Below are 72,089 nucleotides of genomic sequence, written 5' to 3'. Positions count from 1 at the left end.
TTAAACATAGGGAGATTAACGTACTCATGATAAGAATGAGCTCATATTGTAATATGGGATTGGTGCGGTAGTTCAATAATAACCCTTTAGTGGTATGAGTTATTATTGATGAACTTGAGTTTAGTATTCGAGTCGAACACAAGAAGCCCAAGTCCATCAGGAGGCCTAAACCAATTCCTCCTCTAGGTCCCTGTTGTAGCCTCTATATAAAGCCTCACATCTACCCATCCATGTGTTTTTGTTTTGTTAACCTCACCTTCCTAGGGCCGACGGCAAGTATTATAAAAGGGAGTAGGTGGCACCCCTAAAATCTAATTTTCCCACAATTCTCTCCTTCTCCTTGCTAGGGCTCGGCGCTTCTTCTCCTTGTTAGGGGTTGACGCCTCTTCTCCTTGCTAGGGTCGGCGATTCTCCTCCTTGCTAGGATCGGCGCCTCCTCCTTTGCTAGAGTCGGGGCCTCTTCCTTGATAGGGTTGGCGCCCCTTGCTCAGCATCCTTTGTGGATGACGGCTTGGAAAAGAAGAAGAAGAGGAGAAGGTGCCTCATCCTAGAGCTTCTCTTGGTGGTCGGCGGTTTGGAAAAAAAGAAGGGAGGGGTGTTTGTTATCTTGGTAGATCGTTGCTCACACAACGTCAAAGAAGAGGAGAGGAATACAACAGAAGATCAAGAGGTCTTTGGCTACAAAAGAAAGGTACAACTAGTTCTTTGATTCCGCTGTGTAATTAGTTTAGTTTTTTTGTATCGATCTTGAATACCAACACAAGAGGCCAGCGATCTTGTGCTTTGATCAAGGTGTGCTTTGATCCGTCAAGAACTTGTTTGATTGATCAAACACATGTCTAATCGAACATGCGGGTTGTTAGGAAAAGTTCTGTACTTGTACAATTTTTGTATAAGGGAAATTAAAATAGAATGGAATTCAAGCACTTTCAAGTGGGAGCCATATTATAAGAGATAATAACTTTATATTCTTGAGCCCAACTATGTGAGATCTGAAATCCTCTAGGTGGGATTTCTTGTGCTTGTATTACTTTCAGTTTTTTTTTCTTGATGTCATGATTCAGTGTTTGCTACTTTAGTCTGTTTACCGATGGCCTAGAAAATAAATTGAGATCTGAGGGACAGGTCTAGGAAAATAGCTGAGTTAAGATTGATAGATTCAAGTTTGGGAAAAGAAAAATCAATTGACAATACATCATCGTATAATATTCACTGACTAGTCTTTTATGTCTATCTATGTAGAGATTAAAACATATTAGTGAATATAAAATCGAACGTTATCTGGGGATTACTTTCGATGAGGAAAGTTGCTCGATGGATGTATTAAGTCTTGGATCTATGGTACAACAAGATTTTGTATCTTATGATACAATGATGATTGCTCAATCATCCTAACAGGTGCAATGAGTAGTTTCGTATGCAGGTGTACTCGCAAGTCGTACGACGTTAAACCCTGTATGGAAGCTTAGTATGGTGATATGATGGGTCACATGAGTTGTGATCTAGTGATGAATTAATACCCTTATGTGCAAGTGGGAGATGTAAGTAACTTATGTCCACTAAATGACATTAATACATGTAACCTAGTCTACTAAGGGGTATTAATACATGTAACCTATGTTTACTAAGGGGTATTACTATATATAAGTAATCTATGCTTACTAATGGACATTACTATATATAACCTATGTCCACTAAAAAATATTAATACATAAAAATTAATAACTCCCTAAAATAAAAATAAATCATCTCGATTTCAAATAATTCGTAGATAAAGTCCATAATAATTTTAAACATTTATAATATCGACTATTAGTGCATTATCAATAAAATATAAAATTTAATTTTTATAAAATAAAAATAAATTATATATTTTACTTTATGCACATCTAATAGTAAAATTTACATTTCTATAAACACCCCTGAGGTGGGATGAGAAAAACGATGATACGGCAGCTATCCAAACTAATGCTCAGATAACGACTTTTCTTTTCGGGTTGGCGGAAGTAAACCAACTCGAACCAACGCTGGACCAGGAATCGGGTACGACGAGATGGGCGGAAGCGGGCCCCCGCCATTGCCAGGCACCCCCTCGGAGAAACAACCGCACGTGCATTCCAGAGCGGACGGATGGCGACGTGATGCGAGGGATGCTTATCGCCTTATCCCATTTACTCACGCGTGACGGCGACCCAAGCACGTGCGGGGTCTTATTACCCCTGACCGTTGACCGTAATATTATTATTATTATATTTTAATTTTGTTTGGATCGAGATGATTTTTGTTTTTATTAGTTGCATACCATGAAACTAGGCGATGAGATGAGGTAGAGCGGGAGGCTTCCCTGATCTGCCTTTTCTGACTCTTTTCTAGGGTGGATCTGAGCACCGGAGCCGGAGGGATGACGGCTGGAGAGGGGCGGCAGCCGACCCTGAAGGAGAGGGAGAACAACAAGCGGCGGGAGCGGCGGCGGCGGGCGATGGCTGCCAAGATCTTCTCTGGGTTGCGGTCGATGGGGAACTACAAGCTTCCCAAGCACTGCGACAACAACGAGGTACTCAAGGCCTTGTGCCGCGAGGCGGGGTGGATCGTCGAGGAGGACGGCACCACCTACCGGAAGGTATCATCTTTGTTCTTCTCTCTGTCATTATTAGTATTATTCTCATAGTATCGCTTGATTGTTTAATAAAATATGGATAGCTGCTATATTTGCTGCGACTGGATGGTTGTTGACCGAGATGTTGTTGTTATAGCAGATCTCAAGCTCAATCAAGTAGATCTGTGTTTCTTGCCCTTTTAATCATTTTCTTCGTTTTCATGGATTATTCCTAGCTAGTTTCAGCCAATAATTTCCCCCTCTCTTATTTTCACTGCTTGGTATGTGATGTTTTCTTATTCTTCAAGCTATGATCTTTTATTCCAATTAATCATACGCTTCTTGAGTTTGAGTAGATACTTTAGTGCGTCTTATCGATCCTTAACTAAGGTTATATGTCGTCGTCGTTTTTTTGTTTTTTGAAAGATTTTATCTCATATGGATCTGGATGCTAGCCATCCCTTATAATGTTTGTTTTCTCTACATCCATTGCTGAACTTCTGTTGCCACTGTCTTACTTTTTCCCCTTGATTTTGGGTTTTGCATTCACTGATCTACGAGTCCTTTTTATTTTAGCGAGAGAAACAGAGAAGAATATGGTTTAGTCCTTGCACAGGCCTGCAATAAATGGAAGGGACAGTCAAATCGATAGTTGATATAGTAATTACTTCTCTAGATCAAACTTGATTTTAATTGAAAATTGAAGAGCATCTGAACAATAACGTTTTCTTTAACCAAATCTTAACTTCTTTTTAGCTTGCAATGTATAATATTGATTCGTGATGGGTTACAACATTAGCAGGGATGCAAGCCACCAACACCGCCTCCAGAATTTGCCGGTGCATCTTCAGGCATAAGTCCTTGCTCCTCCCCGCTGTTGAGCCCAATCTTGTCATCTTTCCCTAGTCCTGTCCCTTCGTACCATACAAGCCCCTTGACATCATCTTTCCCGAGCCCTAGCCGCAACGATAACGTCCACAACCCCAGTGTCAACCCCTCTTCTCTACTTCCTTTTCTGCAGAACCTTACAAGCCTTCCTCCACTTCGCATCTCTAATAGTGCCCCAGTGACCCCGCCACCATCTTCACCTTCAGCTTCTCATCCTCCTAAGCTCAGGAATCTAGATAACACATTCTGCTACTCTCTTTATGCTATTTCAGCTCCTTCTAGCCCTATCAGAGGCCACCAACAAGGGCAGCCCATGACAATACCTGAATGTGACGAGTCTGATGCTTCAACCGTCGACTCTGGCCAGGAGGGGGCTGGTTCCCATATGGCGGCCCCTGGGTCGCCCACTTTCAACCTTGTTAAGACCTTTGTTGCGGCAAAGGGGACTGCAATAGGCACATCATTAGGGGTGCCAGAGAAGGGCCGAAGCATGGAGTTTGAATTTGAAAACAGATGGGTAAAGCCATGGGAGGGAGAGAGGATTCATGATGTTGGACCTGATGATATTCAGCTCACTTTGGGAGTTGGAGGTACAACTCCCAAGCTAAACGTCACATCTTGAAATGTTACTTTAGTACTCTAGCATCGGTTTTCCGAGTTCATTTGAGATTAAATTCCTTGGGTATTATCAATATGGTCCTGCCCCTGCTGATCATTTGGAGGGAAAATGATTATCTATACCCATTGATTGTCTATTATCTGTCACAATTGTGCTTGGATATTTGGGCACCTGATTTCACTTGGTATTTGAATTGTAACAGCTTGTGAGGACATGCATCTATATATCAGTAAATACTAGTTGGGATATTGATCTGGTCAGTTACTTCATAATTAGAGGAATGATGTTGGTCTTTGTATGTAAGTCATCTTTTCGTTGGCTTTTCCATTAAAATGGGAAATTCTAGTGTAGCAATATCTCATTAATTACTGCCAAGTGTATTAGAGCATTCACATTAGTTATTCTATTTAAAAATTTTATCCTAAATTTTGGATAGATTAATTTAAAATCTTTTGTATCAGTTATCCTATTCATTCTTTAAATTTGAATTGGATGATTAATGATTTTTTAAATTTAGGGATTGAAATCTCTATTCTAAAAATAAAATAATATATTTTTTAAATTTTTCTTCTTTTATTTAATCTCTCTCCTTCTATTTATTTCATAAATATAATAATAAAAAATAGAAGAAAGAGAAAAAAATAATAAAAATTTAAAGATGTGGAAATTTTAAAATATTTGATATAGTATATAGTAAAAAATGATTATTTAAATTTAATAAAGTGGGATATTTATTTTAAATTTTAAATATAGTAGTAATATGTTGGTTGCTTGATTATGAATTAATGAATACTTGGTTCTGTATGATTTATAACCTTCAGAAAGTGTTAATTTTTACTTTTGTTTATTACTTTTCAATCTTAGTATTGTTTTCATCTACTAAAAGAAACATACGCTAAGCTTTTCAGCGTCCCTTAAAATCATTTGCTCGTTAGCAAAATGATGTGTGATGCTAATCGGTGTTGATTGATCAAATATAGAGCTGCGCAAACCAAGTCTGCAGCAAGGTTATGTATCGTTAAATCACTGCATAGGCTACAAGTGGATTGAGTCCTCGGTTCGGCCCCATGGGTAATGTATCCACAAAATTTAACAAACTAGTGTTGATGTCTTGAGTTTCAATCATGCCTCAAAACTCTTAATTTATAACCCTATTAGTCAAATTTTTGGGCATGACGAGAGTGGAAGGAACCTATTGAATTAGATTTAAATTAAGAGGGTGTTTGACTAAATTTATTAAAAATAGTTTATAAACTCGTATAATTTATAAATTGTTTTAGGAGCTTATAAGTTGTTAGGTTTTATTTTAAAAATAAATTGTTAAAGTGTTTGAGTGAATTTACTACAATCAACTTAAAGGTATTGATGTGTTTGGTATTATAAGATCTTTTTATTAATAAAATTATAAAAAAAACATATAATACTATTAATAGAGGGTTTTGAGATTTTTATTAATAGAGGGTTTTGGGTGAATTTCTGCACCGGGGGAGAGAAAATGGGAAAGAGCCGTTGGCGGAGAAGATGACACAGTGTTGGAAGAAAAGTCGGGCAGGATAAAAAGATATTAGGTTTATAAAAATTTATGGAGGATAAGATGAGGATTTATGAAATTACATAAGAATATTTTAGAGAAATAAATTATTAAAATAAGATTTTTTTAAAAAAAAGTAGGATCTTTCATATTTTTTAAAAAATATTTTATAAGTTCCAAAACAGTTTATTTTAACAGTTTATAAGTTGTTTGAAAAAAAATTAACAAACAAATTTAAAGAGCTTATAAACTTCAAAACAACTTATAAGCTATTTTAGAGAGTTTATAAGCTCAGCCAAACATCCTCTAAATCAACGTATTTAGCTTTAATTGCGTTTTAGTAAAAAAAAAAATAATCATTTATGACTTAAATTCTTTTGAATCTTAAAATTCTAATTTGGATTAAGAGTATTCATATTAATTTTTTTATTTAAAATATATAATTTAAAATAAAATTTTATTTTATTAAATTTAGATATTTATTTTTTACTATATCATATATCAATTTTTTTTCCTTTCTTTTCTATCATATTTATCTCTTCTATAATATTATTTAGAGAATGAAATTTATTTTCTAAATTTAGAAAATTATTATTTATAAATATAAAATTTTAAAAATAGATAGGATAGTTATATATTTTTTTAATTATGATAATTTGAATGTTCTAAGGGAGTGCAAGGAAGCTATTAGTATTAACTTATAGTGAATGAGAGAAGCTTAAGTTTAGATATAATTCTATCTATATTAAAATAAAGAAGGTTGATTTTTTTTATTTATTATTTATTCTGACTAATAGGGTCCTGAGTTAATAGTTTGAAGGCAGGATGAGAGTCGGATGAGCAATAGGTATCTATTAGATTTAGTTTGAATTGAATCTAATTATTTTGGTACATTAAGTTGTTTTCAAAATTTATTGATGATTTAAATATTTTTAAAATTTTAAAATTTTAATATGGACAAAATAAAAGAGTGCTAGGAATCTATTGATATTATCCTAGGGTAAGTTAGAGATGTTTAATTCTAGATGGTACTTACCAAAAATAAAGAAAATTAAATTTTTTTAACAGAGGTCATGTGTCAAGGGTTTTGGTGCATGACTTAGGGGAGTGGTAAAACCTATTAGATTAAACCTCTCTGTAACCTTTAGATTTGCTTTAATCAAAATTCCCAAGTGTTTTTTTTATATTTTATTATATATATATATATATATATATATATATTCCTTTTATTAATTGAGTTTTATTTTTCCTTTTTTTCTCTGGTAATTAGTTATTTAAAATATAAAATAATAATAATAATAATAAATTTTTAAATAATTTTTTTACTTATATTAATCTTCTTTTATAATTTATATTTTTAATATTTTTTTTATCTTTGTTTTAAAATTAAAATTAAAAATAAAAATATGGATAATTTAATGAATTAATGAAGTAAAATGATGATTTCACACACTTGAGTGTCGTTAACTCCATAGTGAGATGAAGAGAATTAAATCACATACTGAGTGATTTTTAGATGGTAGGATATGTAAGTCTCAGGAAAATGAATAAGCGAGATAATTTGGTCAACTAACTTCTTTAGAATTATTAATTATTTTTATTCAAAAATTACTGTTAATTTAGAAAACTCAACAATTTTAAAAATTATGAATTTTGATCCACTTTATTTTTTTTATAATTAGTTATTAAAAATAAAATAAAGAACTCTATCCATGATAAATTATGTCATTATGGTCAGTCTGAAGTTCGAATAAAAGAGTAGGATTATGTTACGTTATCAGTCAATATTAAATTATAATAAATATTCAATGAATGAATCTATTAAATTATTGTGCTAATGCTATATTATTTTTCAAAAGGAACATATTACAAGGTTCGATTGTAACCTTTCGGTAAGGACCACTATATCTTCAGAACTTGGGTATAATGATAAATATACAAGAGTTTGCGTTATAAGTATTGGTGCGGGAAGCATCCGACGATCGAACTTGTGTTTTGATTATGTCAAAGGGTTCAAAAGTAAGTTGTTTTGTTATCTGATATGTTTGAATGAGTTTTGCAGGAAAGTCCTAAGTGTACTTAGGCAAAAGTCCTAGCTGTGGTTAGACAGGTGGAAAATCCTAGGGGGTGGTAACCCTAGGTAAGGAAAAGTCTTAAATGCGGTTAGGGAAAGGGAAAACCTTAGGGGGCGGTAACCCTAGGTCCTAGAAGATGGTAACTTTAGGTGGAAAGTCTTGGCGGGTCGAGAGCTTCGGATAAAATCCCAGGAGGTGGTAACCCTAGGTTGAAATCATGATGTCGCAAACCAGGTGGAAGTCTGGGCGGGTCGTGGAGCGGACATCCAGCATGAAGACCGGAAGCTTCGGCTGCTGAGCAAAAGTTTAGTTGGCCTGGAGGATCAACTGACAATAGGTAAACTCTCCTGAGTGGAGTAAGTGAGAACGCATTCCCCGGTGAGGGAACAGTAGGCGTCAGTTCGATCTAGGGTTTCCGGTTGGGAATCAGAAGTCAGAATCAGATAGTTAGTACTATCAAATAATCATATTTATTATGTTTAATTGTGCTAACTCTGTTTTGTAGGATATGTTTTTGGATTCTGGACTAACCTATTTTGCAGGAAGAAATCCTCTCGCAATAAGGCGCGAGGGTGCCCTCATGGAGCTTGAGGGCGCCCAAGATGCTGAGCAGAGGGCACCCTCATGGAGCTTGAGGGTGCCCTAGACACTGGCACGAAGGCCCCCTCATGCAGCTTAGGATATCATCTGAAACGCAATCCATCTTCCGTGTGCTGCTTAAAGAACGTTCCGACAAAGCCGCAACTCAACTCCGACGACTAAACGCTTCAACTTCACTGTTTTCTTTTGTGGTTGGTATATTTTATTGCTTTGAATTTTACTTCAAAAGTTGTAAAGATTTACAAATTGATAGTGATTGCCCACCGAAAACGATCAACGATCGCGGGCCTTGGAGTAGGAGTCGTCCAAAGCTCCGAACCAAATAAATCTTGGTGTTTGCATTGTTTGTTCTTATATCCGCTGCGTTTACTCGTTAAGTTTTCTGAAACGAAAAGTGAAAGCCACGAGTGGTATTCACCCCCTCCTCTCTTGTGCTTTCGATCCAACAATTGGTATTAGAGCTTGGTCGTTTTGAATTGGTGCAACCACCATTCAAGTAATATTTTTCGTGGTAGTTTTCTGATTTTTCGGAGTCAATCAGAATCGGTATAATTGTCGCTTTCTGATCCGTTTTTTTCGCAATCGAAGTTTTTGCTCGAAGCTGGTGCAACACCACTCGAGTTCGGGTTTTATTTTTTTTATCCCGTACAACTAATCCAAGACCAAGTCTTGGAACAAGTTTTTGTTTTTCTTTGTGTGCTAGATTTCAATGGCCCATTAAGAAGGCTATAACACAGCCTGACCACCGCTCTTCTTCGAGGAAGACTTCACCTATTGTGAGGGCCGAATAGAGTCCTACTTCCAAACTCAGTTCGAGGTATGAATGATCATCAAGACTGGCATCTTGCTCCCACTTGACGGTGTAGGAAAATCCGTATCATGTGAAAGACTGGGATCCTAGCATAATAAAGAAGGTAGAAGCCAACGCAAAAGCAACGTGCATCCTTCAATGTGACCTTACAAAGGAGGAGTTGAACCGAGTTGGTAAATTCTCAAGCGCAAAAGAATTATGGGAGAAATTGATCGAGCTACACGAGGGCAGACCGATATAAAGGTAAGTAAGCGTGTCTTACTTTTTAATAAATTGTATAATATCAAAATGTAGGAAGGAGAGACAGCTAGGCAGCATCATGTGAGAATTCAAGATCTACTAAACGGACTTCATGCGATCGGACAGAAAGTGGAGAATCGAGACGTAATAAGGTACACACTCAACGCTTTTCCAAGGAATACATTGTGGGCATCAATGGTAGATGCCTATAAAGTTTCTAAGAATTTGTCTTTAATTAAACTAGACGAGTTATTTTCCGAATTCGAATTGCATGAACAGACTAATGCACGTCCAACCGAGAAAGGTATTGCGTTGGTTGCAGGTACAAGCAAGTGAAAGGAGGTGAGAAAAAAAATCAGATTAAACTCGAGTTCAAAGACGAATCAGACTCATAAGACGATGATGAGATTACTGCCAAACTAGTAAAACTCGTACGAAAAATGTGCAAAAAGAAGAAGGCGACTCAATCAAATTCGAAGGTCAAGACTGGAGTTACCTGCTACGGCTGTAATCGGAAGGGGCACTACAAGCCGGATTGTCCAAACCAGAAGTAACGAAGAATGAAGGTGTTGAAGGCAACATGGTCTGAGTCATCAGATGAATTCGAATCCGATGAAGAAGACCAAGCAAACTGTTGGTCCCTTTGGAGGCCGATAAGAGGGGAGGGGTGAATTGCCCTACAAAAATAAACCACAAACTTTTTTCGGATATTCAACTAATTTAAAATAACTTGTAATAATAAACAAAAGAGACTAATTAGAAATAAACTCAGACACAGAGGATTTACTTGGTTTGCAATCAGAGGATTGCTAATCCAAGGCAAAGATGGCACATTATCTGATTCTCCTCTGGGCGGAGTAGCCTCTTACAGTGTTGACAGTACAAAAGAATAGAAAGCACAGAAAAAATGAATTACAAGTTGGTCGAAAGATCTATGTAAACCAGTGCTATATTGATAACACTGGTTGGGGGCGCCCCGAAGGGTTCTGGGCACCTTGGGGGATAAAACTTTATCCTCCAACGTTCAGATCGCGTTAGAATCGATCTGGTTAACATCTTCATTCCGGGCGCCCCGAGCCTTAAAGTCAATAGAAGTTGACTTTTTCGTCTCCGGTTCAGCTCGTCTCGGTCCGGGTCTTGTTCACTCCGGCTCCGCTAGCTTGGGTGATCTCGGCCATCCGGAATAGGGCTCACCCGAACCCAAGTTCCGACCTTCTCCTCGAGCAGTCTTCCTTCCCGGTTTCTCGTCCCTCGAATGTCACGCACGTTCTTCTCGTCCACTAGTGTATTCTTCCGTGGTCACCTCGTCCCTCGGACGCACTGAGCCTGTCAACTCTCTCCCCGTGCCGTCCTTCTCGCTAGCCGCGTCTTCCGTTCGACTTCCTATGTTCCTAAGCTCATGCACACTTAGACACAACGGTTAACAAAATAGGACCTAACTGAACTTGTTTGATCACATCAAAACACCTTGGGGTTCCAACACAAACTTCCTTGCTCTACCAGTACAAGCACATGTTGTCGAAATCGAGTCCGATTTAGAAACCAAGTCTGATTCAAAAATCGAGTCCGATTCAGAAACCGAGAGCGAATCAGAAATCGAGTCTGAGCAAAGCCACGGATCCGTATCCATTTTCGAAGGGTCTAGCCCCACTGTAAGCTCTTTATTTTCTGGCACTAATGTAGATAATTTAGAAAATTTAGTTTCTTATTTACTAAAGAAATTGGCCAAATCCAACGTTGGGTCAAGTCACTTCAAAATAAGGTAACAACCCTTAAGAAAATGACTAACTCGAGTCCTTTGACTGAGACAGTTCAAATTGGAATTCAACCCAAGTCTAACAACTTGAGGAAGAAAATTTCAATTTGAAAACTTAAGTTAAAAAACTTAAGGACACGTTGGAACGGTTCACGTTGGGTTCCAAGAATCTTAATCTGATTTTTGAAAAACAAAGAGCCGTTTACAACCATTCCAAACTTGGATTTAAGGTTAAAAGAAAATATAAGTCATATTTATCACTTGTTAATAGATTAAATAGAAACATAGTCCAAGCATGGGTCCCCAAGTCAAATTTGGTTAATCAAGTTGGACTTGGACTATATTGGGTCCCCAAGGATCAGGTTCATTACCTTGATAGACTTTATCGAGGTTATGATCCAGGGGGAGCAAATAGAAAGATCATTTGTATCAATAGATAGAATTGTCTAATGTTTGATTTACTGCTTTTTAACTATGCATGCTTAGATTAGGATAGTCAAGGACCTAGGCGTGATTTACACTTGACTAGTTAGACTTAGGAGTTAAAATAAAGAAATTAAATATTCAATTTCTTTGAAAGACTTTATCTAGAAGTGGTAGATGATCTTATACTCAAGAAGGTCTAGTGCCTTGTCATATCTTGGAAACCGATCTTCGAAATAAATATTTAATTAACTTATTTTAAAACCTGAGTCTAATTCAAATGTAAATCAATACTTAGATGAAATTTAAATTGAAAATTAAAATTAACTATCTCACAAACTTATTAAGCTTCCCTGATTAATAATATAGAAAAGGATGAGATGAACCTAGATTAAAATAGTTAATCAATTTAATTAAGATAATTTAATCTTAATTTGAAAATGTTAATGAATCATTATTTACAAAATTAATTTTAAAATCATAATTAATTTCAAAATCTCACTTAATTTTATAATTAATTTTTAATTCATTTTCAAAATGTTAATAATAGAAAAATAAATAAAAAATCTTAATTATTTGATTTTAAATTATCAATCCTTAGATTTCTAAAATCTTAATTATTTATAATTTTCAAATCATACTACAATCGCAAACTTAAATTTTCAAAACAAAAAAAAACTCATTGAGAATTCAAACTTATATTTAAAATTTTAATTTCAATATTTTTAAATATTGATAAAATTAAAATAAAGTTGACTCTGTCTCACGCTCACTCATAAGCTAAACAAGCTTGATAACCTAGAATAGATGAGATGGAAAATTCGAAGAATATATAATAATTTTTTTACCGATCTCTTCCGGACGAAGAAGAAGTTGACGAAGGAGAAATGGAGAGCATAAATTCTACCCTTGAATCTTTCTGAAGATGACTACTTATAGCCTCCAAGGAATACGAAGAGTTAAAGTCTCAATTAATTCATCATTTATTATCTTCATTAATTAGGAAGATGAAGAGTTATAGGCTCCATAAATTCTTCATTTATAACCTTCATTATGATGACTCTTCAAATTCTTCATTAATTATCATTATGCTGACTCTTCGAATTCTCCATTAATCATCATGATTATGGCTATTCGAATTCTATCTTTTTTGTATCAAATAAATCCATATTTGATCTTGATCTCGACTAGCTTTCGATACCATTGTTCATGTCTACGTGCTATGCGTGCGACCCTCTAGGTTTTATATGTTGGATCGAAAATGCTAGAGGTGTTAGCTAGAGCCCTAGAGCCAATCATTTGATAATTGTATTTTGGACTTATTGTATCATATTTTATATAAATAAAGGCATTTGGATTTTGGTTATTATACTTACTTGTATTGGTGCCAAATAAACTAAGTATAATAATGTCCTTGAGTAGATGGTTCTCACCTATATCAATCGGTTAGTTGAACCGATAGTGAGATGATATAGGGAACACTACTCTTAATCATTCCTAGTCGAGTATTAACATTCAGGGACAATGTTAATGCAATAAGACTAGTATGTAGGTCAACTCGATGACTTGATCTCACAAGTCATGGATATAGAGATATCAAGTTGACACATGGGTATACATTAGAGAATGTATACTGAATGACCCGCCATGAGAAAGTATCATGGATCGTTATATGAGTGTCATATACTTTCTCATGTGGCTATTAGTATGACTACTAGTCCTTAGACCTGAAGTCACCATGGATCTCTACATAAGGAGTTATGTACTTTGGTTTCGTCAAACGTCACCCGTAACTGGGTGGACTATAAAGGCGATTACTGGGTATGTAACGAATTATGCAGAGGGATGTGAGTGATGTAGATGGGATCTATCCCTCCTATATAACGGGAGAGACATCAGTATTCTTGATAGAGTGAGACCACGAAGTGCATGGTCATGCCCAAATGAGTCAATATAGGATATTGAGCTCATTTGATTTAGTGAGTCTACTTGGTGTTCAAGATTTAGATTGATCAGAGGATGACACGGTTTATGGCTCACATTGATCAATTTAGATGTCTAGGATAGAAGGACACTTGTCATATTTTGTGAGGAGTCACATTTAGTAGTCACAAGGTGATGTCGGATCTCGACATTCTTGTAACTTGGGTAGTAATGATGTGTTGCTAGATACCGCTCATTACTTATGCTCCTAAATGGGTTTAGGGCATTGCCAACGTTACAAGAACCTATAGGGTCACACACTTAGGACAATTAGATGGAGATTAGGTACATATGATGAACCAAGAGGATTAGATTCATTTGATGAATCAAATTGGATTAAGAGTAATCCTAATTGGGCTAACTTGAGTTCGACTCAAGTTGATTCATGTGTTCAATGAGTCTAATTTAGATTTTGACTCATTGAATCTATTTAATTAAATGAATTAGATTCATTATATTAAGTTGGCTTGAATCAAATGGTTAGATTAGATCAACCATGGAAGAGATTGGGTCAAGTTTGACTTGACTTAAGAAAGAAGACCAAAGGTTAATTTTGACTTGACCTTTTGCCACCTCATTGGTGAGTTGGCATTAGGTGGACCAATGATGATACTCCACATCATCATAGGTGCCACCTCATGGAAGTTACACAGCCATTGTCTTTAATAGCTTCACATTAATTGCACTTAATGCAATTTTGGGAGTTACACAAAGGAGAGTGGCCGACCACTTTTGTTTGAATGAGAATTCAATTTTTCATTCAAGTGTGCATTTTCTTCCTTCTTCCTCTCAAGCTCTCCCTCTCCTCCTTCCTTGGCCGAACCACATAGGTGCTATCACACCTTGGTTTTTGGTCACCTCCACCTAGTGTGTTCGTGTGGATACGTGTAGAGAGTTGTCTACATTGACAACTTCGAGATCCGGCGTACCGAGGACGAGCGGGATACGCAAAAGGGCACGCAACAAGGGTAAAGATCTTCATCATGTAGATCTAGAAGTTTTGTAACTCGTACTCGTATGTTTTCGAATTTTTCTTCGCACGAGATCCGTTGGCTAGGGTGATTCGGGGTTTCCGCGACGCGAAAAAGCGGTTTTCGCGGCCCGAAAAACCCAACAAGAGGGGGGGGGGTGAATAGCGCTAGTGACTTTCACTCATTTCGGAATCGCAAAACTCGAGTAATAAAAGCAGCGGAAATAAAACAATCAACAAGCGAACACAAGTGATTTACTTGGTTCGGAGCCTGTGGTGACTCCTACTCCAAGGCCCACGCTTGTTGAGTATTTACGTTGGGCAACAACTATAATCTCGTAAAATTCAGTACAAGTATAGAATGAGTACACAAGAACTTTAAAGTAATACCGATAACTAAATTATAGAAAACGGAGCGTCGGGTTGTCGGGAACTTGTCGCAGCTTGATCGGAAGCTTTCGTTAGCAGCACGTTGGAGATGGTTCGCATTCTTGGCTGCTGCTCGAATCCCTCTTTTATACAGTGTTGGAGGCGCCTCCAACACTATCCAAGGCGCCTCTAATACCCCGAGTTAGATGCGTGGATTGGCGCTGAAGAATTCTTCTCTGATCCACTTGGAGGCGCCTCCATGCCTGTCCAAGGCGCCTCTAAGCCTTGGTCCAAGGTGCCTCTAGCTCTGTCTGAGGCGCCTCTAAGTCTACTTCGCAAACTCCTTCTGGCTTGCACCCGAGGCACCTTCAAGCTCCGTGGAGGCGCCTCAGACACTGTTCATCCGAGGCCAAGTGTACTCTTTTGTCCCTGCAAACTGTGTTAGTCTACAAAATACATACATACCCTGCAAGACAAAGTTAGTACACATATAAATACATAATTACAAATATTTGGCTGTCGCCGGACTGTCTGGTTCTGACTTCGGATTTCCAACCGGAAACCCTAGGTCGAACCGACGCCTACTGTTCCCTCTTTCGGGGAACGCGTCCTCACCTATTCCTCTCAGGAGAGTTACCTGTTGCCAATATATCCTCCAGATCGACTAGACTTTTGCTCAGGGTCCGATGCTTTCGGTCTTCATGCTAGACGTCCGGTCCACGACCCGTCCAAACTTCTACCCGGTTCGCGACACCAGGATTTCAACCTAGGGTTATCACCCCCTAGGATTTTTGCCCGAAGCTTCGACCCGCCAAGACTTTCAGCATAGGATTAACACCCCCTATGACCTAGGGTTACCACCCCCTAGGGTTTTCCACTTGCCTAACCGCAGCTAGGACTTTCCTGAAACACTCAATCATACACATAGGTAATAATTAAACTTAACTTTGAATCCCTTTGCTATTATCAAAACTTGAGTTCGATCGTCGGATACTTCCTGCACCAACAATCTCCCCCTTTTTGATTATGGCAACCGAAATTTAAAGTTAAGTAAAAAATGCAATAAAGATAAACATAAATGAGCACAAGTATAAATAAAACATAAGCACATTAAAACTCCCCCTTAATAGAAGCTCTCCCTTAAAAAATTTTCTTTTGAATTTCCTCCCCGTTGCCATATATCAAAATAAATAAGAGAGAAAAATGAATATAGAAGTAAACACTTAGCTTTTAAAATTAACTTTCTTGTAAACCTTTAGCTAAGTTAGAGAAGAAAATTCGTCATATATTTGGAAACATAACTTTTTCTTTTAAAATCTAAGTTTGAGATATACTTTCATCTAAGATAAAATTATTTTGACTTTGAAAAATAACTTAGCTAATTTTTGTAATATCAAAACACTTAGTTAAATTTTTGAAAAGCAGTTTTTGAAAAGATACTTAGTTAAAATTTATACAATACTGGTTAGTTAAGCTTTTGAAAATAATTGCCTTTTGAAAAATTGAGCTCTTTAAAGGATTATTCTATTATTTTTCTAGAATTTTAGAATATTTTTATAGAATTTTTTGAGTAGTAGAAGTAGTAAAATTAAATACAAACGTAAAACAACCTAAGCGGGAATTGAATCCGCAACCTATGGACTCTATGACTTATAGGGTGACTCTAGTAACCAAGGGGCCCTAGCAGGGGTGTGCTGAAAGAAGAGGAGAGGAATTATATTTATGATTGAGTTGGGTCGAATTAATCACTTAATATAAATAGGGAATTTAAGTGGGGATTTAGTATGTTGATCGACAACTTTCCCTCACCTTCACCCTCACACGCCGCCCTCTCTCCTCCTCGCCTTCTCGACGCACAAGCCCCAAGGGACTTAGGGTTCCATCCCTAGGGTCGTAGGAGCACCTTCCGGCGACGTCTCCGATACGAGGACGCTCCTCTCCGCGAGAAGAACGCTTAGACGCAAGAGGATCGCCGAAGAGATCTTCTTCTCCAGAAACCTAGCGATCGGATTGTAAGAAAACTTAGCGCAGGATGTAAGTAATCCCTCACCTGCAGTATAAGTAGCTAATCGTATGTTTCTACATTCTTAGTTCAGCCATATGCAGAATTAGAGCACACCAAGTACTCGATAAAATGACTAGTACAGTTATATGCCACAATGGGCATTTTAATAGCTCAGTTAAATGTCATAGAAGCATTTTAAATAGCATACTTAGTCTTGCTTCAGTTTGTATGAGACTACGGTCCAATGGGTGGACTCCCATAGTCGCCTCTAGGTTCAGATAACCTAGCTCTAGGTTTAGATAACCTAGTAAGAGCAAGATAAGATAAATTAGTTTATGAATCAGTATTTTACTTTATCAATGGCACTGTACTGGACTCTTAGTTGTCCTTAGGTTGGACTCTCATAGTCGTCCCTAGGTTTAGATAACCTAGTAAACCCTACTAGATTCGGGACTAGCTACCTCGGGTCTAGTTAGGGATGCGCACATTGCAAGTACAGTTGCCGGGTCCATCAACAGCATGATTATTATTTTGACTTATTATGAAAATAGCAAACTTCACAAAACAGATATGTGGATACAGCTCAGCTTCAATTTAGTTTTCTTATTGATATAACAAATAGCTTTCTGTTCAGTCATTGATTGCCATGACTTGTATGTCAATATGCTATGTTTTAGCATTTTCAGCATGATCATCAGCATGTACTTCAAATAGCATCCTTGAAAGCATGATTTCTTCGAATGCATGTTTTTGTGAGGTAGATGGTTCTTATTAAGCTCCCAAGCTTATAATTTCATTTTCCTTATACTGTAGATAAAGGTAAAGGGAAGATGGATTAGCGGAGGCTGGAGGGCAATGCGATAAGATGTGTGTGAGAAGGAACCTGGAATAAAGATTTTTTGGAAACTAGCAAATTTAAAAACTTAGTACTTCCTTATGTTGTTGCTTTTCTGCACTTTTAGGATGCTAAGTATCATGATTTGTGAAACTATGTATTATGCCATGCTTAGACTGCTAATTGTCTTGATATTAGTTAGTAAGGTATGAGTAATAAATGACTAGTAAAATTGTTCATGCTTTAGTTGAATTCTGGAGGTTCTGAATGAGTTTGTGAGGGATTTCAGTGAAATCAGAAACCCAATCGAACAGCTGATCGATTGAGGAGTCCTCAATTGATCAGCCGATCGATTGGGAGGTAATTCCCCGCGAACAAAGAGTAGCTGAGTCGATCAGCTGATCGATTGAGAAACCCTTGATCGATCAGCTGATCGATTGAAATGCGACTTCCGCGTACAGAGAGCTGCCGAATCGATTATCGGATCGATTGACCAGACTGGATCGATCAAATGATCGATTCCGTATTTACCTCCGTGCATAGTAGCACGTTGAATCGATCAGTGGATCGATCAAACAACTCCAATCGATCAACCGATCGATTGGAAAGTCTGATTTCAGCTAGAAGTGTCTGATTTCAGCTTTTTGATCAAATAGAAAGTTTAGGTTTCCTTCTTTAGCATATGTACAACTTCAGAAGAGTATTCTGAATATAAAATCCAGATTTTATAGCAAATAGCAGAGAGTTTTAATTAGTTCAGCTTTTTCGCACCTTACTATTCAGTGATAGCCCACGAATAGTTTAGCATAATGTAACCCCCGACCTTACAGCCTAGTCAGTAGAAGGCGGGCCGTTACAGAGTGGTATCAGAGCGAGTTCCATACTTCCTCCACATACATATCAGCATTGAATCTGCAGCTTCCATGTAAGAATATCTCTCACTTTATTTATATTTCTTGCTTTCATGTTTATAGATAACTAAAGCATGTTTATATATGATAACATCTAACAAGATAATAGTAGTTATGTAAACATGATTGTATTAGTTATGTATGCCCTCTTTTTCCCTAGAAAATGGCACGAGGACGCCCAGCTAGAAGGGCACCAGCTACTGAGCCCCAGCATGAGACAAACAGCTCAGTTCCTCCCCTAGACCTTACAGAGGTAGTGGCTCAATTACAGAAGCAACTAGCTGAACAGCAACAGGACATAGCCACCTTAAGGGCTAATCAACAGAACGCTCCCACTGCCACCCCGGAACCTAACAAGGCAACCCCAGTAGTTATAGAGGTTCCACCAGTCCAACCTACAGCACCTGTAGCCCCAGCAGCAGGGGCAAGGAGAGAAGCATATCTGATCCAGTGGCAGAAAATCAAACCAGAGAACTTCTCAGGCACCAGTGAACCATGGGATGCCCAAGCCTGGTTCAAAACACTAGAGAGTACGATGGAGCTTCTGGACTGGCCAGAGTATGAAAAGGTGAAATGCGCCTCCTTCTGCCTGGCAGGAGACGCACGTATGTGGTGGGAGAGGATTAAGGTGAAGTGCCTAGTGAACCAGATGACATGGGCCGACTTCGAGAGAGAATTCTTTAAGGAGTTCTTTCACATGCGGGTCACAAACCGTCACTATGACGAGTTCACCGAATTTCGTCAAGGCAACCTTTCAGTTGAGAAGGCCGTGAAGAAATTCAACAGACTGGCTCGTCTATGCCCTGAACTAGTCAGCACTGAAAGAGAACGAGTCCGGTTGATGCTCAAAATGCTAAGGCCGGAAATAGTACTGAACGTGGCCAGCAACGTCCGTAGGCAGCAAACCACTGAAGAACTGATAAGTAGTGCTCTGATCACCGAGCATTACCAGAACAACATTAAGCAACAGAATCAAGCCTTCTCAGAGTCCAAAGGCCAAGGAGGTTCAGGTACTCAGAAACACCAGAGCCACAACTCTAACTGGAAAGGGAACTCCAGTAACAAACGTAAATCAGGGAGTTACCCAAAAGGAGGACCAGCTAGTAAACAGCCTAACTATCCCAAGTGTTCTACTTGTGGGAAATTCCACCTCGGAGTGTGTCGCAAGTGCACACGAGGATGCTTCGAATGTGGCCAGGAAGGGCATATGGCTAAGTAGTGCCCGAACAAGACCAGTTTTCCCCCACTGCAGCCGATTCAGTACGGAGACAAACCAGCCCAGTGGCACCAGATGCAGGCTGCTTTAGATGGTCCACACATCAGCCAAGGCAGACTAGAAGCCCCCTCAGCCACAACGAATGCGAGGATCTACTCACTCACCAGAGAGGAAGTTGCGAATGCCTCGACAGTTGTTACAGGTCATATCAGTATTTTACAGCAAAGTGCAACTGTCTTATTCGATACTGGGGCAACTCATTCTTATATATCCAGGACATTCGTCGAAAAGTTAGCAATATCTCCAGAGGTACTCAGTGGTCAGTTTTTGACAACACTACCTTCAGGAGAAATTATGACATCCACGCACTGGCTTCGAGCGGTGCCAGTCATTATAGCAGAAAGAGAGCTTTTTGGTGATCTGATAGTGCTAGATATGGCTGACTATGATGTCATCTTGGGAATGGACTTTCTGATCAAGTACGGTGCCTCCATAGAGTGCCGTAAACAGAAAGTTGTATTCCAACCCGAAGTAGGAGTTCAGTTTGGGTACATCAGAGAACCAAAGAGAAAGGCCAAGAAGTTTTTCTCATCTATGAAAACACAGAAACTACTGGATTCAGGATGTACAGGATTCTTAGCCCATGTAATCAGTACCAGTCAGAATAAGGACCAAAAGCTAGAAGAGGTCCGAGTTGTATGTGACTAACCAGCAGTCTTCCCTGAGGAGTTACTGGGCCTAACACCAGACAGAGAGATTGAATTTGAGATAGAACTCATCCCCGGTACGAATCCCATCTCTAAAGCACCCTACCGCATGGCTCCAGCAGAACTGAAGGAACTTCAGGAGCAACTACAGGAGCTACTTGACAATGGTTTCGTACGCCCTAGTCACTCACCATGGGGAGCTCCTGTATTGTTCGTAAAGAAAAAGGATGGGAGCATGCGCTTGTGTATAGACAACCGGACACTAAACCAAGTCACGATTAAGAACAGATATCCTCTTCCTAGGATAGATGACCTGTTTGATCAGCTAAAGGGATCAGCAGTGTTCTCTAAAATAGACCTCAGATCGGGATATCACCAGGTGAAAGTTAAAGAAGGTGACATACCCAAGACGACTTTCAGGACCAGATACGGACATTATGAATTCGTAGTCATGCCCTTTGGCGTGATGAATGCTCCAGCTACTTTCATTGACCTCATGAACAGAGTATTCAGAGAATACTTAGATAAGTTTGTTATCGTGTTCATCGACGATATTCTTATCTATTCCAGAACTCAGGAAGAACACGCAGAACACCTAAAGATAGTACTGCAGACCCTTCAGCAGAACCAGCTGTATGCCAAGTTCACAAAATGTGAATTCTGGCTCGATCAGGTATCCTTTCTGGGTCACATCATCTCCAAGGATGGTGTCATGGTAGACCCCAGTAAGATAGAGGCTGTGAGTAACTGGAAAAGATCTAAGAACGTCAGTGAAATCAAAAGCTTTCTGGGACTAGCAGGCTACTACAGAAAATTTATAGAGGATTTCTCCAGGATATCCTCCCCATTGACAACTCTCACCAGGAAGAACAGAAAATTTCAGTGGACAGAGGACTGTGAGAACAGTTTCATCGAGCTAAAAAGAAGATTGATTAGTGCTCCCATTCTGACTCTGCCAGAAAACACAGACAGCTTTGATATTTACAGCGATGCCTCTAAATTGGAACTAGGAGCAGTACTGATGCAAACCCTACGCCTCCAGACAACTCAAGGACTATGAGAGGAACTACCCTACTCATGACCTTGAGCTTGCAGTAGTTGTCTTCGCTCTCAAAATTTGGAGACACTACTTGTATGGAGCTCAGTGTAGAGTATAAATAGATCATCAGAGTCTGAAGTACTTCTTCACCCAGAAGGATCTGAATATGCGACAGTGCAGGTGGCTTGAGCTGGTCAAAGACTATGATATAGACATCCTCTACCACCTAGGAAAAGCCAACAAGGTGGCAGACGCACTTAGCAGGAAGTCCAGTGCCACCTTACTATCCCTAGCAGCCATGTCACCGCCCCTACAAAAGGAGATTACAAATTTCGGTCTCGAACTTATAGTTGGGCAGCTCTCTACTATGACCTTAGCATCTACCCTGCTTGGTGACATTCTGACAGCTCAGGGTCAGGACCCTGAAATTCAGAAAATCAAGCAAGGGTTAGCAGAATCAGAAAGTAGAGAATTCAGACTATCCGCTAGTGGGATATTGTATTTTGGTGACAGACTATGCGCTCCGGATTAGGAGGAATTACGGAGGAAGATCCTAGACGAGGCCCACAGGACTCCTTATGCGATGCATCCTGGTTCCACCAAGATGTACCAAGACCTAAAGAGTTGTTTTTGGTAGCCTGGAATGAAAAGGGACATCGCTAGATATGTCAGTATCTGTCTGACCTGTCAGAGGGTCAAGGCAGAACACCAGAGACCAGGAGGAGTTCTGCAGTCTATTCAGATTCCAGAATGGAAGTGGGAAGATATTTCCATGGATTTCATAGTGGGATTACCCAGAACCACGAATGGTTTTGATACCATCGGGGTAATAGTCGATAGATTGACTAAATCAACCCACTTCTTAGCTATCAGGATATCCTACTCCATGGAACAGCTGGCTCAGTTGTATCTCAAGGAGATTGTCAAACTACATGGAGTCCCAGAGACCATTATATCAGAAAGAGATAGTAGATTCACGTCACACTTCTGGGAGTGTGTACAGTCAACATTTGGCACCAGGTTAAAGTTGAGCACAGCTTTCCATCCTCAGACAGATGGTCAGATGGAGCGAGTAAATCAGGTACTCGAGGATATGCTCCGACCATGTGCCCTAGACTTCAAGGAAAGTTGGTGCAAATATCTGTGCTTAGCAGAATTTACATACAACAATAGCTATCAGACCACTATCGGTATGGCACCCTATGAGGCTCTTTACGGGCGGAGGTGTAGATCTCCAATTTGTTGGTATGAAAGTGGTGAGCAGAAAGAACTAGAACTTCAGACAGATCTAGTAGCAGATACCACAAAAGCTATACAGCAGATCCGTCAGAGGATAGAGACAGCTCAGAGCCACTAGAAAAGCTATGCTGATACACGACGCTGACCTTTAGAATTTTTAGTTGGGGATATGGTATTTCTCCGAGTGGCTCCCATGAAGGGAGTAATGCGTTTTGGGAAGAAGGGCAAATTAAGTCCTAGATATGTGGGACATACCTTATCACTAGAAGAGTTGGCAAGGTAGCTTATGAGCTAGAGCTACCCCAGGAGATGTCAGCTATCCATAACGTATTTCATGTCTCTATGCTGAAGAAGCATATCCCAGATGCCACCCAAGTGATTGAGCCTCAGTCGGTACAAGTCCGCGAATACCTCAGCTATGACAGTCGGCCTATTCAGATAGTAGACCGAGCAATTAGGAAATTACGGAATAAGGAGATACCATTAGTAAAAGTCATTTGGCAAAATCACACAACAGAAGAGGCAACTTGGGAGACAGAAGCTAGTATGAGACAGAAGTACCCAGAGTTATTCTAAGTTCGAGGACGAACTTTTTATAAAGTATGGGGGATTGTAACGCTCGAAAATTCTCAAAATAAATTTTAGAAATATTCTATTATTTTTCTGAAATTTTAGAATATTTTTATAAAATTTTTGGAGTAGCAGAAGTAGCAAAATTAAATACAAACGTAAAACAGCCTAAGCGGGAATTGAACCCGCAACCTATCGACTCTATGACTTATAGGGTGACTGTTACGATCCGCAAGTGTACGGAAATGTCGCAAGTAATATAAAAGATTATCGTATCCACAGGGACTGGAATAAGCACTAGAAATGCCTCAATGCGAATTAGCTAAACAACTATCCAATCATTTCAAAAGCAAAGTAAAGGTAAACAAATCTAGTCTTAAAGATCAACAAACAAGAGTCTAGTGTTTTGGGTTATGATAAAGGGAGATTCTAGGAGTTTCGGTTTCTTTGTAAGATTTCTTGAATGTAAATGGTTCACCAATTCTTATCCCTCAATTGCCAAACATGTAGAAAGTTGCCGGTTCCCTCTTGCAATAGACAACCGGCTAAGGACTGAGAAATGTATCTAAATAGGATTAATTAGACATGTACCTATGTTGTCCTTACACAGAAGTGCACCTATTACTATGCCTTCCTCGGATATCAACGTAGAAGCCCACGACTCATTAATCTATCAAGATACAAGCAGCTAGTCATAAAATCCATCCTACTCTCTTGAATATCCTTATTTCCTCTTCAAGATTATCTCTCAAACGTCCTTACACGGGCTTGCACCTGTCACGTGGATCCCTCGGATGATCGAGTGAGAGTTTATCTTTACAAAGTCCACAAGAAATCCAAACAATCAATCAAGAATGAGAATTAAGCACAAATCACCATTAATCATTCAAGATCTAATTGATACAAGCAAGTCAATGTCATTGAAACAAGAAAATGGCAAATCCATTAGAGATTACATCAATCCATCATACAAATACTCCCTTAATCCTAGAATACAAGATCTACTCCATGAATCGAGGAAGAAAACCCGAAGAAATAGAGATTACAAGCATTCCTTGAATCCCCAATCCAAGAAAACAAGAAGAGGGGGAAAGAGAAAACTTATCTACGAAGAAGCCTTGTCTTCGGATCCAATCCTCGCTCCGGAGTCGAAATCGTCGAGATCTCCCTTAGAATCGCCCAGAAATCCTCCCAAGAATGGAAGGAAACCACCAAATCTTGCTTTCTCCCAAAGGGGGAGAGATCCCCTTTCAATTCATGAAGAAGGGTTTAAATAGAGGAGGGAATCGGCCACACGGCCCGTGACACGGTGAGAGATTCACACGCCATGTCCAGCCTCTCTCGCCAGTCGCACTGCAGACTCCACACGCCGTAACCCTTCGCCTATGGAAATGCTACACGTAGTGGTGCACACACCACACCGCTTAGTCTCGGAAATGCTACATGGCGTGTGGTGCACACGGCCTCGCTTGGTCTCTAGAAATCTCACACTGCTGTAGATCCACACGGCCTGTAAGGCTTCTGCCCTGGTTGGCTTCAAATCTTGACACGGTCGTGTTCACACGCCATGTCATCTTCCTCTTCTGTTGGTGCCAAACTCCACATACCAGTGCATGGCCGTGTGAGGTACACGACCCGGTGCTTTCTCCCTTCGCTTCCTCCAATGCATGCCCAAAGATGTAGATTCTTCACCAAATCGACTCTGTGTACAGAAAATGCACAAAAGCAGATCTCCGAACCAAAAGAGTAAATATGCTAAAAGGAAAGTGGAAGTATAAAAATGCATAAATCAAGCATGCTCAAAGTATGTAAATGTGCGTAAAACATGCATAAAAGAGTATATAATCTACGCACATCACCAGACTGCTTTAAACCTTTGCTTGTCCTCAAGCAAAATGCTGCAGTCTAAATTCATATGTTCTACAACACATTCATAAAACCCAGTGCACTTTCCTAACTCTATCAAAAAGTTTCATTAACAAGCTTGATCATGGAAACAAGTAAAGTATGGTTCAAGCATAAGAATCTTGTGCGCAGTGTAAAAGTAACTCAACACCCTTCAAGTTTCAATCCATGTCCTAGTCAAGTCGTCATCAAATTTGAATTCCTAATGTTTCCAATGAAAGACAAGTAACCAGTGATAGGCACTTACTCACCATTCACTTGGTTCATATTTCTCAACTAACCCAAGGTCTCAAAGGTGTGCTCAATCTCAAGGGAAGCTAAACAGTCATTTCCCCAGTAACCTAACTCGGTCTCAAAGGGGTGACTTGCTAGATTCCACTCATGACAACTGTTTTTTATATCCCTTATTGTTCATTTTTTTTTTATAAGTGTTTGCATTGTGCAAAACTTATTCACAAATGTACTTTTAGCACACATGTTGGGATATTTTGATTTTTCCAAATGAGCTTTAATGATTTGAGCCTCATCCAGTAACCAAAATGAAAGTTGAGAAATCACCATGGAAACCAAATACTAAGCAAACAAGATGAATCATGACTATTTCAATGACATCAACTATTCAAGCATCAAGCACAAGTGTAGTGAAGATAAAATCCTTAAGGTTGAACCAAAACTAAAACTCATTACAATAAGATTATTAGCTTATTAATGCTTCCCAAGATAGAAAAAAGAACTACACAAAGTTTACTAGTAGCATCATGCGAACATCATGAATCAAGACAATAATCGTGCTAACATTTCACTTGAATCCAAGAAAGCATATAAGTGAAGATTTGATGTTCTCAAAATTTTTTTTTTTTTGCCATGATTATTTCAAAAACAAGCAAAATAAAGCAACAAGCAAAGAAAATAAGAACCAACATGAAAAACTACTCAAAAACTAAAAACCCCAGCCTTAAACTTTTCATCGTCCCGATGAAATCAGTATGGTGGAGGAGGTGGAAGATCAGGAAAATCAGGGAAGGAAGATGCAAAATCCTTAACAAACCATTTAACTTCGTTTCTGAAAAAATTATGATATTCAAACAATTTATCAATATCATCCTGCACAAATCTCATACAACCTCTAAGATCTTCATGAAATTCCATTTTAGCCCTATAAGCATTTATCATTTTAGAAATCTTATCACACAATTCTCTTTCGCTCTTGAAACAATCTTGTAGCTTTTTAAATAGTTCCTCCTCCATAAGCTTCTTATCTTCAAGAAATTCATTAGTTGAATCTAAATCACTATGAATATTCTTTAAAGCAGAATTAAGTTCTTGAAACATAAAACTATGAATCTCTTGGTTACCCTTAGAAATATTTTTTTGAGTAAAAGTTGACAAGGCTCTAGATTGTTGTCTAGCTAACTTTAAACATCAATTCTCTTTATTATGAATTGTAGTAAAATCATGATTGGGCAATTTTAAAGGGAAACCATTTTTAATGACTAAACTAAATCCATGCTCTTCATGCTTAATCATTTTCATTGCTAAACATGAATTGAAATCCAACGTACAAAAACTCTCCACCACCTCTAACTCACTCAAATCACATCCTAATACCAAGGCCAATTGAGTAAGTAATCCCCCCAAAATAATAGGTGTGGTGGAATTTGATTTCCCTAGTTTTGCCAAATGTCTAAGAAAGAAATAACCAGAATTAATTGGAACATTTTCGACCATTGCCCACAAACAATACAAGTCTACAAGTCTTACCGATCCCTCTTTGTCTTCCCTTCCAAATATAGTGTTTTTCATGACCAAATAAGCATATTTAAAAATAGGATTGATAATTTGGCAAACTCTGGAATTATGAGGATCAAATAACGGTTGTTCAGAAATTTGTTGCCAGAAACGTGAATTCTCAAATTGGGGCAAAATCACACACACATCATTCTTTGGCAACTCATAACAAGTATTAAAATCTCCCAACGTCCATTCATAATTTTCATTAAACAACCGGAATTTACACTTCCCCCCTCCTTGAACATTATCAACTTCTATTGAGCTTAAAAATTCAAGAACAATTCTAGGATAAGTAGGATATCTCATGTTCACTAAACCACTCCATCCTATCCTTTCAAATAGCCAAACTAAATCATCCTTAAACCCTAAAGTTTCTAAAGTTTCAACATCAAGAAACCTAGTGCCTAAAAGAGGTCGTTTACATAAGGATGAATATCTATACCGTTGCTCATCACTAGAGAAACAATACCAAAGTCATTAGAAATACCTTAAAGCAAACATTCCTCTCCTTTCTTGCAACCACCTTCTCCTTCCCTTTTCTTGTGGCCGAAGTCTCCTCAATCACGTTTTCCATGGAAGAAAATCTAATCTCCTAAAGAAGAATGAGAAGGAAAAATTGGAAGAAGTAATTTAATCCTTTAGAAATGGGGAGATAGGGAAAAAGGAGCAAACGGCGGTACATGGCCGTGTGCCGCCCCCACCCCGCGCCCTAATTCCTTAAGAAGATGTGGATCAGGCCGTGTAATATCACACGGCCATGATCATTTATCATCGCACGGCCGTGTCTGTGACACGACCCCCTTGCCTTTCTTCTCTGGATTCCAGACACGGGCCGTGTCTACGACACGGCCTAAACATCTTCTTTCACGGGTTTCTTCGCACGGCCGTGTCTAGGACACGGCCTATTCGTCTTTCTCCTCGGGAGATCCCACACGGCCGTGTCTGGATGACACGGCCCAAACACTCCCCTTCTCTGCAACCTTTGCCTGGCCGTGTATAGCACACGGCCTGACTCTGTTTTGCACCTAACCTGAAAACAAAAATCAAAAACAAGTAAAAACCAACAAAATGAATTTATACTAGCTAAAAGAATTCAATCTGGAGGGCGAGGTTCAGAAAAATACAACCTTTGTACCTCTTCAATTTTCATGCCATGAATATATTTTTTCAGTCGTTGACCATTTACCTTAATTATCCCAAAATCTTTGCTCCAAATATCTACAGCTCCAAAAGGATAAACCTTCTTTACCTCATATGGACCCGTCCACCTTGACTTAAGCTTCCCAGGAAAAAGTTTTAATTTTGAATTGAACAACAAAACCAAATCTCCCACATTAAAGTCTTTACGAAGGATGTGTTGATCGTGCCATTTCTTTGTCCTTTCTTTGTAAGATTTAGCATGCTCATATGCATCCATCCTTAATTCATCAAGTTCGTTCAACTGAAGCTTCCTTTTCTCCCCTGCTTCTTTTAAATCCATATTCAAATTTGCAATTGCCCAATAAGCCTTATGTTCTAGTTCAACTGGAAGATGGCAAGGCTTACCATAAACTAATCGAAATGGGGTCATCCCTATAGGAGTTTTATAAGCAATTCGATATGCCCATAAAGCATCATCTAGTTTCAACGCCCAATCCTTCCTTGAAGTAGATACAGTCTTTTCCAATATGGACTTAATTTCTCGGTTAGATATCTCAGCTTGCCCATTAGTCTGAGGATGATAAGGTGTTGCTACTTTATGCTTCACTCCATATCTTCTAAGTAAGTTTTCAAACTGTTTCTCTATAAAATGTGATCCTCCATCACTAATGACTGCCTTTGGCACCCCAAATCTTGGAAAGATAATACTCCTAAATAATTTGATAACTGTTTTCGCATCGCACGTAGGAGATGCCACAGCTTCTACCCATTTGGACACATAATCTACCGCCACAAGAATATACCTATTCCCATATGAAAGAGGGAAAGGTCCCATGAAATCAATTCCCCAAACATCAAATAACTCAACCTCAAGAATGTAATTTAACATTGTTTCATTTCTTCTAGTTATATTCCCAGTTCTCTGACATTGGTCACAGGATTGAACAAACAACTTAGCATCCTTGAATAAGGTTGGCCAATAAAATCCTGCTTGAAGAATTTTCGTAATCGTTTTTGAACTACCCAGATGTCCTCCATAGGACGAAGAATGACAATGAAACAAAATATCTCTAACCTCTTCTTCAGGTATACATCTTCGATAAATCACATCATTGCATTTCTTGTATAGGAGAGGTTCATCCCAAACATAATTCTTAACTTCTGAAAAAAACTTTTTCCTTTGTTGATGAGAAAAATCCGGAGGTAACACTCCACTAGCAAGGAAATTCACAAAATCTGCATACCAAGGAGTTTTCACACTTGATAAGGCTAGTAAGTGTTCATCCGGGAATATGTCATCAATAGGCAAATCAACATCCACCTCATTTTCTGACTTTTGAGATATTCTAGACAAATGATCCGCTACTACATTTTCAGCTCCTTTCTTATCCCTAATCTCAAGGTTGAACTCTTGCAAAAGTAAAATCCACCTGATTAACCTAGGTTTAGCGTCCTTCTTTCCAAGTAGATACCGGATAGCTGCATGATCAGTATATACTATTACTCTTGATCCCACTAGATAAGATCTAAATTTATCAATAGCAAATACCACTGCCAATAATTCCTTTTCCGTAGTAGAATAGTTTACTTGGGTTGCATCAAGTGTTTTACTTGCATAATGGATCGCATGCAAAATCTTATTTCTTCGCTGTCCCAAAACTGCTCCTACAGCAAAATCACTAGCATCACACATTATTTCAAAAGGAAGATCCCAATCAGGTGCTTGAATGACTGGAGCTGTTGTAAGAGCACTCTTAATTTTATTGAAGGCTTCAATACATTCGCTATCAAAACAAAACTCAACATCTTTAATCAACAGATTAGTTAATGGCTTGGAAATCTTTGAAAAGTCCTTAATAAAGCGTCTATAGAAGCCAGCATGTCCTAAAAAACTCCTAACTCCTTTTATATTGATGGGTGGGAGTAATTTGTCTATTACTTCCACTTTTGCTGGATCTACCTCAATACCACGCTCTGAAATTTTATGCCCCAAAACTATCCCTTCCTTAACCATAAAATGACATTTTTCCCAGTTCAACACTAGGTTTGTATCTTCACACCTTTTTAGAATAGTAGAAAGATTTGACAAACAAGAATCAAAGTCATTCCCATAAACTGAGAAGTCATCCATGAAAACTTCCATAATTTTCTCTATTAAATCTGAAAAAACTGCCATCATGCACCTCTGAAAAGTGGCTGGAGCATTACAAAGCCCAAATGGCATCCGACGATAGGCAAAGGTACCATAAGGACAAGTAAAAGTAGTCTTCTCCTGGTCTTGAGGATGAATCGGAATCTGAAAAAAACCAGAATATCCGTCCAAGTAACAAAAATAAGAATGTTTAGCCAATCTTTCAAGCATTTCATCAATAAATGGTAAAGGGAAATGATCCTTCCTTGTTTCTTTATTCAACTTCCGATAATCAATGCACATTCGCCACCCCGTCACTGTTCGTGTTGAAATTAGCTTATCTTCTTCATTCTTGATAACAGTCATTCCTCCTTTTTTTGGAACCACGTGGACTGGACTCACCCATGCACTATCCGAAATTGGGTAAATAATCCCCGCATCAAGTAGTTTAATCACTTCCTTCTTTACTACCTCTTTTAAATTTGGATTTAGCCTCCTTTGATGCTCAATTGAGTTCTTGTACCCCTCTTCAAGTAAAATTCTATGCATACAGAGAGATGGACTAATCCCTTTTATATCATCTATTGTATATCCAATGGCCTTTCTATGCAACCTTAACTCATCCAACAGTCTTTTTGTTTCAAACTCATTTAACTGAGCACTAATTATAACTGGATAAGTAGAATTTGGCCCAAGAAATTCATACTTAAGATTTGGGGGTAATGGTTTAAGTTCAAGTTGAAGTGGTACTATTTCTGGAAGAGCTGGCTCTTGTTCTATCAACATAGTCTCCTCTTCAGCCAAGCTTTCTTCTAACAACTCTTCATTGTCTAAAGACAGATCTTCCTCCTTATGATCACCAAGACATACCCCCTTTTCTGTTGAAAATGCTTTTTCACCAAATGTTTTTGATAATGATGCACAACACCAAGGAAATAATGTTTGGAAATCACTTTGATTCAAGATAAGCCCTTTTTCAACATCATCCTTTCCTTTAATGATATCCATTGTCAAGAATGAACTATCTTGCTCTGCCCAATCATTGGAATTTTGCGTGATTCTGCCAACTATCTCAAAAGTTTCTTCTAGACTTTTTTTCAAAAATGACCCTCCAGATGCTAAATCCAGTTGACTCTTATTTGAGAAAGAAAGCCCAACATAGAACAAATGCATAATTAACCATTTCTCAATTCCATGATGTGGACATAACTGCAGAAGAGAAGAATATCTTTCCCAAGCTTGGTACAATTTTTCTCCATCCAATTGCTTAAAATTTAAAATTTGACTTCTCAAATAAGTAGTTTTCCTTGGAGGGAAATATTGGTCAAGGAATTTTTGCTCTAACTCATCCCATGTTCTGATACTTTGAGACTTTAGAGAATTGTACCATCTTTTTGCAACACCTTCAGACTTAAAGGAAAAGCAAGCAGCTGAATAATATCAGATGAAACTTCTTCATATTTCAAAGTACAACAATATCTATAAAACTCCATCAAATGGGAATAAGGATTTTCAATCTCTAATCCTCCAAACTGAGTTTTCTGAACCATGGAAACAAAAGATGGTTTGAGTATAAAATTTCTTGCTTGTATGTTAGGGTAAACAATTGCTCCCATTTGTTTCGCAGACTTCGGAGCTCCATAATCTCCTAGTGACTTGCACACCATGTTTAGATATTCTTGTTCTTCGATTTGCCTTTGCAGAATTCTTCTTTTATGGAAAGTTCTATCAATCTCAGGGTCAAAAGGAAAGAATTCCCCTGCAAAGTTAGATCTTCGCATACACAAGAACAAGATAGCAGATAGCAATTTGACACAAAAAGAAAATTAGAAGAATCAAAAATGCAGAATTGAATTTGTATTAAAACAATTAACAAGAAGTGAAAGTTATACAAGAAACTAAAAAAAATAGAAATCTAATGATTAGTTACAACTATGCAATATGAAAGGAAAACAAATGTTATGTTTAGTCTAACTCAATTGATAATTCCTAATGTTATAGCGCAGTCCCCGGCAACGGCACCAAAAACTTGTTACGATCCGCAAGTGTACGGAAATGTCGCAAGTAATATAAAAGATTATCGTATCCACAGGGACTGGAATAAGCACTAGAAATGCCTCAATGCGAATTAGCTAAACAACTATCCAATCATTTCAAAAGCAAAGTAAAGGTAAACAAATCTAGTCTTAAAGATCAACAAACAAGAGTCTAGTGTTTTGGGTTATGATAAAGGGAGATTCTAGGAGTTTCGGTTTCTTTGTAAGATTTCTTGAATGTAAATGGTTCACCAATTCTTATCCCTCAATTGCCAAACATGTAGAAAGTTGCCGGTTCCCTCTTGCAATAGACAACCGGCTAAGGACTGAGAAATGTATCTAAATAGGATTAATTAGACATGTACCTATGTTGTCCTTACACAGAAGTGCACCTATTATTATGCCTTCCTCGGATATCAACGTAGAAGCCCACGACTCATTAATCTATCAAGATACAAGCAGCTAGTCATAAAATCCATCCTACTCTCTTGAATATCCCTATTTCCTCTTCAAGATTATCTCTCAAACGTCCTTACACGGGCTTGCACCTGTCACGTGGATCCCTCGGATGATCGAGTGAGAGTTTATCTTTACAAAGTCCACAAGAAATCCAAACAATCAATCAAGAATGAGAATTAAGCACAAATCACCATTAATCATTCAAGATCTAATTGATACAAGCAAGTCAATGTCATTGAAACAAGAAAATGGCAAATCCATTAGAGATTACATCAATCCATCATATAAATACTCCCTTAATCCTAGAATACAAGATCTACTCCTTGAATCGAGGAAGAAAACCCAAAGAAATAGAGATTACAAGCATTCCTTGAATCCCCAATCCAAGAAAACAAGAAGAGGGGGAAAGAGAAAACTTATCTACGAAGAAGCCTTGTCTCCGGATCCAATCCTCGCTCCGGAGTCGAAATCGTCGAGATCTCCCTTAGAATCGCCCATAAATCCTCCCAAGAATGGGAGGAAACCACCAAATCTTGCTTTCTCCCAAAGGGGGAGAGATCCCCTTTCAATTCATGAAGAAGAGTTTAAATAGAGGAGGGAATCGGGCGCCACACGGCCCCGTGACACGGCCGTGTGAGATTCACACGGCCATGTCCAGTTCCCTCTCTGCCAAAGCTGCACGGCCGTGTGACTCCACACGGCCAGAACCCTTCTGCTCTCTGGAAATGCTACACGGCCGTGTGGTGCACACGGCCACAGCCTGCTTAGTCTCTGGAAATGCTACACGGCCGTGTGGTGCACACGGCCGCTGTCTGCTTGGTCTCTAGAAATCTCACACGGCCGTGTAGATCCACACGGCCATGCACACGGCCCGAGCTCCATACCAGTGCAGGGCCGTGCGAGGTACACGACCCGGTGCTTTCTCCCTTTGCTTCCTCCAATGCATGCCCAAAGATGTAGATTCTTCACCAAATCGACTCCTGTGTACAGAAAATGCACAAAAAGCAGATCTCCGAACCAAAAGAGTAAATATGCTAAAAGGAAAGCTGGAAGTATAAAAATGCATAGATCAAGCATGCTCAAAGTATGTAAATGTGCGTAAAAACATGCATAAAAGAGTATATAATCTACGTACATCACACCCCCAGACTTAAACCTTTGCTTGTCCTCAAGCAAAATGCTGCAGTCTAAATTCATATGTTCTACAACACATTCATAAAACCCAGTGCACTTTCCTAACTCTATCAAAAAGTTTCATTAACAAGCTTGATCATGGAAACAAGTAAAGTATGGTTCAAGCATAAGAATCTTGTGCGCAGTGTAAAAGTAACTCAACACCCTTCAAGTTTCAATCCATGTCCTAGTCAAGTCGTCATCAAATTTGAATTCCTAATGTTTCCAATGAAAGACAAGTAACCAGTGATAGGCACTTACTCACCATTCACTTGGTTCATATTTCTCAACTAACCCAAGGTCTCAAAGGTGTGCTCAATCTCAAGGGAAGCTAAACAGTCACAGGAACCTAACTCGGTCTCAAAGGGGTGACTTGCTAGATTCCACTCATGACAACTGTTTTTTATATCCCTTATTGTTCATTTTTTTTTATAAGTGTTTGCATTGTGCAAAACTTATTCACAAATGTACTTTTAGCACACATGTTGGGATATTTTGATTTTTCCAAATGAGCTTTAATGATTTGAGCCTCATCCAGTAACCAAAATGAAAGTTGAGAAATCACCATGGAAACCAAGTACTAAGCAAACAAGATGAATCATGACTATTTCAATGACATCAACTATTCAAGCATCAAGCACAAGTGTAGTGAAGATAAAATCCTTAAGGTTGAACCAAAACTAAAACTCATTACAATAAGATTCTTAGCTTATTAATGCTTCCCAAGATAGAAAAAAGAACTACACAAAGTTTACTAGTAGCATCATGCGAACATCATGAATCAAGACAATAATCGTGCTAACATTTCACTTGAATCCAAGAAAGCATATAAGTGAAGATTTGATGTTCTCAAAATTTTTTTTTTTGCCATGATTATTTCAAAAACAAGCAAAATAAAGCAACAAGCAAAGAAAATAAGAACCAACATGAAAAACTACTCAAAAACTAAAACACCCCCCAGACTTAAACTTTTCATCGTCCCGATGAAATCAGTATGGTGGAGGAGGTGGAAGATCAGGAAAATCAGGGAAGGAAGATGCAAAATCCTTAACAAACCATTTAACTTCGTTTCTGAAAAATTATGATATTCAAACAATTTATCAATATCATCCTGCACAAATCTCATACAACCTCTAAGATCTTCATGAAATTCCATTTTAGCCCTATAAGCATTCATCATTTTAGAAATCTTATCACACAATTCTCTTTCGCTCTTGAAACAATCTTGTAGCTTTTTAAATAGTTCCTCCTCCATAAGCTTCTTATCTTCAAGAAATTCATTAGTTGAATCTAAATCACTATGAATATTCTTTAAAGCAGAATTAAGTTCTTGAAACATAAAACTATGAATCTCTTGGTTACCCTTAGAAACATTTTTTTGAGTAAAAGTTGACAAGGCTCTAGATTGTTGCCTAGCTAACTTTAAACACCAATTCTCTTTATTATGAATTGTAGTAAAATCATGATTGGGCAATTTTAAAGGGAAACCATTTTTAATGACTAAACTAAATCCATGCTCTTCATGCTTAATCATTTTCATTGCTAAACATGAATTGAAATCCAACGTACAAAAACTCTCCACCACCTCTAACTCACTCAAATCACATCCTAATACCAAGGCCAATTGAGTAAGTAATCCCCCCAAAATAATAGGTGTGGTGGAATTTGATTTCCCTAGTTTTGCCAAATGTCTAAGAAAGAAATAACCAGAATTAATTGGAACATTTTCGACCATTGCCCACAAACAATACAAGTCTACAAGTCTTACCGATCCCTCTTTGTCTTCCCTTCCAAATATAGTGTTTTTCATGACCAAATAAGCATATTTAAAAATAGGATTGATAATTTGGCAAACTCTGGAATTATGAGGATCAAATAACGGTTGTTCAGAAATTTGTTGCCAGAAACGTGAATTCTCAAATTGGGGCAAAATCACACACACATCATTCTTTGGCAACTCATAACAAGTATTAAAATCTCCCAACGTCCATTCATAATTTTCATTAAACAACCGGAATTTACACTTCCCCCCTCCTTGAACATTATCAACTTCTATTGAGCTTAAAAATTCAAGAACAATTCTAGGATAAGTAGGATATCTCATGTTCACTAAACCACTCCATCCTATCCTTTCAAATAGCCAAACTAAATCATCCTTAAACCCCAAAGTTTCTAAAGTTTCAACATCAAGAAACCTAGTGCCTAAAAGTGGTCGTTTACATAAGGATGAATATCTATACCGCTGCTCATCACTAGAGAAACAATACCAAAGTCATTAGAAATACCTTAAAGCAAACATTCCTCTCCTTTCTTGCAACCACCTTCTCCTTCCCTTTTCTTGTGGCCGAAGTCTCCTCAATCACGTTTTCCATGGAAGAAAATCTAATCTCCTAAAGAAGAATGAGAAGGAAAAATGGGAAGAAGTAATTTAATCCTTTAGAAATGGGGAGATAGGGAAAAAGGAGCAAACGGCGGTACATGGCCGTGTGCCGCCCCCACCCCGCGCCCTAATTCCTTAAGAAGATGTGGATCAGGCCGTGTAATATCACACGGCCATGATCATTTCTCATCGCACGGCCGTGTCTGTGACACGACCCCCTTGCCTTTCTTCTCTGGATTCCAGACACGGGCCGTGTCTACGACACGGCCTAAACATCTTCTTTCACGGGTTTCTTCGCCCGGCGACCTTTTTCTCCTCGGGAGATCCTACACGACCGTGTCTGGATGACACGGCCCAAACACCTCCCTTGAATGTCATGGCTTAACCTGAAAACAAAAATAAAAAAACAAGTAAAAACCAACAAAATGAATTTATACTAGCTAAAAGAATTCAATCTGGAGGGCGAGGTTCAGAAAAATACAACCTTTGTACCTCTTCTATTTTCATGCCATGAATATATTTTTTCAATCGTTGACCATTTACCTTAATTATCCCAAAATCTTTGCTCCAAATATCTACAGCTCCAAAAGGATAAACCTTCTTTACCTCATATGGACCCGTCCACCTTGACTTAAGCTTCCCAGGAAAAAGTTTTAATTTTGAATTGAACAACAAAACCAAATCTCCCACATTAAAGTCTTTACGAAGGATGTGTTGATCGTGCCATTTTTTTGTCCTTTCTTTGTAAGATTTAGCATGCTCATATGCATCCATCCTTAATTCATCAAGTTCGTTCAACTGAAGCTTCCTTTTCTCCCCTGCTTCTTTTAAATCCATATTCAAATTTGCAATTGCCCAATAAGCCTTATGTTCTAGTTCAACTGGAAGATGGCAAGGCTTACCATAAACTAATCGAAATGGGGTCATCCCTATAGGAGTTTTATAAGCAGTTTGATATGCCCATAAAGCATCATCTAGTTTCAACGCCCAATCCTTCCTTGAAGTAGATACAGTCTTTTCCAATATGGACTTAATTTCTCGGTTAGATATCTCAGCTTGCCCATTAGTCTGAGGATGATAAGGTGTTGCTACTTTATGCTTCACTCCATATCTTCTAAGTAAGTTTTCAAACTGTTTCTCTATAAAATGTGATCCTCCATCACTAATGACTGCCTTTGGCACCCCAAATCTTGGAAAGATAATACTCCTAAATAATTTGATAACTGTTCTCGCATCGCACGTAGGAGATGCCACAGCTTCTACCCATTTGGACACATAATCTACTGCCACAAGAATATACCTATTCCCATATGAAAGAGGGAAAGGTCCCATGAAATCAATTCCCCAAACATCAAATAACTCAACCTCAAGAATGTAATTTAACATTGTTTCATTTCTTCTAGTTATATTCCCAGTTCTCTGACATTGGTCACAGGATTGAACAAACAACTTAGCATCCTTGAATAAGGTTGGCCAATAAAATCCTGCTTGAAGAATTTTCGTAATCGTTTTTGAACTACCCAGATGTCCTCCATAGGACGAAGAATGACAATGAAACAAAATATCTCTAACCTCTTCTTCAGGTATACATCTTCGATAAATCACATCATTGCATTTCTTGTATAGGAGAGGTTCATCCCAAACATAATTCTTAACTTCTGAAAAAAACTTTTTCCTTTGTTGATGAGAAAAAACCGGAGGTAACACTCCACTAGCAAGGAAATTCACAAAATCTGCATACCAAGGAGTTTTCACACTTGATAAGGCTAGTAAGTGTTCATCCGGGAATATGTCATCAATAGGCAAATCAACATCCACCTCATTTTCTGACTTTTGAGATATTCTAGACAAATGATCCGCTACTACATTTTCAGCTCCTTTCTTATCCCTAATCTCAAGGTTGAACTCTTGCAAAAGTAAAATCCACCTGATTAACCTAGGTTTAGCGTCCTTCTTTCCAAGTAGATACCGGATAGCTGCATGATCAGTATATACTATTACTCTTGATCCCACTAGATAAGATCTAAATTTATCAATAGCAAATACCACTGCCAATAATTCCTTTTCCGTAGTAGAATAGTTTACTTGGGCTGCATCAAGTGTTTTACTTGCATAATGGATCGCATGCAAAATCTTATTTCTTCGCTGTCCCAAAACTGCTCCTACAGCAAAATCACTAGCATCACACATTATTTCAAAAGGAAGATCCCAATCAGGTGCTTGAATGACTGGAGCTGTTGTAAGAGCACTCTTAATTTTATTGAAGGCTTCAATACGTTCGCTATCAAAACAAAACTCAACATCTTTAATCAACAGATTAGTTAATGGCTTGGAAATCTTTGAAAAGTCCTTAATAAAGCGTCTATAGAAGCCAGCATGTCCTAAAAAACTCCTAACTCCTTTTATATTGATGGGTGGGAGTAATTTGTCTATTACTTCCACTTTTGCTGGATCTACCTCAATACCACGCTCTGAAATTTTATGCCCCAAAACTATCCCTTCCTTAACCATAAAATGACATTTTTCCCAGTTCAACACTAGGTTTGTATCTTCATACCTTTTTAGAACAGTAGAAAGATTTGACAAACAAGAATCAAAGTCATTCCCATAAACTGAGAAGTCATCCATGAAAACTTCCATAATTTTCTCTATTAAATCTGAAAAAACTGCCATCATGCACCTCTGAAAAGTGGCTGGAGCATTACAAAGCCCAAATGGCATCCGACGATAGGCAAAGGTACCATAAGGACAAGTAAAAGTAGTCTTCTCCTGGTCTTGAGGATGAATCAGAATCTGAAAAAAACCAGAATATCCGTCCAAGTAACAAAAATAAGAATGTTTAGCCAATCTTTCAAGCATTTCATCAATAAATGGTAAAGGGAAATGATCCTTCCTTGTTTCTTTATTCAACTTCCGATAATCAATGCACATTCGCCACCCCATCACTGTTCGTGTTGAAATTAGCTTATCTTCTTCATTCTTGATAACAGTCATTCCTCCTTTTTTTGGAACCACGTGGACTGGACTCACCCATGCACTATCCGAAATTGGGTAAATAATCCCCGCATCAAGTAGTTTAATCACTTCCTTCTTTACTACCTCTTTTAAATTTGGATTTAGTCTCCTTTGATGCTCAATTGAGTTCTTGTACCCCTCTTCAAGTAAAATTCTATGCATACAGAGAGATGGACTAATCCCTTTTATATCATCTATTGTATATCCAATGGCCTTTCTATGCAACCTTAACTCATCCAACAGTCTTTTTGTTTCAAACTCATTTAACTGAGCACTAATTATAACTGGATAAGTAGAATTTGGCCCAAGAAATTCATACTTAAGATTTGGGGGTAATGGTTTAAGTTCAAGTTGAAGTGGTACTATTTCTGGAAGAGCTGGCTCTTGTTCTATCAACATAGTCTCCTCTTCAGCCAAGCTTTCTTCTAACAACTCTTCATTGTCTAAAGACAGATCTTCCTCCTTATGATCACCAAGACATACCCCCTTTTCTGTTGAAAATGCTTTTTCACCAAATGTTTTTGATAATGATGCACAACACCAAGGAAATAATGTTTGGAAATCACTTTGATTCAAGATAAGCCCTTTTTCAACATCATCCTTTCCTTTAATGATATCCATTGTCAAGAATGAACTATCTTGCTCTGCCCAATCATTGGAATTTTGCGTGATTCTGCCAACTATCTCAAAAGTTTCTTCTAGACTTTTTTTCAAAAATGACCCTCCAGATGCTAAATCCAGTTGACTCTTATTTGAGAAAGAAAGCCCAACATAGAACAAATGCATAATTAACCATTTCTCAATTCCATGATGTGGACATAACTGCAGAAGAGAAGAATATCTTTCCCAGGCTTGGTACAATTTTTCTCCATCCAATTGCTTAAAATTTAAAATTTGACTTCTCAAATAAGTAGTTTTCCTTGGAGGGAAATATTGGTCAAGGAATTTTTGCTCTAACTCATCCCATGTTCTGATACTTTGAGACTTTAGAGAATTGTACCATCTTTTTGCAGCACCCTTCAGACTAAAAGGAAAAGCAAGCAACTGAATAATATCAGATGAAACTTCTTCATATTTCAAAGTACAACAATATCTATAAAACTCCATCAAATGGGAATAAGGATTTTCAATCTCTAATCCTCCAAACTGAGTTTTCTGAACCATGGAAACAAAAGATGGTTTGAGTATAAAATTTCTTGCTTGTATGTTAGGGTAAACAATTGCTCCCATTTGTTTCGCAGACTTCGGAGCTCCATAATCTCCTAGTGACTTGCACACCATGTTTAGATATTCTTGTTCTTCGATTTGCCTTTGCAGAATTCTTCTTTTATGGAAAGTTCTATCAATCTCAGGGTCAAAAGGAAAGAATTCCCCTGCAAAGTTAGATCTTCGCATACACAAGAACAAGATAGCAGATAGCAATTTGACACAAAAAGAAAATTAGAAGAATCAAAAATGCAGAATTGAATTTGTATTAAAACAATTAACAAGAAGTGAAAGTTATACAAGAAACTAAAAAAAATAGAAATCTAATGATTAGTTACAACTATGCAATATGAAAGGAAAACAAATGTTATGTTTAGTCTAACTCAATTGATAATTCCTAATGTTATAGCGCAGTCCCCGGCAACGGCACCAAAAACTTGTTACGATCCGCAAGTGTACGGAAATGTCGCAAGTAATATAAAAGATTATCGTATCCACAGGGACTGGAATAAGCACTAGAAATGCCTCAATGCGAATTAGCTAAACAACTATCCAATCATTTCAAAAGCAAAGTAAAGGTAAACAAATCTAGTCTTAAAGATCAACAAACAAGAGTCTAGTGTTTTGGGTTATGATAAAGGGAGATTCTAGGAGTTTCGGTTTCTTTGTAAGATTTCTTGAATGTAAATGGTTCACCAATTCTTATCCCTCAATTGCCAAACATGTAGAAAGTTCCCTCTTGCAATAGACAACCGGCTAAGGACTGAGAAATGTATCTAAATAGGATTAATTAGACATGTACCTATGTTGTCCTTACACAGAAGTGCACCTATTACTATGCCTTCCTCGGATATCAACGTAGAAGCCCACGACTCATTAATCTATCAAGATACAAGCAGCTAGTCATAAAATCCATCCTACTCTCTTGAATATCCCTATTTCCTCTTCAAGATTATCTCTCAAACGTCCTTACACGGGCTTGCACCTGTCACGTGGATCCCTCGGATGATCGAGTGAGAGTTTATCTTTACAAAGTCCACAAGAAATCCAAACAATCAATCAAGAATGAGAATTAAGCACAAATCACCATTAATCATTCAAGATCTAATTGATACAAGCAAGTCAATGTCATTGAAACAAGAAAATGGCAAATCCATTAGAGATTACATCAATCCATCATACAAATACTCCCTTAATCCTAGAATACATGATCTACTCCTTGAATCGAGGAAGAAAACCCAAAGAAATAGAGATTACAAGCATTCCTTGAATCCCCAATCCAAGAAAACAAGAAGAGGGGGAAAGAGAAAACTTATCTACGAAGAAGCCTTGTCTCCGGATCCAATCCTCGCTCCGGAGTCGAAATCGTCGAGATCTCCCTTAGAATCGCCCATAAATCCTCCCAAGAATGGGAGGAAACCACCAAATCTTGCTTTCTCCCAAAGGGGGAGAGATCCCCTTTCAATTCATGAAGAAGAGTTTAAATAGAGGAGGGAATCGGGCCACACGGCCCGTGACACGGCCAGTGAGATTCACACGCCATGTCCAGCCCCTCTCGCCAGTGCACTGCAGTGACTCCACACGCCGTAACCCTTCCGCCTATGGAATGCTACACGGTGGTGCACACGCCACACCGCTTAGTCTCGGAATACACTACTGTGGTGCACACTGCCCTTGGTCTCTAGAAATCTCACACTGCTGTAGATCCACACGCCCTGTAAGGCTTCGCCTGTTGGCTTTCACTGACACTACTGCGAGGTTCACACGCCATGTCATCTTCCTCTTCTGGTGCCAAACCCACACCCGAGCTCCATACTGCAGGGTGTGAGGTACACGACCGTGCTTTCTCCTTCGCTTCCCAATGCATGCCCAAAGATGTAGATTCTTCACCAAATCGACTCCTGTGTACAAAAGTACAAAAAGCAGATCTCAACCAAAAGAGTAAATATGCTAAAAGGAAAGTTGAAGTATAAAATGCATAAATCAAGCATGCTCAAAGTATGTAAATGTGTAAAACATGCATAAAAGAGTATATAATCTACGCATATCACCCCACACTTAAACCTTTGCTTGTCCTCAAGCAAAATGTCAGTCTAAATTCATATGTTCTACAACACATTCATAAAACCCAGTGCACTTTCCTAACTCTATCAAAAAGTTTCATTAACAAGCTTGATCATGGAAACAAGTAAAGTATGGTTCAAGCATTAGAATCTTGTGCACAGTGTAAAAGTAACTCAACACCCTTCAAGTTTCAATCCATGTCCTAGTCAAGTCGTCATCAAATTTGAATTCCTAATGTTTCCAATGAAAGACAAGTAACCAGTGATAGGCACTTACTCACCATTCACTTGGTTCATATTTCTCAACTAACCCAAGGTCTCAAAGGTGTGCTCAATCTCAAGGGAAGCTAAACAGTCATTTCCCCAGTAACCTAACTCGGTCTCAAAGGGGTGACTTGCTAGATTCCACTCATGACAACTGTTTTTTATATCCCTTATTGTTCATTTTTTTTTTTATAAGTGTTTGCATTGTGCAAAACTTATTCACAAATATACTTTTAGCACACATGTTGGGATATTTTGATTTTTCCAAATGAGCTTTAATGATTTGAGCCTCATCCAGTAACCAAAATGAAAGTTGAGAAATCACCATGGAAACCAAGTACTAAGCAAACAAGATGAATCATGACTATTTCAATGACATCAACTATTCAAGCATCAAGCACAAGTGTAGTGAAGATAAAATCCTTAAGGTTGAACCAAAACTAAAACTCATTACAATAAGATTCTTAGCTTATTAATGCTTCCCAAGATAGAAAAAAGAACTACACAAAGTTTACTAGTAGCATCATGCGAACATCATGAATCAAGACAATAATCGTGCTAACATTTCACTTGAATCCAAGAAAGCATATAAGTGAAGATTTGATGTTCTCAAAATTTTTTTTTTTGCCATGATTATTTCAAAAACAAGCAAAATAAAGCAACAAGCAAAGAAAATAAGAACCAACATGAAAAACTACTCAAAAACTAAAACACCCCCCAGACTTAAACTTTTCATCGTCCCGATGAAATCAGTATGGTGGAGGAGGTGGAAGATCAGGAAAATCAGGGAAGGAAGATGCAAAATCCTTAACAAACCATTTAACTTCGTTTCTGAAAAAATTATGATATTCAAACAATTTATCAATATCATCCTGCACAAATCTCATACAACCTCTAAGATCTTCATGAAATTCCATTTTAGCCCTATAAGCATTCATCATTTTAGAAATCTTATCACACAATTCTCTTTCGCTCTTGAAACAATCTTGTAGCTTTTTAAATAGTTCCTCCTCCATAAGCTTCTTATCTTCAAGAAATTCATTAGTTGAATCTAAATCACTATGAATATTCTTTAAAGCAGAATTAAGTTCTTGAAACATAAAACTATGAATCTCTTGGTTACCCTTAGAAACATTTTTTTGAGTAAAAGTTGACAAGGCTCTAGATTGTTGCCTAGCTAACTTTAAACACCAATTCTCTTTATTATGAATTGTAGTAAAATCATGATTGGGCAATTTTAAAAGGAAACCATTTTTAATGACTAAACTAAATCCATGCTCTTCATGCTTAATCATTTTCATTGCTAAACATGAATTGAAATCCAACGTACAAAAACTCTCCACCACCTCTAACTCACTCAAATCACATCCTAATACCAAGGTCAATTGAGTAAGTAATCCCCCCAAAATAATAGGTGTGGTGGAATTTGATTTCCCTAGTTTTGCCAAATGTCTAAGAAAGAAATAACCAGAATTAATTGGAACATTTTCGACCATTGCCCACAAACAATACAAGTCTACAAGTCTTACCGATCCCTCTTTGTCTTCCCTTCCAAATATAGTGTTTTTCATGACCAAATAAGCATATTTAAAAATAGGATTGATAATTTGGCAAACTCTGGAATTATGAGGATCAAATAACGGTTGTTCAGAAATTTGTTGCCAGAAACGTGAATTCTCAAATTGGGGCAAAATCACACACACATCATTCTTTGGCAACTCATAACAAGTATTAAAATCTCCCAACGTCCATTCATAATTTTCATTAAACAACCGGAATTTACACTTCCCTCCTCCTTGAACATTATCAACTTCTATTGAGCTTAAAAATTCAAGAACAATTCTAGGATAAGTAGGATATCTCATGTTCACTAAACCACTCCATCCTATCCTTTCAAATAGCCAAACTAAATCATCCTTAAACCCCAAAGTTTCTAAAGTTTCAACATCAAGAAACCTAGTGCCTAAAAGTGGTCGTTTACATAAGGATGAATATCTATACCGCTGCTCATCACTAGAGAAACAATACCAAAGTCATTAGAAATACCTTAAAGCAAACATTCCTCTCCTTTCTTGCAACCACCTTCTCCTTCCCTTTTCTTGTGGCCGAAGTCTCCTCAATCACGTTTTCCATGGAAGAAAATCTAATCTCCTAAAGAAGAATGAGAAGGAAAAATGGGAAGAAGTAATTTAATCCTTTAGAAATGGGGAGATAGGGAAAAAGGAGCAAACGGCGGTACATGGCCGTGTGCCGCCCCCACCCCGCGCCCTAATTCCTTAAGAAGATGTGGATCAGGCCGTGTAATATCACACGGCCATGATCATTTCTCATCGCACGGCCGTGTCTGTGACACGACCCCCTTGCCTTTCTTCTCTGGATTCCAGACACGGGCCGTGTCTACGACACGGCCTAAACATCTTCTTTCACGGGTTTCTTCGCACGGTCGTGTCTAGGACACGGCCTATTCGTCTTTCTCCTCGGGAGATCCCACACGGCCGTGTCTGGATGACACGGCCCAAACACTCCCCTTCTCTGCAACCTTTGCCTGGCCGTGTATAGCACACGGCCTGACTCTGTTTTGCACCTAACCTGAAAACAAAAATAAAAAACAAGTAAAAACCAACAAAATGAATTTATACTAGCTAAAAGAATTCAATCTGGAGGGCGAGGTTCAGAAAAATACAACCTTTGTACCTCTTCTATTTTCATGCCATGAATATATTTTTTCAGTCGTTGACCATTTACCTTAATTATCCCAAAATCTTTGCTCCAAATATCTACAGCTCCAAAAGGATAAACCTTCTTTACCTCATATGGACCCGTCCACCTTGACTTAAGCTTCCCAGGAAAAAGTTTTAATTTTGAATTGAACAACAAAACCAAATCTCCCACATTAAAGTCTTTACGAAGGATGTGTTGATCGTGCCATTTCTTTGTCCTTTCTTTGTAAGATTTAGCATGCTCATATGCATCCATCCTTAATTCATCAAGTTCGTTCAACTGAAGCTTCCTTTTCTCCCCTGCTTCTTTTAAATCCATATTCAAATTTGCAATTGCCCAATAAGCCTTATGTTCTAGTTCAACTGGAAGATGGCAAGGCTTACCATAAACTAATCGAAATGGGGTCATCCCTATAGGAGTTTTATAAGCAGTTCGATATGCCCATAAAGCATCATCTAGTTTCAACGCCCAATCCTTCCTTGAAGTAGATACAGTCTTTTCCAATATGGACTTAATTTCTCGGTTAGATATCTCAGCTTGCCCATTAGTCTGAGGATGATAAGGTGTTGCTACTTTATGCTTCACTCCATATCTTCTAAGTAAGTTTTCAAACTGTTTCTCTATAAAATGTGATCCTCCATCACTAATGACTGCCTTTGGCACCCCAAATCTTGGAAAGATAATACTCCTAAATAATTTGATAACTGTTCTCGCATCGCACGTAGGAGATGCCACAGCTTCTACCCATTTGGACACATAATCTACTGCCACAAGAATATACCTATTCCCATATGAAAGAGGGAAAGGTCCCATGAAATCAATTCCCCAAACATCAAATAACTCAACCTCAAGAATGTAATTTAACATTGTTTCATTTCTTCTAGTTATATTCCCAGTTCTCTGACATTGGTCACAGGATTGAACAAACAACTTAGCATCCTTGAATAAGGTTGGCCAATAAAATCCTGCTTGAAGAATTTTCGTAATCGTTTTTGAACTACCCAGATGTCCTCCATAGGACGAAGAATGACAATGAAACAAAATATCTCTAACCTCTTCTTCAGGTATACATCTTCGATAAATCACATCATTGCATTTCTTGTATAGGAGAGGTTCATCCCAAACATAATTCTTAACTTCTGAAAAAAACTTTTTCCTTTGTTGATGAGAAAAATCCGGAGGTAACACTCCACTAGCAAGGAAATTCACAAAATCTGCATACCAAGGAGTTTTCACACTTGATAAGGCTAGTAAGTGTTCATCCGGGAATATGTCATCAATAGGCAAATCAACATCCACCTCATTTTCTGACTTTTGAGATATTCTAGACAAATGATCCGCTACTACATTTTCAGCTCCTTTCTTATCCCTAATCTCAAGGTTGAACTCTTGCAAAAGTAAAATCCACCTGATTAACCTAGGTTTAGCGTCCTTCTTTCCAAGTAGATACCGGATAGCTGCATGATCAGTATATACTATTACTCTTGATCCCACTAGATAAGATCTAAATTTATCAATAGCAAATACCACTGCCAATAATTCCTTTTCCGTAGTAGAATAGTTTACTTGGGCTGCATCAAGTGTTTTACTTGCATAATGGATCGCATGCAAAATCTTATTTCTTCGCTGTCCCAAAACTGCTCCTACAGCAAAATCACTAGCATCACACATTATTTCAAAAGGAAGATCCCAATCAGGTGCTTGAATGACTGGAGCTGTTGTAAGAGCACTCTTAATTTTATTGAAGGCTTCAATACGTTCGCTATCAAAACAAAACTCAACATCTTTAATCAACAGATTAGTTAATGGCTTGGAAATCTTTGAAAAGTCCTTAATAAAGCGTCTATAGAAGCCAGCATGTCCTAAAAAACTCCTAACTCCTTTTATATTGATGGGTGGGAGTAATTTGTCTATTACTTCCACTTTTGCTGGATCTACCTCAATACCACGCTCTGAAATTTTATGCCCCAAAACTATCCCTTCCTTAACCATAAAATGATATTTTTCCCAGTTCAACACTAGGTTTGTATCTTCACACCTTTTTAGAACAGTAGAAAGATTTGACAAACAAGAATCAAAGTCATTCCCATAAACTGAGAAGTCATCCATGAAAACTTCCATAATTTTCTCTATTAAATCTGAAAAAACTGCCATCATGCACCTCTGAAAAGTGGCTGGAGCATTACAAAGCCCAAATGGCATCCGACGATAGGCAAAGGTACCATAAGAACAAGTAAAAGTAGTCTTCTCCTGGTCTTGAGGATGAATCGGAATCTGAAAAAAACCAGAATATCCGTCCAAGTAACAAAAATAAGAATGTTTAGCCAATCTTTCAAGCATTTCATTAATAAATGGTAAAGGGAAATGATCCTTCCTTGTTTCTTTATTCAACTTCCGATAATCAATGCACATTCGCCACCCCATCACTGTTCGTGTTGAAATTAGCTTATCTTCTTCATTCTTGATAACAGTCATTCCTCCTTTTTTTGGAACCACGTGGACTGGACTCACCCATGCACTATCCGAAATTGGGTAAATAATCCCCGCATCAAGTAGTTTAATCACTTCCTTCTTTACTACCTCTTTTAAATTTGGATTTAGCCTCCTTTGATGCTCAATTGAGTTCTTGTACCCCTCTTCAAGTAAAATTCTATGCATACAGAGAGATGGACTAATCCCTTTTATATCATCTATTGTATATCCAATGGCCTTTCTATGCAACCTTAACTCATCCAACAGTCTTTTTGTTTCAAACTCATTTAACTGAGCACTAATTATAACTGGATAAGTAGAATTTGGCCCAAGAAATTCATACTTAAGATTTGGGGGTAATGGTTTAAGTTCAAGTTGAAGTGGTACTATTTCTGGAAGAACTGGCTCTTGTTCTGTCAACATAGTCTCCTCTTCAGCCAAGCTTTCTTCTAACAACTCTTCATTGTCTAAAGACAGATCTTCCTCCTTATGATCACCAAGACATACCCCCTTTTCTGTTGAAAATGCTTTTTCACCAAATGTTTTTGATAATGATGCACAACACCAAGGAAATAATGTTTGGAAATCACTTTGATTCAAGATAAGCCCTTTTTCAACATCATCCTTTCCTTTAATGATATCCATTGTCAAGAATGAACTATCTTGCTCTACCCAATCATTGGAATTTTGCGTGATTCTGCCAACTATCTCAAAAGTTTCTTCTAGACTTTTTTTCAAAAATGACCCTCCAGATGCTAAATCCAGTTGACTCTTATTTGAGAAAGAAAGCCCAACATAGAACAAATGCATAATTAACCATTTCTCAATTCCATGATGTGGACATAACTGCAGAAGAGAAGAATATCTTTCCCAGGCTTGGTACAATTTTTCTCCATCCAATTGCTTAAAATTTAAAATTTGACTTCTCAAATAAGTAGTTTTCCTTGGAGGGAAATATTGGTCAAGGAATTTTTGCTCTAACTCATCCCATGTTCTGATACTTTGAGACTTTAGAGAATTGTACCATCTTTTTGCAGCACCCTTCAGACTAAAAGGAAAAGCAAGCAACTGAATAATATCAGATGAAACTTCTTCATATTTCAAAGTACAACAATATCTATAAAACTCCATCAAATGGGAATAAGGATTTTCAATCTCTAATCCTCCAAACTGAGTTTTCTGAACCATGGAAACAAAAGATGGTTTGAGTATAAAATTTCTTGCTTGTATGTTAGGGTAAACAATTGCTCCCATTTGTTTCGCAGACTTTGGAGCTCCATAATCTCCTAGTGACTTACACCATGTTTAGATATTCTTGTTCTTCGATTTGCCTTTGCAGAATTCTTCTTTTATGGAAAGTTCTATCAATCTCAGGATCAAAAGGAAAGAATTCCCCTGCAAAGTTAGATCTTCGCATACACAAGAACAAGATAGCAGATAGCAATTCGACACAAAAAGAAAATTAGAAGAATCAAAAATGCAGAATTGAATTTGTATTAAAAGAATTAACAAGAAGTGAAAGTTATACAAGAAACTAAAAAAAACAGAAATCTAATGATTAGTTACAACTATGCAATATGAAAGGAAAACAAATGTTATGTTTAGTCTAACTCAATTGATAATTCCTAATGTTATAGCGCAGTCCCCGGCAACGGCACCAAAAACTTGTTACGATCCGCAAGTGTACGGAAATGTCGCAAGTAATATAAAAGATTATCGTATCCACAGGGACTGGAATAAGCACTAGAAATGCCTCAATGCGAATTAGCTAAACAACTATCCAATCATTTCAAAAGCAAAGTAAAGGTAAACAAATCTAGTCTTAAAGATCAACAAACAAGAGTCTAGTGTTTTGGGTTATGATAAAGGGAGATTCTAGGAGTTTCGGTTTCTTTGTAAGATTTCTTGAATGTAAATGGTTCACCAATTCTTATCCCTCAATTGCCAAACATGTAGAAAGTTGCCGGTTCCCTCTTGCAATAGACAACCGGCTAAGGACTGAGAAATATATCTAAATAGGATTAATTAGACATGTACCTATGTTGTCCTTACACAGAAGTGCACCTATTACTATGCCTTCCTCGGATATCAACGTAGAAGCCCACGACTCATTAATCTATCAAGATACAAGCAGCTAGTCATAAAATCCATCCTACTCTCTTGAATATCCCTATTTCCTCTTCAAGATTATCTCTCAAACGTCCTTACACGGGCTTGCACCTGTCACGTGGATCCCTCGGATGATCGAGTGAGAGTTTATCTTTACAAAGTCCACAAGAAATCCAAACAATCAATCAAGAATGAGAATTAAGCACAAATCACCATTAATCATTCAAGATCTAATTGATACAAGCAAGTCAATGTCATTGAAACAAGAAAATGGCAAATCCATTAGAGATTACATCAATCCATCATACAAATACTCCCTTAATCCTAGAATACAAGATCTACTCCATGAATCGAGGAAGAAAACCCGAAGAAATAGAGATTACAAGCATTCCTTGAATCCCCAATCCAAGAAAACAAGAAGAGGGGGAAAGAGAAAACTTATCTACGAAGAAGCCTTGTCTTCGGATCCAATCCTCGCTCCGGAGTCGAAATCGTCGAGATCTCCCTTAGAATCGCCCAGAAATCCTCCCAAGAATGGGAGGAAACCACCAAATCTTGCTTTCTCCCAAAGGGGGAGAGATCCCCTTTCAATTCATGAAGAAGGGTTTAAATAGAGGAGGAATCGCGCCACACGGCCCGTGACACGGCTGCAGTGAGATTCACACCATGTCCAGCCCTCTCGCAAAGATGCACTGCAGTGACTCCACACGCCGTAACCCTTCGCCTCGGAAATGCTACACGTGTGGTGCACACGCCACACCGCTTAGTCTCGGAAATGCTACACGGCCGCAGTGGTGCACACGCCGCTTGGTCTCGAAATCTCACTACTGTAGATCCACACGGCCATGTAAGGCTTCTGCTCTGGTTGGCTTCAAATCTTGACACGGCCGTGCGAGGTTCACACGGCCATGTCATCTTCCTCTTCTGTTGGTGCCAAACTCCACACGGCCCGAGCTCCATACCAGTGCAGGGCCGTGTGAGGTACACGGCCCGGTGCTTTCTCCCTTCGTTTCCTCCAATGCATGCCCAAAGATGTAGATTCTTCACCAAATCGACTCCTGTGTACAGAAAATGCACAAAAAGCAGATCTCCGAACCAAAAGAGTAAATATGCTAAAAGGAAAGCTGGAAGTATAAAAATGCATAGATCAAGCATGCTCAAAGTATGTAAATGTGCGTAAAAACATGCATAAAAGAGTATATAATCTACGCACATCAGTGACTCTAGTAACCAAGGGGCCCCAGCAGGGGTTTGCTGAAAGAAGAGGAGAGGAATTATATTTATGATTGAGTTGGGTCGAATTAATCACTTAATATAAATAGGGAATTTAAGTGGGGATTTAGTATGTGATCGACAACTTTCCCTCACCTTCACCCTCACACGCCGCCCTCTCTCCTCCTCACCTTCTCGACGCACAAACCCAAGGGACTTAGTGTTCCATCCCTAGGGTCGTAGGAGCACCTTCCGGCGACGTCTCCGATATGAGGACGCTCCTCTCCGCGAGAAGAACGCTTAGACGCAAGAGGATCGCCGAAGAGATCTTCTTCTCTGGAAACCTAGCGATCGGATTGTAAGAAAACTTATCGCAGGATGTAAGTAACCCCTCACCTGCAGTATAAGTAGCTAATCGTATGTTTCTACATTCTTAGTTCAGCCATATGCAGAATTAGAGCACACCAAGTACTCGATAAAATGACTAGTACAGTTATATGCCACAATGGGCATTTTAATAGCTAAGTTAAAGGCCATAGAAGTATTTTAAATAGCATACTTAGTCTTGCTTCAGTTTGTATGAGACTACGGTCCAATGGGTGGGCTCCCATAGTCGCCTCTAGGTTTAGATAACCTAGCTCTAGGTTCTGATAACCTAGTAAGAGCAAGATAAGATAAATTAGCTTATGAATTAATATTTTACTTTATCAGTGGCACTGTACTTGACTCTTAGTTGTCCTTGGGTTGGACTCCCATAGTCGTCCCTAGGTTTAGATAACCTAGTAAACCCTACTAGATTCGGGACTAGCTACCTCGGCTCTAGTTAGAGATGCGCGCATAGCAAGTACAGTTGCCGGGTCCATCAGTAGCATGATTATTATTTTGACCTATTATGAAAATAGTTTTCAAACTTCACAAAACAGATATGTGGATACAGCTCAGCTTCAGTTTAGTTTTCTTATTGATATAACAAATAGCTTTCTGTTCAGTCCTTGATTGCCATGACTTGTATGTCAATATGCCATGTTTTAGCATTTTCAGCATGATCATCAGCATATACTTCAAATAGCATCCTTGAAAGCATGATTTCTTTGAATGCATGTTTTTGTGAGGTAGATGGTTCTTACTAAGCTCCCAAGCTTATAGTTTCATTTTCCTTATACTGCAGATAAAGGTAAAGGGAAGATGGATTAGCGGAGGCTGGAAGGCAATGCGACAAGATGTGTGTGAGAAGGAACCTGGAATAAAGATTTTTGGGAAACTAGCAAATTTAAAAACTTAGTACTTCCTTATGTTGTTGCTTTTCTGCACTTTTAGGATGCTAAGTATCATGATTTGTGAAACTATGTATTATGCCATGCTTAGACTGCTAATTATCTTGATATTAGTTAGTAAGGTATGAGTAATAACATGACTAGTAAAATTGTTCATGCTTTAGTTGAATTTTGGAGGTTCTGAATGAGTTCGTGAGGGATTTCAGTGAAATCAGAAACCCAATCGATCAGTCGATCGATTGAGGAGTCCTCAATCGATCAGCCAATCGATTGGGAGGTAATTCCCCGCGAACAGAGAGCAGCTGAGTCGATCAGCTGATCGATTGAGAAGTCCTCGATCGATCAGCCGATTGATTGAAACGCGACTTTCGTGTACAGAGAGCTGCCGAATCGATTATCGGATCGATTGACCTGACTGGATCGATCAGATGATCGATGCCGAATTTACCTCCGTGCACAGTAGCACGTTGAATCGATCAATGGATCGATCAAACAACTCCAATCGATCAGCCGATCGATTGGAAAGTCTGATTTCAGCTAGAAGTGTCTAATTTCAGCTTTTTGATCAAATAGAAAGTTTAGGTTCCCTTCTTTAGTATATGTACAACTTCAGAAGTGTATTCTGAATATAAAATCCAGATTTTATAGAAAATAGCAGAGAGTTTTAATTAGTTCAGCTTTTCCGCACCTTACTATTCAGTGATCGCCCATGAATAGTTTAGCATAATGTAACCCCTGACCTTACAATCTAGTCAGTAGAAGGCGAGTCGTTACATTGACCGTCTCAGCTTCCTGCATTTTAATATTGTATAATTTATTTAAAATTAAATCACGCTTATTTACTTTAGCATCGGAGGTGCCCTCGTGTAGCTCGATTAGTTTGTTCCACAGCTCTTTCGCACTTGAGAATGGTTCGACTCTGTTCAGTTCTTCTTTTGTCAAACCGCATTGTAGCATGCAAGTCGCTTTGGCATCAACTTCCACCTTTTTCATGATGCTGGTGTCCCAGTTGATGCAGGAAACCAGTTCTCCGGTGCCATCGCGTGAAAGCTCGAGACCGGTCTGGATAATAATCCACATCTCAACTTGTTTCTTGAGGTGGTATTCCATCCGGTTCTTCCAAAATCCGAAATCATCTCTAGAGAAGAGCGGGGGTCGAGCAATGCTAGGACCTTCTTAGAAAGCCATTAAAATTTAACACGAAGAAAAAATAAAAAAAATGACCCAGGACTTGGTCCTAGATTAGCAGTGCGGTATGAAATAGAAAAAGAACGAACTCGAGTGGTGTTGCACTAACTTCGAGAAAAAATCGATTCGAATAAAAAAACTAGATCGGAATATAGCAATTATACTAATTCCGATCGACTCCGAAAATTTAAAAACACCACGAAAAATTTGCTTTGCTGGTGGTTGCACCAAATCGAAGCTACCCCGCTCTGATACCAATTGTTGGTTCGAAAGCGCTAGAGGGGGGGGTGAATAGCGCTCGTGACTTTCACTCATTTCAGAATCGTAAAACTCGAGTAATAAATGCAGCGGAAATAAAACAATCAACAAGCGAACACAAGTGATTTACTTGGTTCGGAGCCTGTGACGACTCCTACTCCAAGGCCCACGCTCGTTGAGTGTTTACGTTGGGCAACAACTATAATCTCGTAAAATTCAGTACAAGTATAGAATGAGTACACAAGAACTTTAAAGTAATACCGACAACTAAATTATAGAAAACGGAGTGCCGAGTTGTCGGGAACTTGTCGCAGCTTGATCGGAAGCTTTCGTTAGCAGCACGTTGGAGATGGTTCGCTTTAGAATTGTTGTTCTTGGCTGCTGCTCGAATCCCTCTTTTATACAGTGCTGGAGGTGCCTCCAACACTATCCAAGGCACCTCCAATACCCTGAGTTAGATGCGTGGATCGGCGCTGAAGAATTCTTCTCTGATCCACTTGGAGGCGCCTCCAAGCCTTGGTCCAAGGCGCCTCCATCTCTGTCTGAGGCGCCTCCAAGTCTGCTTCGCAGACTCCTTCTAACTTGCACCCGAGGCGCCTCCAAGCTCCATGGAGGCGCTTCGGACACTGTTCATCCGAGGCCAAGTGTACTCTTTTGTCCCTGCAAAATGTGTTAGTCTACAAAATACATACATATCCTGCAAGACAAAGTTAGTACATAAATAAATACATAATTACAAATATTTGACAGTCGCTGGACTGTCCAGTTCTGACTTCGGATTTCCAACTGGAAACCCTAGGTCGAACCGATGCCTACTGTTCCCTCTTCGGGGGAACGCATCCTCACCTACTCCTCTCAGGAGAGTTACCTGTTGTCAATACGATCCTCCAGATCGACTGGACTGTTGCTCAGCGTCCGATGCTTCCGGTCTTCATGCCGGACATCCGGTCCATGACCCGTCCAAACTTCTACCCGGTTCACGACACCAGGATTTCAACCTAGGGTTATCGCCCCCTAGGATTTTTGTCCGAAGCTTCGACCCGCCAAGACTTTCCGCATAGGGTTATCACCCCCTATGACCTAGGGTTACCATCCCCTAGGGTTTTCCACTTACCTAATCGCAGCTAGGACTTTTCTAAAACACTCAATCATACACATAGGTAATAATTAAACTTAACTTTGAATCCCTTTGCCATTATCAAAACTTGAGTTCGATCGTTGGATGCTTCCCGCACCAACATTATACACGATGGTAGTGTAAATCCATACACAGACTAAGGTAATCGTCTAACAATAGTTTTTAGCCACCCAACGCGATAAAATTAATATCAGTCATAAACTGCAAACCACCATGAACCGATTACTGTATAATTCAATCTGTTCATCTAAGCCTACATCCCAATTAATTCGGTACATTATGCACCATTACCAAATTAATTGTTTTACTTGAATTCCAAGATATAATAGACTCCTCTTGAATGATAAATCATTCCTCCCATGGCTATAGATTTTGAGTCACTAATATCTCTATCAAGTAGCCAGGATGTTAACTCCTAATCCAAGAGAGTGATAAATCCTATATCGACTCAACACTATTCTCTCTACACTTTGTCATACACCCAACTACCGTATTAATCATAATCCGAGATAAAGATTGCTTTTAACGGCGTCAAAGCACATAACTCCACGCATAGAATAAATGAAGGTTTGAAGTCAAAAGATCAGTTACACTCGTTCATAAGAGAAATAACCAAGATGCTTAATATGTGGTCTCCTCTTGAGCAGGTTGTGTCCAGTGTACCTCTAAACTCAAGGCACCGCAAGTACAACTTGGATATCCATCTCTCGGTCTATCTCGACCTAGTCATACTCAGCGTTGATCTAGATATCCATGTCTCATCTAGATATCTATCTGATCAAGGACGATTTTCATATTAATATACTCATTAATCTGTGGAGCTTTATTATTAATCTTATATGTACAGAAAAGTAAATAATTAATGATAAATTCTTACCTTTATTAAATAATTATCCACAAAATGCATAAGGAGTGTCTTGGTACATAAGTGCACACACTAACAATCTCCCACTTGCACTATTGCCAAACACTACAGACTCTTAGTCCTAGGCTCCTCACATAGGTCTCATGTTTCTGTAGAGGTAAGACCTTTGTGAGTGGGTCTGCGATATTCTCGCTGGTATCTACTCTGCTAACTGGTGTTGATCATATTACATGTCACGTGGCACATCAAATTAATAAAAATTGAAACTCATTAAACTTAATGAAAATTCGTGTAGTAAGGAGTCCCAAGTCGTATTTTTCCAAGGAGACTAGTGAATGTGTGTAAAAATTCTATAATTGACTCAAGTCCAATTCTTATATCAACAAGGTCAACTAAGTATATCATTTGACTTACAATTCAAATTGTCTTCATTTAATGCATGCAAGATCAGAATCAAAGAAAGGTTCTCTCATATGAACATTATTTTCTTGCGTCTCATCAAGCTCAATCAACTTCACAATCAAGCATCAACAACATTCATTCAGCATTATTTAACCATATGAAATTAAGGTAAGCAATGAAAAGCTCAAATGATTCATTCACAACTTGACTCAATGTCCTCCATAATAAACAGCAACATTGAACTGAAATTCATAACCAGAAACATCACATTAAGAATTCAACAATTTAAACATTATCACAATCAACAATAGATCCAAAGTAGAGGACTAAGACTAGCTAACTAAATAACCTAAACTAATTAAACTAATGTTAATAGAGCATCTAATTCAAAACACAAACTGGTTAGCAAACTAATCCAGTGGTAAAACATGATTTGGATTGCAGTAATTCAAAGAAATCAAAATTGTAACGAAATGTTCAGAACAGAATTACAAAGAACATGAAGTAAAGAAGAAATAGCAAGGAAAAAGGGATCAGATCTTCCGATCTGAGCAAGTTTAATGAACAAATCAAAGAAAACATAAAGAAAACTAAACCCTAAGCATTCCACAATCCAGATCCCGAATTCAACCTCAACAATCTGCCAGAAACAGAGTAACCTCTGGGAAACACCCTTCGGATGACCACCAGCGAAGAATATAACTTCCAGCTAATGTATCCTCTCCATCACAACCTCTGGGAACCGTCCTTCAGGTTCCGGATCGGGTAGCACTCTCATCACACAAAATCAGTAGCTCAATTCTGGAATTTTGCATCACTCGGCCAATTGATTAGATCGGTGCGAATGCAGTAGATGGAAGGAAATCCGGATGCTTCTGGGAAACGCCCTTCGAGCTCTGGTGGCTGATGAAAATCGCAGAGCATGGGAAACACCCTCTGCCTGGATCGCGGATGGAAATCAAAATCGAACTCGTGGACTGGGAAACACCCTCGCCCGCAATCTAACCTCAGATGATGAACGCCAGATGCTCAGTGATCGTCGGCGATGAAGAAGCTAAGCTCATCGGATCTGGAACAATAGAATGGGAGCGTCGGCCGTCGCTGAGAAGAAGAAGGAGACACTTTAGAGGAAATCGTGAACACTCGAGCCCGAGCTTCACTGTAGCTTCTCACACGATTTATATCCCTTTCAAATCTGATCGAACGGTCCAGATCTCTCGGGGCTTGATCAACGGCTAGATGAACTCAGATCTGGATCAAAGCTTCCGGATCTTCATCAATGGACTAGATCTGCTCCTCATTAGGTTGGATGAACAAGATTCTTGACGGATGGCTCAGATCTTCTTGATCTTCAATGGACGATCCAAAACACTCCAAGGCTTGATTACTTCGTTTAGCCCTAGATTTGAGCCCAAGTGTGACCTGATCTGATCGAGTCCATGACCCTTTTGATGCCTACAAAATAATAATAAAATATTAGCACCAAATACCATGATAATAAGCCAATTTGTAATTAATTCCAAGATAAAATGAAATTATGAAATGTAGAGTAAATATGACTTTAAGTTATGAAAATATCATTAAAAATATGCATTATGAATCAAGATGATATAGCCAAAATCATGGTTATCACTAACCAACACATCACCCCTTTGAATAATCTCTCTAAGAAGGTGATACTTTCTTAGTACATGCTTGGATCGTTGGTGAGACATTGGATCCTTTGCCTATGCTATAGCCACATTATTGGCACAATATAGTACAACTGGATTAACAATGCTAGGAACCACTTCAAGTTCCGTTATGGAGTTCTTGATCCACACAGCTTCTTTTGCTGCCCTGAAGCTGCTATGTACTCGGACTTAGCTGTTGAATTTTCAACTGTCTCCTGCTTGGAACTCCTCTACATATCCTTGCTGCGATTTCAGATCATCTTGATCTGTCTGAAAACTTGCGTCAGTATATCCTCTGACGACTAATTCTTCGTCTCCTCCAAAAACTAAGAACATGTTCTTTGTTCTTCTAAGATACTTGAGGATAGTCTTTACCGTAGTCCAATGACCCTCTTTAGGATTTGATTGATATTTACTCGTCATGCTTAATGCATACGAGACATCTGGTCGAGTACAAATCATAACATACATTATGGACCCTATAGCCGAAGTATAATGTATCTTGTCCATTCTACTTCTTTCCTCTTGTGTTCCTGGACACATAGCCTTGGAAAGATGCACACCATGTGACACTGGTAAATATCCTCTCTTAGAGTCCTGCATACCGAATTTATTCAGCATTTTATCAATGTATACACCTTGACTCAACCCTAGTAACATACTTTGTTTATCTCGGTATATTCTAATACCTAAGACATAGGTTGCATTCCTAAGATCTTTCATTGAGAAACACTCTCCCAACAAAGTCTTGGTAGATTCTAGGCTAGGAATGTCATTGCCTATAATAAGTATATTATCAACATACAACACTAGGAACGTAATCTTGCTCCCACTAACCTTCTTGTAAACGCAAGGTTCTTCTGGATTTTTGACAAAAGAAAAATCTTTAATGGCTTCATCAAATCACAAATTCCAACTCCGAGATACTTGCTTTAGTCCATAAATGGACTTCTTGAGCCTACATAATTTATTGACATTCTTAAATTTTATAAAATAGGGAGGTTATACCATAGATACTTCCTCATGCAACCTTCCATTTAGGAAAACAGTTTTAACATCTATTTGCCAAATCTCGTAGTCCTTGTAAGCTGCTATAGCTAGCAAAATTCTAATGGACTTGAGCATTACAACGAGCGAAAATGTTTCATCATAGTCAATTCCTTAACGTTGATTGAAATCCTTTGCCACAAGCCTAGCTTTATAGGTACTTATATTCTCATCCATGTCAATCTTTTTCTTAAAGATCCATTTGCACCCTATGGGTTTTACCCCAATTGGCACATCAACCAACTCCCAAATTTGGTTGGTGTACATGGAGTCCATTTCATATTTCATGGCTTCCAGCCATTTCTCAGAATCATTTGAAGCAACTGCTTCCTCGTAAGTCGATGATTCATCAGCTTCGATGAGTAACACTTCCTCATCTTGGGATATCAGTCAACCATATCTGTTTGACTCTCGATGTATTCTTGTAGACTTACGTTGATCTCGCGTTTCTTGTGCAGTCTCGGATGAAGGAGACACTTGTATTTGTGGCACTGTCTCATTATCCAATTGTTTATCTTTCAACCTGTTTGTAGAGTCTATAATTTTTTCAAGACTTACTTTACTCCCACTATTTTCTTTAGAAATTTTTTTTTCCAAGAAAGTAGCATATCGAGCAACAATAACTTTGTGCTCACTTGGGAGATAAAAATAATATCCCATTGTAGCTTTGGGATAACCTACAAACGTACATTTTATGGATCTTGCTGCAGTCTTATTAGAATTTTCATTCTTTACATAAGCATCACAACCCCATATCTTAAGATAAGATAAATTTGGTTTCTTTCCAAATCATAATTCATAAGGAGTCTTATCTACAGTCTTGGTTGGAACTCGGTTAAGTGTATGTGCTGCTGTTTCTAAGGCATAGCTCCAAAATAATATTGGAAGACTTGCATGATTCATCATTGATCTAACCATATCCATGAGCGTGCGATTTCTCCTTTCTGAAACACCATTCCACTCCGGTGTTCTAGGAGGTGTAAGTTGGGAAATTATCCCACTCTTTTAGGTAATCAATGAACTCTTGGCTTAGATACTCGCCACCTCGATCACTCCGAAAGGCCTTAATCTTCTTGCTACATTGATTTTCTATCTCATTATTGAACTCCTTAAACTTGTCTAGAGTTTCAGACTTATGTCTAATTAAGTAGACATATCCATATATACTTTAATCGTCAGTAAAAGTCACGAAGTAGGTATACGCTCCTCTAGCCTAAACTTGCAATGACCCACAAACATCACTATGTATGAGTTCTAGTGGTTCCTTTACTCGTTCACTTATCTTGGTGAATGACTTCTTGGTCATTTTGCCTTGTAAGAATGCTTCACATGTATATATGGGCTCTAATTCAAAAGAGTCCAAATACTTATTACTGAGTAATCTAGCGATGTATTTATGGGTTATATGACCAAGTCTACAGCGCCAGAGATATGTTAAGTTTGAGTCATGCAATTTCTGTTTCTTACTTTCAATACAATAGATCGGTTCATCTAAGTTAAGAACATAAAGACCATTATTCAATGAACCATTCTCATAGAATATATTATTCAAATAAAAGGAACATAATTTGTCCTTGAATTGAAATACAAATCCCTTGGTGTCTAAACTTGACACCGAAATGATATTTTTTGTGAAACTAGGAACAAAATAACAATTTTCTAAATTCAAAACAAGTTCACTAGGTAAATTTATTTAATAGGTTCCTACAGCTAATGCAGCAACTCTCGCTCCATTAGTTACTCGTAGGTCCATTTCGCTCTTGGACAACCATCTGCAGTCACTTAGACCCTGCATGTTCGCACAAATGTGAGAACTACTTCCAGAATCTATGACCCATGATGAAGAAACAGAAAGATTACTCTCTATTATAAAGACACCTGAAGCATCCGCTCCACTACCATTCTTCTTCATGAAAATATAGCAATTTTTTTTCCAGTGACCTTTCTTGCCACAATGGAAGCACATGGCCTCCTTCTCATCAGATTGGGGTACCTGCATCTCTTTCTTAAGCTTCTTCTGAGCTTGATATCTAGGATTCTTCACTACATTAGCCTTGGGATTAAACTTCTCGGTGCTAGGGCGCTTGTTGGTCTTTCTGACCATCATTGCATGTAGTGAAGGATTTACCTTCGTATCCTTCTTAGCAGTTTTCAGCATTACCATTAGATCAGTCAAACTCTTGTCCACGCTGTTCATGTTGAAATTCAACACGAACTGGGAAAATGATGGAGGTAGCGATGACAAGACTAGGTCAACAGCCAAGTCTTGGTCCAACTTAGAACCTAAGCTCTCAAGCCTCTCTATGTACCCAATCATCTTGAGTACATGAGATCCAACTTGGTTGCCTTCCTCCAGCATGGTACAAAATAGTGTTCGAGAGGTTTCATACCTCTCTACTCTTGCACTCTCTTGGAAGAGTTCACGCAAGTGCTGATCAATCTCCCTAGCACTCATGTTCTCATGTTGTCTCTGCAACTCGGGAGACATAGAAGACAACATGATGCATTGCACATCCAGTACATCTTCCATATATTGAGAATAATATGACTGATCATCGTCTGAAGCATTGGGTGTATGCTCTTTCAGTGGTTCATCTTCGAGCACGTAAATTTTTCTCTCGTGTCTTAAGACGATTTCTAGTTTCCTATACCAATCCAGGTAGTTGGAACCGATGAGAATATTCTCTTTCTCGAGAATGCTTCGCAGTGATAAGGTACTTGTGTTTGCCATCTAAAATTTTAAAACAGAGTTTTAGTATTTGTGGAATATATTTAATAAAGGTCTTTTATAACTCCTATTATTTTATTCAAGTCCAATAGCCCTCATTGTTAGAGTCGGGAATTGGTTGGTAACAATTCCTAATAGGACCGAAACCCTGAATTATATAGAATGCACACAGCTGAACTGTACATACATGCTACATTCATCAAGTAGGCCTTAACTTGCCAATCACAAATCTATGTGACTTTCGGTATGTTCTTGTTAAGCCTTATATTCTTAACACTTCCCCCTCAAATCAGTTAACTTAGTTGCGTTAAACAAGTCAACAAATTTGAGTTAAGTCAACCCATTAATAATTATGATAAATTATAGATGTTTTGACACAAGCCCACAGCTGAGCTGTATCGACTTATGTAAAACTCTAACTATCATCATAGTTATTAGTGGAGGGCTTTTAACATATCTTGACTTTAATATATTTAAGGAATTTTATAATTATTAAAATGTCTCACCATAATTAGCTTCTTGTGCATTTGCACAATCTCATTATGAGATTTATCTCCATTAATCCTCTTAGTCTTTTAAGACAAATAGATCTTGGAGATTTTAACATGTTAATCTACTTATGCCATAAGGAATTTATATCTAAATTACAATATGTATTATTTTACAAGTTTTAGACAAAATTCATTTCTATCATGAAATGTTACGACATATAACTTGAAATAAAGAAATTAAGATTTCTTTGAAATATCTCGAAACACTAATTTCTCAAATAAATTTTGAAGAATCGGCTTCGTACTATATGATCCAACCACGAATTGGCTCTGATACCACTGTTGGGTTCGGAGCACAGCGGAAGACATATAATGAATCATAGATATTTTCGTGGTATATATAGTTTTACACATAATAACATAAAAACATACCTCGAGTCCTCGATAGGCTTGAATGATATCACTCGACTGATAAAAGCCCCACGTGTGACTCCTCTAGCAGTATCCACACGCACTAGATCACGAACTTGATACAATCCATTAGGTGCTAGCCTCTTGGATCGAAAAAGCCTTTGAAGCACTACCGATCTCTTCCGGACGAAGAAGAAGTTGATGAAGGAGAAATGGAGAGCACGAATTCTACCCTTGAATCTTTCTGAGGATGGCTATTTATAGCCTCCAAGGAATACGAAGAGTTAAGATCTCAATTAATTCATCATTTATGATCTTCATTAATTAGGAAGATGAAGAGTTATATGCTCCATCGATTCTTCATTTATAACCTTTATTATGATGATTTTTCAAATTCTTCATTAATTATCATTATGCTGACTCTTCGAATTCTCCACTAATCATCATGATTATGGTTATTCGAATTCTCTCTTCTTTGTATCAAATAAATCAATATTTGATCTTGATTTCGACTAGCTTCCGATACCATTGTTTATGTCTACGTGTTATGCGTACGACCCTCTAGGTTTTATACACGAAGGTAGTGCAAATCTATACACAGACTAAGGTAACTCGTCTAGCAACAGTTTTTAGCCACCCAACGTGATAAAATTAATATCAGTCATAAACTGTAAACCACCATGAACCGATTACTGTGTAATTCAATCTCTTCATCTAAGTCTACATCCCAATTAATTCGGTACATTATGCATCATTACCAAATTAATTGTTTTACTTGAATTCTAAGATATAATAGACTCCTCTTGAATGATAAATCATTCCTCTCATGACCATGGATTTTGAGTTACTAATATCTCTATCAATTGGTCAGGATATTAATTCATAATCCAAGAGAGCGATGAATCCTCTATTGACTCAACAGATGAATCCTCTATTGACTCAACATTATTCTTCTACGCTTTGCCATACACCCAACTATCATATTAATCATAATCTGATTAAAGACTGCTTTTAATGGCATCAAAGCACATAACTCCATGCATAGAATAAATGACGGTCTCAAGTCAAAAGATCAGTTACACTCGTTCATAAGAGAAATAACCAATGATGCTTAATATGTGGTCTCCTCTTGAACGAGTTGTGTCCAGTGTACCTTTAAACTTAAGGCGCCCCAAGTACAACTTGGATATCCATCCCTCGGTCTATCTCGACCTAGTCATACTCAGCATTGATCTAGATATCCATGTCCCCTCTAGATATCTAGGACGATTTTCATATTAATATACCCATTAATTTGTGGGGCTTTATCATTAATCATATACGTACAGAAAAGTAAATAATTAATGATAAATTCTTACCTTTATTAAATAATTATCCATAAAATATATAAGAAGTGTCTTGATACATAAGTGCACACGCAAACATTATGCAAATCATGAATTTGACACAGGAGTAAAACAACACATGAGGGGATGAATTGCAGAGAAGCAGTTTCAATCTGGGGTAAAGTTTTATATCAATATGTAAAGAACAGATCAGACCAGACCAGACCAAATCGGCTGATTGGGCAAGCTAAAACAAAAACCCACGCCCGATGCCTACTTGAACTCGATTCTTAGTCGATTCAACTGGAAAATCTGAGAATAAAAGATTGATCAGATCAATCACCAGTCCTAGTTCGGAAACGCTGATTTAGCCAGATACAGCTTATGTATGCAATTCCAGCCTTCTGCTGGGGGCCTTGTTTCCACCTAACACCCTATAGAAAAAGCCTTTAGATGTCTATCATGGAATCAGCAAACAATCTCCTTCCTTAACTAGTACAGCATGTTATTGTAAAGCAAAGACACCTCAGTTGTAGATCGTTAGTTTCTGTTAAAACTAGTACGACATAATGATTGATGAATCCGCCGGGTGCAAAGCTCAGCTGAACTTTGTGTCTCTGATATGAGGCGCTGAAACTGAAGCTAAGGCTTTGGGAAGGAGGTAAGGAAGCTTTTTACAGACATGAAAGTAGATCCTGCTGTCGTCAAGCCAGTAGCAGGAGCTTGTGCTTCTCAGCATGTTTGCCTCCTTGGCAATAGCTGGAGTGTTGGGTATGGAAGGAGAAGCTGATCTTATGCAAACGCATACAGACTTCGACTACATTGTGGTAAAGGCTCGTCTGTTTGGGGAAGAAGGTTTATGCTTTGTTTCATGCTATTCTCATGTGATATGGTTTGAATCATTTGCAGCTTGAGGTCGTCAGAAAGAATAACAATATATATCTCAGCTTCTGAGACAGTAGAATAGCTCGACGTAATACAAAGGATTACATTCACAACTTGGGTTTATCAATTTTCGATGTCGTGAAGGGCATTAAAATTGTTTAGCGAAAGATATGACATGTTAGCAATACAATACGATAAAGATGAATCAAACATTATATTTCAGGTGATGAAGACACAAACCAAAAGCTCCAAAAAAATTGGACGCAACCATTGACAAAATCATACTAGAAATTTCAGTGAATATGGTAGGGTACTGAATGAATCAGTTCAAGTCAGCATCCTAACACAATTCCCAACAGAAGAAAAAACAACATGACTTCATTTTGAGATCAAACAAAGATTTTGTCAAACGTTCTCGTCAATGGCAAGCTTATAAAGAGAGAGCATAGCTTATGGAACATTCTGCGCTGCAATCTTCCAGGACCATGGTAAACATTCATCACAAGTTTCCCAACATGGAAAAAAAAAACCTCAGAAACTATCAAACTGCTCATCATAAACCAATTCTAATAATTTTCGGTAATCTTTCAAAGCAATGGTTCCTGATCTTAACTCCGGGAGTGAAAGGCAGCCTCTCGAAGGAGATGTCAATAAAAGAGAAGACGTACAGAACTGTCTTTGACGCATAGAAATAGAAAAAAGACAACTGAAAGCACTTCTCAGCCTCTGTTTCTCGCCGTCTTCACTCTGGGAATCTGGGTCATGTTGAACAGCAGTTATCTTGTGAGCTTCAGGCAATAGACAATTGCAAAGGGAGCCTGCAGAATAGAACAATGCTATATATTTAAATATCAAATAAGATAGATAAACAACTGGTGAATCTAAAATAAGATAAAACTGCACCATTTATATATATATATGACCTAAAAATTGATGGAGAATGATATCAAAGAAAATTGATTTTGAACTCATAACTGTAACTAAATGGAGAATGCTTTAGGTCTAAAGCTCCAAAGTTCTCAGTAAAAATTTACGACATAATACTTGGCATAAATGAATTCTTCTAGATGATGGTCTCATCCTATCTTGCTGGGTTGGCAGGCCGCAGATAAATAGTTTGATTCACTTGAACCAAGACACAAGTATCTGACTCACTAGAATTTAGATGAGTGGTCTAAATCACTTATATATCTAGACATAATAGAGGAATTTCATCTCTCGAGTGTCTAATGCTAGCCAATGGATCTATCTTAAGGCTGTGTTTGGTTTAGCTCAGACTTCATCTATCTGGTTTATTCCTCAGGGTTTCCTAGTATTGAAAAGAATGCAAGCAAAATCTGAAATTCATTTCAGGGAAAAAGGTGAAAAAGTGAATTCATTCATCTGATTAGAGAAACCTAAAATGCATGCACAAAACATCAACTATCCCAAGTCCCAACCAACAAAATACAGAATAAATTATCAATATCACATGCACATTTGAAAGTCATTCAATTATGTCAGATACACACCCTATACAAGTTTAGCATCAATATGACTATTGAATAGATTTGCCAACGGTTATAATCAGAGCCACACATGGATATCTTAAGAGCATAACGAATATCTAACTATGTCCATTGGAAAAGGAAGGGAAATGTTACTTGGCATTAAACCTTCATTGCTTCTTCTGGAATGCCACAAATTGGAATATTACAATTAATTTTAAAGGAAAGAATTTAACTGAAAAGTATATTCAGAAAATCAAATTGTAGATGTAATGAATGGAAAGATTCAACTTTCTACTCGCCCAACCTTAACAATTAACAATTCCATATATATATCTAAACAACAGGCTTTGCTGATCAAGGAGGATATGCAAATTTGGTATCCTAGGAATACTTAGGACTGGCCAAACCATACTAAACTAAGTGAAGCAGGCTATGATTTCCACTTGCTGTTCTACTAAGATGTAATCTTTAGTTGATTGCTAAAAATTAACAATTAATCCAAGCCCAACGGATTTAGCCAAAAACAAAAGTCGTAAGAAAAAAAAGGCAAAAAGTGGAACAAAAAGGAGGAAATTAAAGACAATTCCAAAGATGAATAGCTGAATCAACTAAAGCAAGAGATAAAACAACATTCATAGCTATTTCTATGATCACCCACCACAAATTTTGATGGTAGAATAGTAGCTAAGAGGGTACTCAGTGAGTCAAAGGGACATGCAAACGAACAACTTATAAGGAATTATATATTTGTAGAATGAGGAAAACTTAAAAAACTATACAATAGTCAAGAAAAAGGCTAAGGAAACTGAATGAAATAAAGAATAAAACCTTTGAATGATTATATCAAAAATTGGATATAAAAAAAGGGAAAAGATATTTATAGAATAGCTAAAGTGAGATAAAGGAAGACAAAAGTTCTTATCCAAATAAAAGATGAATATAATAGAGTATTAATAAATGATGAAGAAATAAAAGAGCGGTGGAAGAGGTATTTTCATAAACTTTTTAATGAAGATTTATGTGACTAACTTAGATAATTTAAGTAGGTCAAATGAATATAGAAATTTAAATTTTTATCGTAAAATTAAAACTATAGAAGTAGAACAAGTTTTAAATCAGATGCACGATGGAAAAGCTGTTGGACCAGATGATATTCTAATAGAAGTATGGAAGTGCCAAGGTAAACAAGGTATTGAATGACTTACAAAATTATTTAACATTATATTAAAAATAAAAAAAATACCTGATCAATGGAGAGTAAGTACTCTAGTTCTCTTATATAAGAACAAGGGAGACATACAAAATTATGTAAACTATAGGGATATTAAACTAATGCATCATATCATGAAACTTTGGAAAAAAAGTAATAGAAAAAAGATTAAGGAAAGTGACCATGGTGACCGAAAATCAATTTAGGTTCATGCTTGGAAGGTTGACAATAGAATTTATACATCTTCTTAGATAACTACTTAAAAAATATCGAGAGCAAAAATAAGATCTACACATGGTATAGATCTTCTCAGAAGATTTTTCTTCCTAATGAAATTTCGTGTGTTGCTTGCTCTAAAGGGAAGTTAATAATAAAGCCATCAATAACTAAGATTAAGGCAGTGCCCTTAACATTTTTGGAATGAATTCAAGGTGATATATGCAGGCCCATACACCCACCTTATGAACCATTTAGATATTTTATGGTATTAATTGACGCATCAATAAGATGGTCACAAGTGTGTTTATTATCGACTCATAATTAAGCATTTGCAAGGTTGCTTGAACAAATTATTCAATTTTGAGTTCATTTCTTGAATTATCCAATTAAAGTCATTTGTCTTGATATTACTAGAGAATTTACTTCTCATACTTTTAATGATTATTGCATGTCCATTGGAATAAATATTGAACATCCTGTAGCACATGTTCACACACAAAATGACCTCACAAAGACATTGAAAAAACATCTTCAATTAATTGCAAGACCTTTGCTAATGGCTAATGAAGATAAAACTTTCAATTTCTGCTTGGGGGCATGCTATTCTACATGCAGTTACACTAATCCACATCAGACTCATGAGTTATCATGAGGTTTCCCCTTTACAATTAGTTAATGGTCAAGAATCAAATATTTTTCATCTAAGAATTGTTTTGATGTGTGGTTTACATGCCAACTGCTCCACCATAACGCACTAAGATGGATCCTCAAAGAAGGTTGGGAATTTATGTTGGATATGAATCTCCATCTATTGTTAAATATCTAAAACCATTGATAGGAGATTTATTTACAGCATGTTTTACCGATTATCAATTTGATAAAATGGCATTTCCAATATTACAAGGGGAAAATAAGTAGTTGGAAAAGGAAATTATCTGGTGTGAGTTATCCTTATCTCATTTTGATTCTTGAAAAAAGTAAAGTGAACTAGAAGTTCAAAAGATTATTTACTTGTAAAATTTAGCCAATCAAGTGCCAATTGCATTTACTGACCCAAAGAGAGTGAAAAAAAAAAAAAAATCAAATATTCTAGTTGCTAATGCTCCAATCAGAATTGATATTCCTAAAGGATAACCTAAAATTGAAAATGAGCCTAAATTATAAGTGAAATGTGTTGGATCGAGATGCGCTAGAGGAGGGAGGGGGGGGGGAGGGGTGAATAGCGCTCATGGCTTTCACTTTTTGTATTCGAAACGATCGAGTAAATGCAACGAAAATTTAAATAAAACACACACAGAGAAGACGCCAAGATTTACTTGGTTCGGAGCCTAGGGCGACCCCTACTCCAAGACCCACGCTCGTTGAGTGTTTACTTTGGGCAACAACTATAATTTTGAAAAATAGTACAATTAGGTATTACAATTTAAATGCACTAAAAAGGTATACCGACAACAGGAATTTGAAATTCGCAGCTCCGGGTCGTCAAGGTCGTGTTATGGCTCAGCCGGAACGTCTTATTAGCAGTAAATAGTTGTATGATCACTTAGAACTTGATTGATCCAGCTGCTGGTTGAGACCTCCTAATAAAGGCCATTGAGGGCGCCTTCAACCTCCTTGAGGGTGCCTCCATCAGCGGCAAATTCGCAGCGAGGATGAGCTTTGACTCCTTCGCAGCCTATCCTCTTGAAGGTGCTTCCATCTCCCTTGAAGGTGTCCCCAATGTCGTCCGAGGTGCCTCAGCACTCCTTGAGGGTGCACTACAAGAAAAAATCTAATAAACAACGCTTTTAAAGCGTTGTCTTTGTGCCTAAAAAAGCGTTGTTAAAGGCACTATTGTTAAAAGTCTGCTCAACGACAACACTTTTAAAGCATTGTCGTTTATAGCGAAGACAACACTTTAAAAGAGTTGTGTATTTTTTGCAAAAACATCATCTTTGCAACGCTTTAAAAGCGTTGTTGTTTTTGGCAAAGACAACACTTGTGCAACGCTTTAAAAGCGTTGTCTTTTTAAAATAAAAAAAAAAATCTATTTACAAAATTATTTTTTTATATTTACAAAACTATTAATTTTCTTTTACCATGTCTAGATTTGAATTTGACATATAAAATAACATTAATTAGCTCAACAAATGATTTCAAACTCGTACCAAAACAATAGAATTCAATTATAAAGTATTAGTATTTACAGGAGAATTCAACTATACACAAAGACTAAATAGTTCTGTTTCAAAGTAGATAGTGACATTCGAATTTAAAACAAAAAAAGCACAAAATAGCTAGTCGACCTCGAAGACAACGATCTGCATGCTTACTTCTACTAGATATATTGATCAAAAAGGATTGTCGGCTTGAGACTGGGACAAAACACCTACCACTGTGTATCTGCCACAGAAAACAATACCATCAGTATTATGCAAAAGAAATTTTCACTCTTAAAGTTGAAAACAAAGGTCACAGTTCACACCATACAGCAATGAGAAAATTTGGATTGAGAAAGACAGAAGTAAGAAATGTATCTTTGACAGGTAAATTAGTTCACAAGAAAAAAGGCAACCAAAGCCATACATGATTCTATACATAGAACCTAGAATGATATCTTGGATTGGTGTAACGACCCGCCTCCTACTAACTAGGCTGCGAGGCCGGACCGTCACATTATGCTGTGCTAAGCTATATTATAAGGTGCGGAAACGTGAACTAATTTAAAATTTACTAAACCCATGCCAATTACTACTAAATCTGAACTGATGCTTAAAGATACCTTTTTAAATGTTGTACCTTTTACTCCAAAGAGAAGATCTAGCCTTCACATGTGTTTAAGGACTGAACTTAAGTGTTTCCAGCTGAAACAGGCATTCCAATCGATCGACTGATCAATTGGGATGTTCGGATCGATTCACTGATCGATCAAGCATGCGTATACGAAAACTTTGATTGGATCGATCGGCTGATCGATCCAGCCTGACTAATCGATCCATTGATCGATTCAGCGCGCTACTGTGTGCGGGGATAATATTCTGGATCGATCGGCTGATCGATCCAGCCGAGCCAATCGATCCAGTGACCGATTCCAGGGTTTTCTGTTCGCGACAGAACGTGTCCGGATCGATCGGTGGATCGATCCCGGAGCTTACTGTTCGCGGTACAGACTCCTCAATCGATCAGCTGATCGATCGAGAAGCCTCCAATCGATCGGCTGATCGATTGGGGTTTCTGATTTCGTACCAGGGGTCTGATTTCAGCACTGTTTCGTGCCAAGTTCACATGCATAGGTTCTAAAGTGGTTGGGAAACATTCTAATATCAACTACTAGTATTCTAAGTATGATGACTGGTATTCTAGACATACTTTCACAATTCAAGGCATTTATATAACTAAATAAGCAAAGAGTAACATGACAAGAAACGCTAAGTTCTTAAATGTTCTAATTCTTCCAAGATCTTTATTCCAGGTTCCATCCACACACATCTTCATTGCATTGACCTCCAGCTTCCGCTATTCCATCTTTCCTTTACCTTTATCTGCAGTATAAGGGAAAGAAGTATCTGTAAGCTTACGCTTAGTAAGAACCATCTACCTCACAAAACATGCATACGATGGAATCATGCTTTTAAAACATGCTATTTGAAATACATGCTGACATGCTAAAATATAAATATTGAAGTTATTAGTCATGTATACTAAAACATGGCATCAAAACTAGTCATGGAATATCAAGAGCTAAGCATGAAACTATCACATGTATCAATGGGAAGAAACTAAACTGATATAACACTGAGCTGAACTGAACTAGGCTAATACTGAATTTAAATCATGTTCACATAACTGATTGTGAGATTTTGAAAAACTATTTATAATAATAGATCAAAATACTAATCATGCTGCTGATGGGCCCGGCAACCGTACTTTCTATGCGCGCATCCCTAACTAAACCCGGGGTTGCAAATTCCGAATCTAGTAGGGTTTACTAGGTTATCTAAACCTAGGGACGACTATGGGAGCCCAACCCAATGGACATCTAGTCT

The 72,089-nt window shown here is 38.0% G+C and overlaps 2 protein-coding genes across 3 annotated transcripts; one reads left to right on the top strand and one right to left on the bottom strand.

The window, feature by feature from the left end:
• The first annotated feature begins 2,289 nt into the window (after nucleotides 1-2,289).
• On the top strand, nucleotides 2,290-4,187 carry LOC121980512 (protein BZR1 homolog 1-like). 2 transcript variants are annotated; one of them, XM_042532581.1, is made up of 2 exons: nucleotides 2,290-2,620; nucleotides 3,396-4,187. In XM_042532581.1, exons 1-2 carry the CDS (start codon nucleotides 2,402-2,404, stop codon nucleotides 4,104-4,106), a joined length of 930 nt encoding a protein of 309 aa, XP_042388515.1. In that variant the 5' UTR covers nucleotides 2,290-2,401; the 3' UTR covers nucleotides 4,107-4,187. The 2 variants fall into 2 exon arrangements, with proteins under 2 accessions (XP_042388515.1, XP_042388516.1); XM_042532582.1 differs by having other exon boundaries at nucleotides 2,293-2,620; nucleotides 3,399-4,187.
• Nucleotides 4,188-29,660: 25,473 nt separating this feature from the next.
• On the bottom strand, nucleotides 29,661-61,664 carry LOC121979592 (the record flags this gene model as incomplete). The annotated part of the gene is made up of 5 exons (XM_042531586.1): nucleotides 61,014-61,664; nucleotides 46,721-47,101; nucleotides 45,838-46,597; nucleotides 38,507-39,217; nucleotides 29,661-30,538 (listed from the first exon to the last, which is right to left on the bottom strand). Coding segments are annotated over exons 1-5 (3,381 nt in total), but the record flags the coding sequence as incomplete, so codon positions are not given.
• Nucleotides 61,665-72,089: the final 10,425 nt, after the last annotated feature.

This window comes from Zingiber officinale, chromosome 5A (assembly GCF_018446385.1).
Source record: "Zingiber officinale cultivar Zhangliang chromosome 5A, Zo_v1.1, whole genome shotgun sequence".
Taxonomy (NCBI): Eukaryota; Viridiplantae; Streptophyta; class Magnoliopsida; order Zingiberales; family Zingiberaceae; genus Zingiber; species Zingiber officinale.
This window is presented reverse-complemented; position numbering and strand designations above follow the sequence as displayed.

What these genes read in the sequence shown, in the direction of transcription:
- LOC121980512 (XM_042532581.1), top strand. Translation starts at nt 2,402, where the DNA reads ATGACGGCTGGAGAGGGGCGGCAGCCGACCCTGAAGGAGAGGGAGAAC. An exon ending in ACGGCACCACCTACCGGAAG is followed by an intron (nt 2,621 to 3,395) that starts GTATCATCTTTG and finishes TTACAACATTAG; the next exon opens with CAGGGATGCAAGCCACCAAC.